The sequence below is a fragment of the Aquarana catesbeiana genome, linkage group LG12, assembly GCF_042186555.1.
Source record: "Aquarana catesbeiana isolate 2022-GZ linkage group LG12, ASM4218655v1, whole genome shotgun sequence".
Taxonomy (NCBI): Eukaryota; Metazoa; Chordata; class Amphibia; order Anura; family Ranidae; genus Aquarana; species Aquarana catesbeiana.
In genome coordinates, this window is record NC_133335.1 from 83,296,377 (window position 1) to 83,368,465 (window position 72,089).

The 72,089-nt window shown below is 44.6% G+C and overlaps 1 protein-coding gene across 1 annotated transcript; it reads right to left on the reverse strand.

The window, feature by feature from the left end:
* Window positions 1-8,502: 8,502 nt before the first annotated feature.
* Window positions 8,503-43,466, reverse strand: SLC25A19 (solute carrier family 25 member 19). The gene is made up of 8 exons (XM_073608150.1): window positions 43,157-43,466; window positions 33,771-33,915; window positions 29,722-29,877; window positions 27,990-28,160; window positions 18,776-18,959; window positions 14,540-14,670; window positions 11,750-11,938; window positions 8,503-9,769 (listed from the first exon to the last, which is right to left on the reverse strand). The coding sequence occupies exons 2-8, from the start codon at window positions 33,900-33,902 to the stop codon at window positions 9,758-9,760; spliced, it is 975 nt and encodes a 324-aa protein (XP_073464251.1). The 5' UTR covers window positions 33,903-33,915; window positions 43,157-43,466; the 3' UTR covers window positions 8,503-9,757.
* Between the last annotated feature and the right edge of the window lie 28,623 nt (window positions 43,467-72,089).

Sequence of the window (72,089 nt, forward strand, 5' to 3'; positions counted from 1 at the left end):
GACCTATTCTCCCATTCGTCCATCTTAAGGCTGTTGGCGTCTAGCTGTGCTTACATTTTTTTAAACTCATGCCGCATTGGGGTTACGATGTCTTCTATTTGGCTAACCCTTTCCTCCACACTTTTAATTCTCTCCACTGTTTTCTGAAGCTCTTGTTTAATGCTGCAAAACTCCTCACTTAAAGCTTTCAACTCTTCCCACATCCCGCTTATCGAGCTCCTGCATGCGTTTACGGCACATAGTACCTCTTTTAAGGTGGGTTCTTGGTCACTGGCTAAGGCTGTATTGGGGCTGCTATCCCCTGTTCTTCCGGGCTGCTCCCTCTCCGGGCTTTTTTTGCTCATTACTCTTGTGCTGACTACCTGCTTATCAGGTCCTTTCCCCAGGCTCTTCCTATCCCCCGAGCCCCCAGCTGACGCCTTTCCCGAAGTTGGCTGATTACTTTTGGCTGGAGACTGCGTAGCGCTATGTGCAAATTTTTCCAGCTTCGCAGCGACTGTTAATGCGGATACATTTTGAGACCCCTTCTCCTTTTCTTTGGCTGCCCGGGTAACTTGAATAGGCATATTTTCTTGGGGCTGCTGTAGCTGATCTTCCCCCTTCCTCTTGGTCATAGCCAGCTAGGATACTCTAAGCACACTATAGCCCACCAGTCTGACCAGTCCACCAGCCAATCCTTACTCACTTTAGCTGACCACTCTTTATAATAACAAGGGACAGGTCCCAGGCTCCCTGCTTTAACACACAGTCACTGTAGTATATGCTTATATACAGATCAGGATCTTTACCTCTCTCCCTTTAGCCTCTAGGGAGTTTGCAGGGCTTCAGCAGGGCTTTTGCAGTTATTTCTACTTCCTCATCCTCCCACTGTGTCGGCGAGATGTCACTAGGCAACCAGACACAGCCACAAGCACAACGGCGGTATTTGTATCCGAGGCTCTGCTCGGCTCAGCTGATCTTCCCCAGCCTCCTCTCTTGCCGCTGATCAGAATACCGAGCCTACCGCTGTTACGGCGTGGCGTCGCTAAGCAACCAGGCACAGCCACAGACACGGCGGCGATAGTTGTTCCTGAACTCCGCTCAGCTCAGCATCACGGCGGGGAAAATAACAGCTGCTCTTCCCCAGCCTTCTCTCTTGCCTCCCCAGCCAATCAGCATGCCATCCCTCAGTAATCAGCCACAGGGAGCTGCTCACATCTGCATCCGGTCACGCCCCCTCAATGGAGAACACATGTCCTTTAAATTGATGGACATTTATTTGATTATGAACTTTATTTTTTTCCTATGAGGTTTACCCCTCCATATATGGTTCTTATGCCATCACGTTGTAAGATTGGTTGTCACATATATGTATTGTGGTAGCTAATATCCATATTTGTGTTTAGCGCTGCATTTCTATCTATATATATATATATCTCTATCTATCTATCTATCTATATATCTATAGATATATATATATAAAAATTAACAAAACAGACCTTAGTTTACAGACTAACTTTACTAGAATACATTAAGCTTGTGTATTATAGGGTATAATTTTGGCCGGAACACCACTTTAATACCACCAAAAGCAAGCTTTATTTGTGTGAAAAAAATTATAAAAATGTCATAAGTACAGTGTTGCATGACCGCGCTATTGTCATTCAAAGTGTTACAGCGCTGAAGAGCTGAAAATTGGCCTGGGCAGGAAGGGGGGAAAAGTGCCCAGTAGGCACGTGGTTAAAGGGGTACACACCTTTTATGAATAGCATCAGTCCTGAATGTTTTTTATTGCACTTAGCACAAATGTTTTTTGTAAATTTGATTGTACAAAAATGTAGATAGATTAATATAGTGACAGACAGAGAAAAGAAAAAAAAAAGAGAGAGCAAGAGGGAGAAAAATTAAGAAAAAGCAAGAGAGAGAGGTAGAGTGTGTATGTAATTATTTCTACTTACGGATGACAGATACACTCTGGGGTGCACTCAACAGGCAGCATTCATTTGGCTTGTGTTGATGAATTTGAAAACAGGATGCCCTGTTCTTTGGCAACTGCTGCCACAAGGGCTACATTTTAATTCTCAGAGAAACGTGGCCCCCTTTTGGATGGCTTCTTGGAGTCAGTGGCATGACTACCATTATCAGCCCGAGGTTGAGAATCAGGAGTCCTCACATAATGGAGAAAATATCCTACTCCTTCCTCCTTCACTTACTCCTGTAAGTACTCCCTTCCTCCTCCACTCCATTTATGTCCACACTTACTTCTACACACATCAACATCACCACCCTCCAACGCACCCACACCACTTTCAATATCAACTACAAGCTCTGACTGTCCACCACACACATTCACTCGCTCAAACACACCCACCAGTTCACATACAGGCTCACATTCAGATGCAGCACCACCAGCAGGATAACCTCCTCCATGCACAATAACAACATGCTCACCCTCACACACAACAGACATCCTGAAAGCACAAAAACACATCAAATTAATCTTGCCTAACCAAATTAACACAGCACCTCAATAACACTGGTTCTCTCCTCTCCCTCTCACAAAATGGCTGCCACAGATGGCCCCTATAATGTGCAGGGGCTAAGGGAGACGCATTGCATTATGGTAGTGGTGCGCAAAATGTGCATATTTTACCCCAGAGCTTGTGAAATAAAAATTTTATTAATTTTGGCATTTAAAGTAATTTTCTATTTGTCAGTCAGTTCCAAAAGAAAAATGCACTTCTTAAATATTAAAGTTTCGGCAGCCGAATTCGAAACCAAAAAAAAAAAAAGAAAAATTGAAATGTGATTCTAAATTTTTCGATTCGGGCAATTCGGGAAAAAATAAATAAAATAAAATCGGGAAAATAAAAAAAATACAAAATAAATAAAGGAAACAAATTCCGAATATGAATTCTGAAAACGAATTCAACAAATCAACCGAATTTAACAAAACAAAATAAATATCTTAACTAATCTAAATGAAATTAAACAAAACACATTTTTTCGTTATGCACATGTCTACTGTGCATAAGAGATAAGGCCGAAACGCAATAAAGGGTGCCTGATCTTCAAGTCCTCAAATGGCACTGCAATTTAAAACAACAGGTATGATTCTGTGATGGACATCACTGCATGGGCTTCCAAAAATCACTGTCTGTGAACACACTTCACTCTGCTATCCAAAAATGCAAGATAAAGCTCTATGAAAGAGAAATCCATATCTGAACATGATACATAAATGCAGCCATCTTCTCTGGGCCAAAGCTCATTGGTCCATTTGTCACACTGACGTCATCAGGAGGCCACTCCTGATGACGTCAGTGTGGCAAAACGCATTGGGCAGGGCTTGCTGGCCTAATATCCGTCTGTATGGTTCCAGACCATGAATACACTCTATCCGTAAACATAATTATTATCTCTCTGTATATTCTGGTGACCACTGTCATACTAACATCATGGCCCTGGATCCTGGAACAATGTTAACCCCACCCTTGGTCTGCATTTTGACTGCCCATTTTTCTGGTGGGTGTACCCAAATCACACCCACTTTATAAGTTGGTCCTGCCTAGAACCTCCACATAATTAATGGCAATAAATGAGGCAATGGGGCGTAATCTTATTTCTGCCTAAACGGTTCATATACAATTCACATTAAAAACATACTTTACATATAAAGGTTTAATTAAACTTCTGATTTAAGCATTACTCTGAACATAAACACACAAAAAATAGTATGCCAAAATGTATTTATTGATAAATAACATTTAATGGTTGCCAGAAAAAGTAACATCTCCAAGGTAAAATTCTTCAGTGCAAATTGGCACATAAATACACTGTACATACCATATATTGTACATACCATATAGTAAAACATGATATAGCTTTATTACAAAAGACTGAGTTTTATGTTAAATATGGTGATTACAATACCGACTTCATACTCCCCCTTATCTGAAACTAGAAATGTACAATGTTTGAATAATAGTATTTTAAAAGATACACAAGGGAAAGTAATCTTAGTGCATTGTGTAGCAGTAATTTAAAGTTGCCCATTCATTTGAATTGGCTGGAAATGCAACAAACAGACCAAAAATCAGAAATGAACTATTTTATGATACAGCAAACCACAACACACAGCAGTGTGTACTGCAGTCATGTTGTGGTGTGCTACAATGCATGTACATTGGATTAGTGCTTCGGGGTACCATTAAAAATGAATGGTACTGCAACCTACTAACACACTCAAAGTGTGCATTACTGTGACACACTGCACTGTAGAGGTGCCAATGGGACCTTAATGATTTTCCTAAAAAAAAACAAAAAACAAAAAAAAAGGAAACACTTGTTCCCATGTACTGTATATGTATGTAGAGGCAGCCATATTTGCTCGTTGCATATGTAGACTCCATTTGCTGAGTAATATCTGGCCAACTGAGAACTGATATTCCCTATGTCTGAGATGTATGTTATTACATGAGACGCAATCAGCATTTTCATACACATGCATCCGACACATGTGTTAGAAGTTATATGTTCATGTATGTGGGAGCAGGGGGATTAAAACTTTTTTTTTTTTTTTTTTATTAAAAACTTTATTTTTAACATTTTTAGGCTGCAGTCACACATTCACTTAGCAGGAACATGCGTACTTGCTGGCGATTTTAGTTGAACAATTCTCCCATGATTTTTCATGCTGCATAGGGACAAAGCTCATGCTTTCACAATGGGGAGCCGGCTGTGGTTTCTCAAGAAGCAACAGTTGGCTCCCATATCCAAGATGGTGGTGCCAGGGACCCACAACAGTAGGAATCAGCTGCAGGAAGAAAGTGCTGGACTTCAGGCACTGGTAAGTACCTGATTTTTAGGGCTCATTCACACCATACGTGCATGAAAACTGATGAGAAAAAAAAAAAACGCACAGATTTTCAAAACCGGATACGTTTTCATGAGCATTTCAGTCAGTTTTTTTGCACATCAGTTATGTTGCCCATTTACACCACAGTGTTGATGTCCCTCACTGTACGATACCAGTCTTGTGGTGTGAAGAAGGCACATAGGGGTTGATTTACTAAAGGCAAAATAGACCATGCACGTTGCAAAGTGCAGTAGCACTCTACAAGTTCAGTTACTCCAGAGCTTAGTAAATGAGGTAAGGCTTCACTTTTCAAAAAGAGTTCCCAATCACGTGCAAGGGAAATGAAAAAAACAGCATTTTTGCTTGCACATAATTGGATGATGGAAGTCAGCAGAGCGTCTGCTCATTTACTAAGCTCTGGAGCAACTGCACTTTACAAAGTGCACCGTCTTTTTGCGTTTAGTAAATCAACCCCATAGAGAACAATTGTTTTTTTTGTGCCCTTGCACAACGCGTGCAGACAAAACTGCTGTCTCTGTACACGGTGTGAATAAGGCCTTAAAAGTCAGCAGCTACAACAGTATTTGTAGCTGTTGAATTTAAAAAAGCTTAAAGCGGAGCTCAACCCAAAAGGGGAAGCTCCGCTTGTTTGCTTCCTCCTCCCCTCTGCTGCCACATTTTGGCACCTTTCGGGTGGGGGGGTTAGAAGGAGCAGATACCTGTCAAAACCCAGTACCCACTCCCACTTCCAGGTAAGATCACTGAATCGATCAACACAATTTCCAGCCTCTCCTCTCACCCCCCCCTCCCCCCCTTTCCTGGGAAGCACACAGGTCCCAGAAGACAGGGGGACCATTCATAAAGCACAGCGCGACTTGCGCATGCGCAGCAGGAAACAGCCTGTTTCCCTTAGTAAAGATGCCGGCGCCTGCACCCGGAGCTGATGGATGATTTCACTTGGGGTGCTGACATTGTGGGATCCCTGGACAGTTAATTGTCCTTATATTAAAAGTCAGCAGCTACAGTATAGGTAGCTGCCGATTTAATTCTTTTCTTCCCCCCCAGGCTGGAAGATCTTCTCTAAACATTACAGTAATACAAAATTGGTATTCAAATAAAAATTCTCAGCAGTGGCATGTAAAGCTCTGTGGTATTATGAATGCTGTGACTCAAAGAAAGGAAGAAACTGCTCATTTCTAGCAGTAAAATTATTCAAAGCTAAACTCCAGACGTCATCATGCCCATAGACTGGCTCTGCACAAGAAGACGTCAGGAACAGTCCACTGCTGGGTGTGGGGACTAGAACGATGAGGTGAGTATAGGCTCTGTGTTCATCCCTACATGAAACAAGCAGTTAACCCATGCAGTGCAGGCACAGCTTCACTGCATGGGGAAAAAAACATTTGCCTGGAGTTGGGCTTTAAGCAAATGCTACAATATTTCTAGCAAAGGGCACAATGAAGATTGTAAATTGCTATGTCAAAAGTATAAACAGTAGTATGCAGACCTAGAAAAGGACTTACATTCAATAAATATAAAACAGTGCATAATATAACAAAGTACAATAAAGCTAAACCAGGAGGTAGCTGGATCACGTAGCACTCACCATCCATCTAAAACAACACAGCAAACTTTATTCTTAAAAAAATATCAACAGGAAACCTTGTAACATCAAAAATATGTTTTAGGTTTTTGGTAAAAAGGGAGTTAAAATTAAAGCATCTTCAGCCATATTAGCCAGCAGCTGCTATGGATCTTAAAGGGGTTGTAAACCATCGTGGTTTTTCACCTTAATGCATTCTATGTGAATGGACACAGATGCAGGACTCGGGAGTGCGCCCACATGGGTGTCCACCAAGGAAAGCACTTCTCCGACGTGGACATTCGATATGGGGAGGAGCCAGAAGCGGCACTGAGGGACCCCAGAAGAGGACGGTCGGGGACACTCTGTGCAAAATGAACCGCACAGTGGAGGTAAGTATGACATGTTTGTTATTTAAAAAAAACAAAGCTTTACAATCACTTTAAGCTAACCATCCACTATACAATCCGACTGTATTGCTGTAGATCTACCAGCAATTATGTAGTGCATGATTTCATACAAATTGAATGAATGGTTTAGGGTTGTCCTCATATTACATAGTTTTGGTAACTCTAAAGTAGACTGTATAGTGATTGTATAGTGTATGACTGGCTTTAGGACTAACAGAACACACTTCAGTATAAGGTTTTAAGACAGGGGTGTCCAAACTTTTTTCAAAGAGGGCCAGATTTGATGAAGTGAACATGCGTGACATTCTTTGAACCATTAATTTCGGTCTAAGTGTGTTTGTCCGAGCAATAATACACTGGCCAACAAGAATTTTCTTGCCTTTGTGGCTGTGTGTGGTGAAGAGATGAGCTTGGGCATATTATTTGGATATACCGTGTTCGGCATATAACACGCACCTTCACTTTAAGAGGGAAGTTTCAGGAAAAAAATCTTAAATTTTAAATAAAGAACTGTGAAGCAAAATAAGGGTCAGTGCCCATCTGCAGTCTCACAAGTGCCATGAATGCAGCCCCACCATTGCCATGAATGGAGTGCACACCCCCTGTTGCCATGAATGCAGCGCACCCCCCCTATTTCCATGAATGCAGCGCACCCCCCCTTTTGCCATGAATGCAGCGCACCCCCCCTATTGCAATGAATGCAGCGCACCCCCCCTATTGCCATGAATGCAGCACCCACATTGTCCTGAATGCAGCACCCACATTGTCCTGAATGCAGCAGCCCAATTGACATGAATGCAGACTCACCATTGCCATCAGTGCAGCCTGAGTCATGCCCATCTGCAGCCTCGGAGGGGACAGGGAGGGGGGGCAGGTCGAGCGCCAACAGACATAAAGGAGAAATTCCTCTCTTATCGGCGGCCTCTTTAATAGAAAGTCCCGCCTCCTATGATGGACAGAACAGTCGTCCAATGGCAGCGCAGGAGACGGGACTTCCTTTTACAGAGGCTGCCATGTAAACAGGAAATACACCTGTATGTACGGCACTCATCCTACCCCCTCCCTGTCCCCTCCAAGGCAGCCAGCATGTATATCTTTTGTGGCCCTTGGCGCTCGGGGATTCGTTGGGGGCCACAAAAGAGATACATGTCAAAATTACCAGGTAGGCCGTCTGAAACCGGAACGTGGGCCGGACTTTGGACATGCCTGCTTTAAGACAAGAGTCATCATTTTCCTGCATGTAAAGGCTGCATTTATGCTGCTGATTTAGGATTAAAGCGATTCTAAAAAAGGCAGAAGTTTTTTTTTTTTTTTTTTACCTTAATGCATTCTATGTATTATGGTAAAAAACCTTCTGGGTGCAGCTCCCACCCAGCCCTCATATACTTACCTGAGACCGATCTCTATCCAGCAATGCGCATGACAGCAGCGACTTTCCCAGGTGTCTCTCTCTGCATTGGCTCACACAGCAGTGGAAGCCATTAGCTCTAGCTGCTACCAATCACAGCCAGTGAGCCAGTTAGGGGAGAGTTTGGCGTGGACCGAGCCACGCTGTGTGTGTTTGACCAGACAATATCCATTCACAGGCCAATGGCTCAGGAGCAAGCCTGCTCAAGTGCCTCCAAAGCAAGAGGCTTGCTTTTGGGGGACGGGGGGGGGGGGGGGACGGGGGGGGGACAGGGGGTTGAGGAGCCAGAAGTGCCGGTGGGGAACCCAAAAAGAAAAAGATCGGGGTTGCTCTGTGCAAAACCATTCAAAAGAGCAGGTAAGCATAACATGTTTATTTTTTTAAATGGCACCCTTTTCAATCACTTTAAAGGGCAATTGAAGAGCCACTCCAGCCCTGTCTGTAATTCCTCACTGGAGGTATATGCATTACTGAGGAGGAAGCAGCACAGGTGTTATGAGATGCTGGAAATAATATAATGCATCTTGTTCAGCGATATCCAAATATAAAAGCTTAATAAACAACAATAAAAAGAAATAAATTGTGCAATTTGGAGTACAACAATGTAATTAGAAATGTCCCTCATTCCAAAACCCATTCATAATAAACAATGAACAGGCAAACCACTAAACACTTTTCTCCTTTGCAGTTCAAATATACAGTTTGGTCACTGGCTTCCTGTGATTGGACAGTGTGGAGCAACAGTATACTGATTAGGTCACACCTCTGCTGGCTCTGATAGTCCCCCTCACTGCTGTGCAGAGCATTCTAGGAGACATACTGAGGCACTTGAAACGGTTTTAAGAAAAATACACTGAATGATTTTATGAGTAAATAAATAGATTACATTTTTTTTAAACCAACACATACATGCAACAGACAGCGGTTTTTAACCGCATATGTTGCAAAAAAAAAAAAAAAAAAAAAAAAAAAAACCTGCAATGCAATGACATAATGTGCTAGTATGCATCGCACGCTAGGACATTATGAAATAATCCCCTTGGAACAAAGTCCTCCAGCGCTGTAATGTCACCACTGAGAAGGCTGATATGTTCCCCTTGTCGTTCTTCCAGGTTTGCGCTCTCTGGCTATGCGATTGGCTGGAGCCGCCACTCCTGTGAAGGCATGTAGGAGCCCTACAAGGTTTGCCGGACCTTCAGAGCTCTTGCGCCAGTGATGTCATTGGCTGCATGCAGGGTAGATATACCATAAATGGTGCACGTTTAGGAGATATTCATTTTAGCTAAAGGTAAGCGTTATTATAGGCTTACCTGTAGGTAAAAATAACCAAGTGGGGTTTAACCACTTCAGCCCAGGAAGATTTGGCTGCTTAATGACCAGGCCATTTTTTTCAATACGGCACTGCGTCGCTTTAACTGACAATTGCGCAGTCGTGCAACGCTGTACCCAAACAAAATTGGGGTCCTTTTCTTTCCACAAATAGAGCTTCTTTTGGTGGTATTTGATCGCTTCTTTGATTTTTATTTTTTGCGCTATAAACAAAAGAAGAGTGACAATTTTGAAAAAAACAAAACAAAAAAAAAACAAACAAACACAAAATCTTTTACCTTTTGCTATAATAAATATCCCACGTTTTTTTCAAGGGGTTAACTGTGTTCCTAAGGTGTATTCTAACTGTAGGGGGGATGGGACTGACTAGGGGAAGAGAGAGATCGGTATTCATACTTAATATGAACACACAATCTGTCGCCTCTCAGAGTTTACACACACAGATCCCGGTTCTCGCTCTGTCACGAGCGATCGCGGGTGCCCATCGGTCATAACGCTCGCCGGGCACTTGTACCGGCACCGGGTACACACTGCGTGCGCACGCCCCTAGTGGCCAAAAGGCGAAGCGACGTAAGGTAACGTTGATTTGCCTAGCCGAGCCAACCTGCCGCAGTGAAACTGCGGCGGCTTGTTCGGAAGTGGTTAAAACAAGTTTGGACTCCACCAAGCAGTTTGCCCTGCTAATGGAGCTAAAGCTGGCCACAGATGGTTTGAATTTTGGCCAGTTCAGCAGGAACCATATATGGGCACGCTGTTTGTATCCAAGTTAACAATAAATCAACTTTGGTACAACCAGCCTGTCAGATTTTACATGCGATTATGGCTAGTGGCTATTGTAGTAATCCCTGTGTTCTCTCCACAATAGCTCCATAGAAGGGATCAAACCGTGGCTGCAGGAAAGAAAAAGAATTTAACACACATGCCACTATTTTCTACTAGCCGTATCTCGCTGGACTCTTTTCAATTTAAAACTATATGTTCTAAGTTTTATAGTTAGTGGGACATTACAAGAAAAACAGAGGGGTGATAAAGTCTAAAAAATGTTGTCATCATGTGACTTCTAACCCACCTTTTGAGCCATATGAACACAGGCCCTCAAAAATAACACCATGAAGAATGAATGTGATTCTGCCGGTCAGATTAGAACCCATAAACCATTCTGTGTCCTCTTTATTAGCTTTCATAAAGAAATATCGGAGTGCTATCTGTGCAATCTGTTCTATTATTATGATCTCTTAGAAACTGGTTTTCCAACACCTCTGTGTTTAAGATTCCATATGCATGAGCAGCAACATGGGGCACCTGGAGACTTCCAAACAGACTCTTTGTGCATAATGAACTGGCAGCATCACAGAGATTTGAAATGTGAGCATGGAGCACTTTTGCAATTTCTTAAATTGCTTGTTATGCTGCGTACACACGGTTGGAAATTTCGGCTACAAAAGTCCGACAGCCCGTCCGACAGACTTTCGACTGACTTTTGGCGGACTTTTAGCAGACTTTCTAACGAACGGACTTGCCTACATACGATCACACAAAAGTCCGACGGATTCGTACGTGATGAAGTACACCGGACTAAAATAAGGAAGTTGATAGCCAGTAGCCAATAGCTGCCCTAGCGTCGGTTTTTGTCCGTTGGACTAGCATACAGACGAGCGGATTTCTGGGACCGGCGGAGTTATAACGTAAAGATTTGAAGCATGTTCCAAATCTAAAGTCAGTCAGAATTGTGGTTGGAAAAGTCCATTGAAAGTCCGGGGAAGCCCACACACGATCGGATTGTCCGCCGGCTTTGGTCCGTCGACGTCTGTCGGACTTTTGTAGACGAAAATTTACAGACTATAATTTACAGTCCTATCAATGTTTGCATTGTGCATCGGATGAAACAGACTTCTCCTCCCAATCTGTAAGGATATCAGACAGGCAGGATAGAATGTTCAACCCTACCTAATATAGAGCAACCATGGGCTGATGCAAGTGCTGTATGTCTGGGTCTGTCAAATGGGGCCATATTCCTGCATGGTCAAAACTGTCAAAAATTAGGCTTCCCAACTCTACTGATGAATTGGGACAGCTAGTCAAATCTTAGATAAAGCAACTCTCACAGAGAGATAAGAACATGGATGGTACTGTACTTGTAGTTCCTCTGCAATAGATCAGATTTTACAGATTTATTTGTCCACCTTTTGACTTTCTCTGGTTTCCTTCAGACCCCAGAACATGTTGCAGAACATCTCATAGCAGAAGAAGGTGAGTCCAGTTGAAACAGCAGCTTTGAGCAGACTTGGGGACAATCCTTTGAAGAAACCCCTAAAGCCTTCTTCCATGTAGATACGATATACACAATCTCCGAGACTCCGGTACGTTCTGACCTGATGGAATAATTAAGCCAGAATAATAGTATTCATATGTATAGTGGCTTGCTTAGGAAAAACAGGAAACAAGCATTCATGAAAAGATAGTAAGATGACATTACAGGGAAAAAGGCCTTTATTTAGAGGAAAGAAACCCAAATTTCTAAATTTATCAGACGCAAGATAGCTGATGTGGTCTCATGGGACGTACTTTTTTCACCAATATGCCATGACCAACCATAAGTAGATTAGTTCCAATCATGTAATGCAGGGCTTGACAAATTTGCTTTGAATCTAGGAGCCAGCTAAAAAAAAATGAGGAGCCAGAACGACAAAGCCTCTTCTCTTATGTAGCCCTATGACACCCTAGAGAATAAAATAGTAATAGTTCCAATTTTTTATGTCACACGAAAGGTCTAGGAAACACATTTCAGTAAAAAACACAAATGTTTTAGTTAAAGTTATTTTAGGGAGCACAAAACCCCAAAAAATCTGCCAATTTTTGGTAAAATATAAATGCCAAGGTTGCACCAAGTAAATAGAAACCCAACATGTCAAACCTTAAATTTGCGTGTGCTTGTAAAATGGTGACAAACTTCAGTACCCTATATTTTCTATAGCTAACGCTACGGCAATATGTAACATGTATATCGCAATCAACGTTTTCAGGCGTAGGCGCCCCAATGCACGCGCTTACGTTTGTAAGTGCATATATGGAGGGGGGGGGGGGGGCATTTTATGTACTTGGGTGTAACTTTTAATGTATGGAAGCATCCGGGAGGCAGCGCAGCTGCCCGAATGCCTCCATCCAACAAGTAAACTGCCCGGCACTCCATGTCCCGGGCGTCGGGTGATGGGAATTGTGCATCCCTGCACCTGGTGCCAAAAATGAATGGGCTGGCAAAAGTGTGTAGATTAATCAACAGATCTACAGACATTCTCACACAGGGGGTAGGCAGGCCATACACGATTGGAATCTCGGCCGGTTCAGCAGCAACCAGCCAAGATTTAAACCATGTATGGGCAGGCTGAATGAACCAAGTTGATTGATCGATCAACTTGGGTACAACTAGCATGCCGGGTCTTACCTACGATTATCGCTAGCGGCGGCTATAGCCACTAGCAATAATCACTGTCTTCTCCCTAACGGAGCTGCCGTCACTGAGAGAGACATAGTTGAAATTCAGGCTGGACTTCAAACATGTATTTCCCTCTTTATTGCCTTTACACAGGATGTAAAGGATTAGTAGTTTATGGGAAGCTGATAACATTGCTGAGTTCAGTTCACAGGAAGTGACACGCACACTGTATTCCTGGCAAGACCAGCGTGCGTTTTCTGTACTTGCCAAAAAAGTTTTTTTTCTAAAAAATAAAAATGAAAGCAGCCACCACATCTAAAGACTGGTAAGCTAGGTATAGTTATCCTTTAGCCCCAGTTCCCACCAGTGTGGCTTTGAAATCGCACTACTTCAGTGCGATTTCAAAGCTGCAGATCAGTGTGATTTGGATGTGCAATTTCATTGCAGGCTGCAACTTCATTTAACAGAAGTCAATGCAATTTGCAATGAAATCACAAAAAAGCAATGCAGGAATCTTCTTCAAAGTCGCTTCGACTTGAGTTGAAACAATTTGAATGGTTCTATTGCCGCAAATAGGGTGCGACTTGTCATGCGATTTTGAACTGTCAAATTGCATTGGTGTGAACGAGGGCTGAAGCCCAGCTAATTGCGGGTTATGGTCAGTCATACAAAAAGTAAAAATATAGTCATCCCTGTGCTCTATCATCCCACCAACAAGCACTCTGTGTAAACACCTGACTGACAGCACTTTCCTATACTCTTCATACTACCACTGCACAATAGCTGTTAGAAATGTTAGAATGGTGGTAATATGTAAAGATACATTTGAAGTTGAAGTCTAGTTATATAAAACAATCTATACCTTTAGTGAGCTAACTTACCCCTACCCGTTGTGCAGACAGCTGGATCCTGTAAACATCTTCTATAGAGGGATGCCCCGTCCTCTTCCTACTTCGCTTCTGGTGCTGTCAGAGTTAACAGCTTTGGGTCTTCTGTGAAGATGTTGTGAAACATTTCTGTATGAGGACCCGCCGCCTTTAAAAAACATTTTTTTAATTGCTTTCATTGACTGTAGTACAATCTGTGACTGTGGGAAGAATCTGATGAGTAAGTGGATTTTCTCCCTCATTCACAGATCGTGTTACAGGCAATGAAAATTTTTTTCTCAATAGAGGAAGAGGGAAGAGAGGGCGAGTCCTGGTCAGGAACTATTTCGAAGCAGTTTCACCGAAGACCAAAAGCTAATAACTCCAGCAGTGCTGGAAGTTCAGAGACAGGAAGAGGACAGGGCATTCTTGCAAGATTTCTACAGAATCCAGCTGCATGTGGTATGTCCTTCCTTACAGGCAAATTAAATCACTAAAACTATAGAGAATGGCTTTAACTATTTGTTCATGAATACATACTGTAACAGGATTAAATGTGTGCCTTTTGTATTCTCTCATAGCTTTGCTTTAATTCTTTTAATGTATTTTTATATTTTGCTCAATGACACATGCAATGCATTCCCATCCCTAGCCCAAGAAGTAGAAGTTCTTACCTCTCCAAATGCTGCTCTTGCCTGCTCAAATCCCCCAACCTGGAGCCTTTTTTTAAGCAGATCCAGCGGATAAGTGGCTGTTTTACTAATCACTCCAGCCCCACTACCACAAAGGAGGTTCTTCAAGTTACCTGTTTAGAGAATATAAGTAAAAAAGTAACCATTTATATGTGTAGTAGAAAATATAAAAGTTGAGAAATAAGACCATTTGAACAGGAACAGAGGAAATTAAATTACGTTCCGTTTTAATTCCCTAAAAGTAGAAGTCCACCCTAAAACTAAAATCCCTGCATCTACAGACATTGACGATCTAACACTAATCTATCTAGCCCTGTAAAGAAATCAGTATAATTACCTTTTCTGCAGCCAATCCCATGCTGAGCTGTCATCTGCGGTTTCGCTGTGGAGGTGGGTGAAGAGCACACATCCGACAACGAAAGCCCCATAGTAAGTCTATAGGTGATGTCACTTCCCATTCATTTCACAGCCGTTGCCGGCCGTGTCCTCTGCAGAGCTTCCACCACTGGAGGTCGGATCAGCTTCAGAAAAGGTATGTATACCGATTTCTTCTATACAGGGCTAGATAGGTTAGGGATGCAGGGATTTTAGTTTTAGGGTGGACTTACACTTTAAATTAATAATCCACTACTTTCAGCATCTTTTGTAATACATAGCCTCTCTCTGTCCAGGTTCTGTTGCGTAAAAGATTATACGAAGCTAATACAGAGTCAGATTTCACAAACGTATACATTTAAATATACTTAAACAAATTTTTTTTTCATATTTCCCTAAAATTAAGCTTTAAAAGCAACCTGTGCTGAAATCAGAAGACAGAATTTCTGATAATTTCACATGTTAGCTGGATTGAAGAACCTTCCAGTGCTTGTTCCCCTATAGCTTAGGTTTTTTTTTATCACCTGCTTTTTTTTTTTTCATATCAACGTTTTCCTTTTTACTATATTGAAAACACATATTAGATATCAGCACCATCCTATAACAGAAATGGGTACATACGTATAATATATATATATATATATATATATATATATATATATATATATATATATATATATATATATATGTATATGAATACAGTTACCACTAGCTAGACACTTTATAGAGAAGGGGAATACAATGTCCCAGTTAAAATTCATGGTGCTGGAAGGCATTAATAAAAACAGGAGAGGTGATGTTCGTGAACTAATTTTAAGAAAACGTAAGGCTCATTGGATAAATTTTAATACTATTACTCCAAAAGGTTTAAATACAGATTTGGATCTTTATATATTTGTACGATTTATAATACATTATCTATAAAAGTATTTTATGGTATCCTTCTAAATATTTGGATTATGTTTTTTACATATGTATATATATTTTTTCTACAGAATGACAATGTGATGGTTCCTGAGTGAATAGTGAGATGAGTCTCTACATGGTTAACCATTTGTATATCAGTGGTGTGAAATGATTAATGAACGAAGGATTAAAATTGTACTAATGAGCAATTAACCATAGATTGATTCCATATGTGATTTTTTGGGGAAAAATGTAGAATTGCAATGTCTGTGATCAAAATGTTAGATGAGGAAGGGAGTGAGCATGCGAGTCCTAAACGGAAATCTTTTTGAACACTTTCTGAGATGTAACTTTCCAAATCTTCGAACGAATAAATGAGGTTTTTAAATGCAGCAATCCTTTGGACTTTTTTGCTTATACGTATGGTCAGTGGGAAGACCTGATTGCTTTGCACTAATTGTGGACCGGGTGCAGCTTTCCTTAACAATATAATATATATATATATATATATATATATATATATATATATATATATATATACACACACACACACACACACACACACACACAGTATCTCACAAAAGTGAGTACACCCTCACATTTTTGTAAATATTGTATTATCTTTTATATGTGACAACACTGAAGAAATGACACTTTGCTACAATGTAAAGTAGTGAGTGTACAGCTTGTATGACAGTGTAAATTTGCTCTTCCCCCAAAATAACTCAACACACAGTCACTAATGTCTAAACCGCTGGCAACAAAAGTGAGTACACCCCTATGTAAAAAATGTCCAAATTGGGCCCAGTTAACCATTTTCCCTCCCCAGTGTCATGTGACTCGTTAGTGTTACAACGTCTCAGGTGTGAAAGGGGAGCAGGTGTGTTAAATTTTGTGTTATCGCTCTCACTCTCTCACACTGGTCACTGGAAGTTTAACATGGCACCTCATGACAAAAAATGCTCTGAGGATCTGAAAACAAAGAATTGTTGCTCTACATAAAGATGGCCTAGACTATAAGAAGATTGCCAAGACTCTGAAACTTAGCTGCAGCACAGTGGCCAAGACAGGACAGGTTCCACTCAGAACAGGCCTCTCCATGGTCGACCAAAGAAGTAGAGTGCACATGCTCAGCGTCATATCCAGAGGTTGTCTTTGGGAAATAGACGTATGAGTGCTGCCAGCATTGCTGCAGAGGTTGAAAGGGGTGGGGGGTCAGCCTATCAGTGCTCAGACCATACGCTGCATCAAACTGGTCTGCATGGCTGTCGTCCCAGAAGGAAGCCTCTTCTTAAGATGATGCACAAGAAAGCCCGCAAAACAGTTTGCTGAAGACAAGCAGACTAAGGACATGGATTACTGGAACCGTATCCTGTGGTCTGATGAGACCAAGATAAACTTATTTGTTTCAGAAGGTGTCAAGCGTGTGTGGTGGCAACCAGGTGAGGCGTACAAAGACAAGTGTGTCTTGCCTGTAGTCAAGCATGGTGGTGGAAGTGTCATGGTCTGGGGCTGCATGAGTGCTTCCGGCACTGGGGAGCTACAGTTTATTGGGGGAACCATGAATGTCGACATGCACTGTGACATACAACCCCAAACACACCTCCAAGACGACTACGGCCTTGCTAAAGAAGCTGAGGGTAAAGGTGATGGACTGGCCAAGCATGTCTCCAGACCTAAACCCTATTAAGCATCTGTGGGGCATCCTCAAACGGAAGGTGGAGGAGCGCAAGGTCTCTAACATCCACCAGCTCTGTGATGTCATCATGGAGGAGTGGAAGAGGACTCCAGTGGCAACCTGTGAAGCTCTGGTGAACTCCATGCCCAAGAGGGTTAAAGGCAGTGCTGGAAAATAATGGTGGCCACACAAAATATTGACACTTTGGGCCAAATTTGGACATTTTCACTTAGAGGTGTACTCACTTTTGTTGCCAGTGGTTTAGACATTAATGGCTGTGTGTTGAGTTATTTTGAGGGGACAGCTAATTTCACACTGTTATACAAGCTGTATACTCACTACTTTACATTGTAGAAAAGTGTAATTTCTTCAGTGTTGTCACATGAAAAGATAGAATAAATAAAATAATAAAAAATAATAAATAATAAAATATTTACAAAAATGTGAAGGGTGTACTCACTTTTGTGAGATACTGTACACACACACACACACACAGCATAATTATCCACTTCAGGTCTGGAACATTTTTACCCCCCTTCATGACTAGGCCATCTTTTGCAATATGGCACTGTATTACTTTAACTGACAATTGCACTGTCATGCGACGCTGTACCCAAATACATTTTAGGCCTTTTTTTCCCCCCACAAATAGAGCTTTCTTTTGGTGGTATTTGATGACCTCAGCGGTTTTTATTTTTTGCGCTATAAACAAAAAAAGAGCAACAATTTTGAAGAAAAAAAAAAACAATATTTTTTACTTTCTGCTATGAAACATATCCAATAAAAAATGTAAACAAAAATCTAATTTCTTCATAAATTTAGGCCAATATGTATTCTGCTACATGTTTTTGTAAAAAAAATCACAAAAAGTGTATATTGATCAGTTTGTGCAAAAGAGCTTGTTTACATAGGCAGATCGCCGTTCTGCCTCTGTGCTGAACGATGAGTGGGTGCCAGTGGACATCAAGTCCGCGGTACCCACAGATCAGCTCCCGCTGTGTTTAATCACAGTGGGAGCGTGTCACCAGCGGTGAACATGCGTATCCCACACCTGAAAGTGTAGGATCACATACTAGGTATGTGATCCAGTGCAGCAGTGCCACCCTGCCGCTATATAAGTTATATGGATGGCAAGTGGTTATACTGTATCTTCATACACACACAATTTACTTATCCATAAGAATCTTTAATTAATGACTGTAACTAGTTGTGGAAAAGAATAGAGGATGACATCTGAACATGCCATCAGGTTTCAGCACCTCTTTTATCATGGTCTGGTGGTGAGGCAGCATTCCAAACTCTCTGCAACAGATTATAGAAAGAGAACTGAAGGCCGGCATATGGAAACACTGCTAAAAGAGTAGGACTGAGCCCCCGGTAGAATGTGAGAAATCCTTCTGTCTTGAACATAGTGACAATGGCATGGCGGAGTGTTCTATACACCTTGGAAAGAAACAGTAAATTAGATGTGCTTCGCATTTTATAGAAGATCATTATGTACACAGAACTGTTCTTCCCAAAACAAATGGACTGTAAAAAGAGACAGTATTCATAACATATGGATATATACTGTACATCTGTTGTAGGGTTTTACATTTAGTATTTTTTTATGCTCAGAAACATTTCGCATTCATCACACATCAGCTAAGGGAAAGTGATCACATTTGTTCTTACCTGTAGATAGGTACTATGTAGGCAGCATTTGCAAAATGTTTATGAAATAATAGAGGCTTCAATACTTTCTAGGTCACTCAGTGCAAGTATTCAGATCAGGAGGTCTGACTTAATTCTGACTTGTGAGGTCTGTACTTGTTCCAGGGCTGTCTCTCAAAGTACCAAAAAGTACCACAGGCAACAGGCATCAAGCATGCATTTTCAGAAGGTCAGCACTGGCATGTCTCTCATTTCAGGATTCCTTTATTAAATTAAATTATAGACTCATTGTAGAAGATTTACTAACTGTAGAGAACACAGAATCTGGTGCAGCTGTGCATAGTAATAGAACCACAAAAAAAAAAAAAAAAGAAACTGCAAATCATGCATTACTACAATGCATCGGTATCAATATTGGTCTGGGTTATCGCATAAAAAAAGATATACGCCTAGGTTCATTCCCCTGGATGGAGACCAATGGTGCTCCAAAGTTTAGTGTCTTCCTGGCACTTTAAACAGCATGAGAGTATGTGGTGAAGAGCCGCCAACTCGTCCTTCCGATAAAGGTACTTTATTAATAAAGGGTACAGTGTGCAAGGTACAGCAGCTTACGCGTTTTGGTACAAACCTTTATTCATAGCCATGTGTTATTGCATGCCTTTCCGTGTACTGACAAGGCTTAATTAACCACTTCAGCCCCGGACCATTATGCTGCCTAAGGACCAGACGACTTTTTCCAATTTGGCACTGCGTTGCTTTAACTGCTAATAGCGCGGACATGCAATGCTGTACCCAAACGAAATTTGCGTCCTTTTCTTCCCACAAATAGAGCTTTCTTTTGATGGTATTTGATCACCTCTGCCGTTTTTATTTTTTGCGCTATAAACGGAAAAAGACCGAAAATTTTGAAAAAAAATTATATTTTCTACTTTTTGTTACAAAAAAAATCCAATAAACTCAATTTTAGTCATACATTTAGGCCAAAGTGTATTCGGCCACATGTCTTTGGTAAAAAAAATGTCAATAAGTGTATATTTATTGGTTTGCGCAAAAGTTAGCGTCTACAAGCTAGGGTACATTTTCTGGAATTTACACAGCTTTTAGTTTATGACTGCCTATGTCATTTCTTGAGGTGCTAAAATGGCAGGGCAGTACAAAACCCCCCCAAATGACCCCATTTTGGAAAGTAGACACCCCAAGGAAATTGCTGAGAGGCATGTTGAGCTCATTGAATATTAATTTTTTTTGTCCCAAGTGCTTGAATAATGACAAAAAAATAAATAAAAAAAATTACAAAAAGTTGTCACTAAATGATATATTGCTCACACAGGCCATGGGCATATGTGGAATTGCACCCCAAAATACATTCATCTGCTTCTCCTGAGTACGGGGATACCACATGTGTGGGACTTTTTGGGAGCCTAGCCGCGTACGGGGCCCCGAAAACCATGCACCGCCTTCAGGATTTCTAAGGGCGTAAATTTTTGATTTCACTCCTCACTACCTATCACAGTTTTGAAGACCATAAAATGCCCAGATGGCACAACCCCCCCCCCCCCCCCAAATGACCCCATTTTGGAAAGTAGACACCCCAATCTATTTGCTGAGAGGTATGTTGAGTCCATGGAATATTTTATATTTTGACACAAGTTGCGGGAAAGTGACAATTTTTTTTTTTTTGCACAAAGTTGTCACTAAATGATATATTGCTCACACAGGCCATGGGCATATGTGGAATTGCACCCCAAAATACATTTAGCTACTTCTCCTGAGTATGGGGATACCACATGTGTGGGCGGTGCTTGGTTTTCGGGGTCCCGTAAGTGGCTAGGCTCCCAAAAAGTCGCACACATGTGGTATCCCCGTACTCAGGAGAAGCAACAGAATGTATTTTGGGGTGAAATTTCACATATTCCCATGGCATGTTTGAGCAATATATCATTTAGTGACAACTTTGTGCAAAAAAAATTGTCTCTTCCCGCAGCTTGTGTCACAATATAAAATATTCCATGGACTCGACATGCCTCTCAGCAAATAGCTTGGGGTGTCTACTTTCCAAAATGGGGTCATTTAGGGGGGATTTGAACTGTCCTGGCATTTTATGCACAACATTTAGAAGCTTATGTCACACATCACCCACTCTTCTAACCACTTGAAGACAAAGCCCTTTCTGACACTTTTTGTTTACATGAAAAAAATATTTTTTTTTTGCAAGAAAATTACTTTGAACCCCCAAACATTATATATTTTTTTAAAGCAAATGCCCTACAGATTAAAATGGTGGGTGTTTCATTTTTTTTTCACACAGTATTTGCGCAGTGATTTTTCAAACGCATTTTTTGGGGAAAAAACACTTTTTAAAATTTTAATGCACTAAAACACACTATATTGCCCAAATGTTTGATGAAATAAAAAAAGATGATCTTAGGCCGAGTACATGGATACCAAACATGACATGCTTTAAAATTGCGCACAAACGTGCAGTGGAAACAAAATAAATACATTTTTAAAAGCCTTTAAAAAGCCTTTACAGGTTACCACTTTAGATTTACTATTTCTACTGCTAAAATTACTGCCCTCGATCTGACCTTCGTGGTGATACCTCACATGCATGGTGCAATTGCTGTTTACATTTGACGCCAAACCAACGCTTGCGTTCGCCTTAGCACGAGAGCAGGGGGGGACAGGGGTGCTTTTTTTTTTTTTTTTTTCTTTTTTTTTCTTTTTTTTTTTTTGCTTTTTTATCTTATTTTTAAACTGTTCCTTTCATTTTTATTTTTTTTAATCATTTTTATTGTTATCTCAGGGAATGTAAATATCCCCTATGATAGCAATAGGTAGTGACAGGTACTCTTTTTTGAAAAAATTGGGGTCTATTAGACCTTAGATCTCTCCTCTGCCCTCAAAGCATCTGACCACACCAAGATCTGTGTGATAAAATGCTTTCCCAATGGCACTGTTTACATCCGGCGAAATCTAAGTCATGAAATGCTCGTAGCTTCCGGTTTCTTAGGCCATAGAGATGTTTGGAGCCACTCTGGTCTCTGATCAGCTCTATGGTCAGCTGGCTGAATCACCGGCTGCATTCTCAGGTTCCCTGTTGAGACAGGAGAGCCAGAGAAATACACGGAAGACGGTGGGGGGGGGGGGCATTCCCTCCCACTGCTTGTAAAAGCAGTCTAGAGGCTAATTAGCCGCTAGGATTGCTTTTACATGAAAGCCGACCCCTGGCTGAAAAGAATGATACCAAGATGATACCTAAACCTGCAGGCATCATGCTGGTATAACCACTCAAAGTCGTGAATGGCGTACCTGAAGACAAAAAAATGGTTAACAATAAAACACAGTAAACGGTAAAGTATAAAAAATTGCATACCTGAAAAGCAAACATGATAAAACATAATAACAATAAAACATTGCAGAATAGAAAACAGTAAAAAAGAGCAGAACAATAGAGAGAGAGAATAGAGAGAGAACAATAAAACGACAACTATTTGTATATACAGGTAAAAGCCAGTAAATTAGAATATTTTGAAAAACTTGATTTATTTCAGTAATTGCATTCAAAAGGTGTAACTTGTACATTATATTTATTCATTGCACACAGACTGATGCATTCAAATGTTTATTTCATTTAATTTTGATGATTTGAAGTGGCAACAAATGAAAATCCAAAATTCCGTGTGTCACAAAATTAGAATATTACTTAAGGCTAATACAAAAAAGGGATTTTTTAGAAATGTTGGCCAACTGAAAAGTATGAAAATGAAAAATATGAGCATGTACAATACTCAATACTTGGTTGGAGCTCCTTTTGCCTCAATTACTGCATTAATGCGGCGTGGCATGGAGTCGATGAGTTTCTGGCACTGCTCAGGTGTTATGAGAGCCCAGGTTGCTCTGATAGTGGCCTTCAACTCTTCTGCGTTGTTGGGTCTGGCATTCTGCATCTTCCTTTTCACAATACCCCACAGATTTTCTATGGGGCTAAGGTCAGGGGAGTTGGCTGGCCAATTTAGAACAGAAATACCATGGTCCATAAACCAGGCACGGGTAGATTTTGCGCTGTGTGCAGGCGCCAAGTCCTGTTGGAACCTGAAATCTCCATAGAGCAGGTCAGCAGCAGGAAGCATGAAGTGCTCTAAAACTTGCTGGTAGACGGCTGCGTTGACCCTGGATCTCAGGAAACAGAGTGGACCGACACCAGCAGATGACATGGCACCCCAAACCATCACTGATGGTGGAAACTTTACACTAGACTTCAGGCAACGTAGATCCTGTGCCTCTCCTGTCTTCCTCCAGACTCTGGGACCTCGATTTCCAAAGGAAATGCAAAATTTGCTTTCGTCAGAAAACATGACTTTGGACCACTCAGCAGCAGTCCAGCTCTTTTTTTCCTTAGCCCAGGTGAGACGGTTTTCGCGCTGTTTCTTGGTCAACAGTGGCTTGACACGAGGTATGCGGCAGTTGAAACCCATGTCTTTCAAGCGTCTCTTGGTGGTGGATCTTGAAGCACCGACTCCAGCAGCTGTCCACTCCTTGTGAATCTCCCCCACATTTTTGAATGTTTTTTTTTTCACAATCTTGACTAGGGCGCGGTGATCCCTATCGCTTGTACACTTTTTCTGACCACAGTTTTTCCTTCCCTTTGCCTCTCTATTAATGTGTTTGGACACAGAGCTCTGAGAACAGCCAGCCTCTTCAGCAATAACCTTTTGTGTCTTTCCCTCCTTGTGCAATGTGTCGATGGTCGCCTTTTGGACAGCTGTCAAATCTGAAGTCTTCCCCATGTTTGTGTAGGCTTCAGAACTGGACTGAGAGACCATTTAAAGCCCTTTGCAGGTGTTTTGAGTTAATCAGCTGATTAGTTTGTGGCACCAGGTGTCTTCAAAATTTAACCCTTACACAATATTCTAATTTTGTGACACACGGAATTTTGGATTTTCATTTGTTGCCACTTCAAATCATCAAAATTAAATGAAATAAACATTTGAATGCATCAGTCTGTGTGCAATGAATAAATATAATGTACAAGTTACACCTTTTGAATGCAATTACTGAAATAAATCAAGTTTTTCAAAATATTCTAATTTACTGGCTTTTACGTGTATAAATATTTATATATTTATTTATTTTTTTTACACTTTTTTTTGTAACTAACTTTTATAACTGTAACCGGTTCCAGGTTCGGGTCTCTCAAAATGCGATGGCATCTTGGGAGACCCTGTGAAAGTGTTCCTAGTCTGTGCAATGCTGTACGCTACGCTAATACTCAACTAGTGTATGGTAGCGTTCAAAACATTCACCAATGCAAAGACCAGGATTGTCAGGACAGGAGGGACAATAATAGCGGGTGTCATGCCTATATCCGCGCTTGCTGCAGACACAACATCTTTTTTGGGGGGTTCGTTGGGTAGGGGTACTCGGGAGGACATAAAGAAAATGCCTCTCATGCAGCCGACTGCATTTGGTTGGGGATGTGAATGGGGGAAGTACGGGCGCTGCAGAAGTGGTGGGTTCCCAATTAGGATTGGCGAATGCAGCAGGAAGGGCACGATGGGTCTGTTTGTCTTCTTGGTGGTAGTGGGACACTACTTGTGCTTGCCACCTCACCAGCTTGAACTGCACTTATGGGACTCGCCACGTCACCAAGTCTTACTGCAGTGCTGGTTTGACTACGACCGGGGTGTACTAGGCCGCTGGTGCTTGCCAGTTCACCAAAACGCTACCAAAAAAACTGTTAGCGATCGCAGGGATCAGGCCTGACTCTGCGAACGCTGCAGTTATGCGTTTAGAGTTTTGTAAGTGACCGATAGATACTGCACTTGGGTGGGGTGGGCTGGGCTGGGCCGGGCGGAGGGGCAAAACGCAGGTGCTAGCAGGTATCTGGGCTGATCCCGCTAACACTGCGTTTTTGGGAACCCTAAACTGCTGGGGATGCTAGTATAGATCTGATCGGATCAGATAGTGATCCGTTCAGATACTATACCACTAAGGGAGGCGTATGCGTTAGCGGTACTGGCGCTAATCTGACGCTGCCTGGGGCGACGCATATCACCGCCGGGCGATCAGGGGGGCTAAACCTTTATTCGTTAATAAATGGCGGGTGCCCTGACACTATAAAAAATAAACGAACTAACCAGCGTCACCCGTAACAGTTATACGGTGATCAGTGGTGAAAGGGTTAACTAGGGGGCAATCAAGGGGTTAAAACCTTTATTAGGAAGTATATGGGGGTCCCTGTCCCTATAAAACGCTGACGGCGAACCTAAATATTTACCTCCCTAACTAGCATCACCAGCGACACTAATACAGCAATCAGAAAAATGATCGCTTAGCGACACTGACTACGGGGGGTGATCAAGGGGTTAAAACTTTATTGGGGGGGGGGTTAGGGGGGGTACCCTAGACGTAAAGGGGGCTCACATTCCAGTCTTCTCTCCTCGGCGCCGGAACGGAAAATGCCGAGCCGAGGAGAGATATCATTTCCTCTGCCTCTGTATACAATACAGAGGCAGGGAAATGATCCCATTGGCCAGGAATGGATGGCCTCCCCCTCACCACCGATCGCCGGGGAGAATTTGCCGACCGTCCGATCGGACCCCCCACCCGCGGGCAGGCAAGGACTACCTGTAAGCCCTTTTGCCTGCCCGTGCCACTCTGCCGACGTACATCGTCGCGCGGCGGTCGTCAAGTGGTTAAAAGGAAGATGTCAGTTGAGACAAATCTCCCAGCAAATATACATACAAGGTTATGTCCATTTTGTATTTGTGATGGTTTTAAATGTGAGTTCTATGCTTATCTGCATGAAGATTTAAAATTCAAGTCATATTAGAGCTGCACGATTCTGGTTAAAATGAGAATCACGATTTTTTTGCTTAGAAGATAGATCACGATTCTCTCGCGATTGTCGCGACGTAACATCATCTTTCACATTAAAACAAAAAAAATTGGGCTAACTTTACTGTTTTGTTTTTTTTGGTTTTTTTTATTCATTGAAGTGTATTTTTTCCCAAAAAATTGCGTTTGAAAGACCGCTGGGCAAATACAGTGTGACATAAAATATTGCAGCAATTGACATTTTATTTATTCCCTAGGGCCTCTGCTAAAATATATATAATGTTTGGGGTTCCAAGTAATTTTCTAGTAAAAAATATTGATTTTAACTTAAACAAGTGTCAGAAAAAGATTTAGGCTTTAAGTGGTTAAACTTCCTGCATTTATTTACAGGTTGTGAAAAACTTGGCAGACTGCCTGGATTTTTTTTTCACACAGAAGTTTTATCCCTTTGAAGAAGGAAGAATCTGCTCACTCAGCTGTCAAAAGAAAACATCTGGGCAGTCTGCCAAGTTTTAACTTGAAACATTGTAACTAAAGTCTCTCCACTTGTTATATGAAAAGAATCGCAAACTCTGCAACAGAGATCTCAGGGGTGTTGAATCGAGATCACGTTTTTTTAACGATTAATTGTGCAGCTCTAAGTCATATGCTTTTGCAGTAGTTGCAATTACGTGGCACTTTTGCGGACTCCAACAGGTTTTCTTCTAAGATTGTCCTGTATTTGGCTCCATCCATCTTCCCATCAACTCTGACAAGCTTTCCTATCCCTGCTGAAGAAAAGCATCCCCACAACATGATGCTTCCACCACCATGTTTCACAGTGGGGACGGTGTGTTCAGAGTGATGTGCAGTGTTAGTTTTCTGCCACACGCAGCGTTTTGTTTTTAAGCCAAAAAGTTAAATTTTGGTCTCATCTGATCAGAGCACCTTCTTCTACATGTTTGCTGGGTCCCCCACATGACTTCTCGCAAACTGGACTTCTTTTGGCTTTCTTTCAACAATGGCTTTCTTCTTGCCACTCTTCTATAAAGACCAGATTTGTGGAATGCACGACTAATAGTTGTCCTGTGGACAGATTATACCACCTGAGCTGTGGATCTCTGCAGCACCTCCAGAGTTACCATGGGCTTCTTGGCTGCCTCTCTGATTAATGCTCTCCTTGCCTGGCCTGTCAGTTTAGGTGGACGGTCATGTCTTCGTAGGTCTGCAGCTGTGCCATACTCTTTCCATTTTCAGATGATAGACTGAACAGTGCTCCGTGAGATGTTAAAAGCTTGGGATTTTTTTTATAACCTAACCCTGCTTTAAACTTCTCCACAACTTTATCCCTGACCTGTCTGATGTGTTCCTTGGCCTTCATGATGCTGTTTGTTCACTAAGGTTCTCTAACAAACCTCTGAGGACTTCACAGAACAGCTGTATTTATACTGAGATTAAATTATACACAGGTGGACTTTTTTTTACTAATTAGATGACTTCTGAAGGCAATTGGTTCCACTAGATTTTAGTTAGGGGTATCAGAGTAAAGGGGGCTGAATACAATGCACGCCACACTTTTCAGATTTTTTTTGTAAAAAAAATTCAAAACCATTTATCATTTTCCTTTCACTTCACAATTATGTGCCACTTTGTGTTGGTCTATCACATAAAATCCCAATAAAATACATTTAAGTTTTTAGTTGTAACATGACAAAATGTGTAAAATGTAAAGGGGTATGAATACTTTTTCAAGGCACTGTATGTTTATCATCAGCTGTGATAAGCAATGCCAATAATTATATTTAAAGCCCAACTCCAGGCAAATAGCTATATATAAGGTTGGAATAAATATATGGGAGCCACTTGATCAAAACCAGGTGCAAAAGGTGGAGTTAGCCTTTAACATTTTTTTTTTTTTTTTTTTTTTTAGTCCAGACCATAAAAATAAAGAAATTATATAAACAATCGCCATGCATTCCCTTCAAGAGAAGTCCAACTTACCTTGGGTTCCCCCTGAGCAGCGAAGCGTGTCCTCAGTGTGTCCAGGGGCTGTACAGTGAGAGTTGCTGAACAGGCAGCCAGACCTCCACACATAAAGTGAACTGCGGGTGCTCGCGTGTCCAAGGATGTGGATGTATGAATACCTTCAGTTAGGGCCTCAAAACTTACAAACTGTAGGTTGAAGAGACAGAGAGAAAGTTGAATCCCAACACAGCAAAACAGTGGCTGGCCACAGACATAAAATAATGAGCAGAACAAAATCTATATAACCTACTGCGACTGCTAGTACCCACCATGATTCCTGTCTGAAGCTGACAGCAGTGCACATGCAGTACTTTAACCACTTGCTTACTGGGCACTTAAACCCCCCTCCTGTCCAGACCAATTTTCAGCTTTCAGTGCTGTCGCACTTTGAATGACAGTTGCGCGGTCATACAACACGGTACCCAAATAAAATTTTTATCATTTTTTTCCCACAAATAGAGCTTTCTTTTGATGGTATTTGATCACCTCTACGGTTTTTATTTTTTGTTAAAAAAATTGAAAAAGACAGAATTTTAAAAAAAAAAATTATATTTTTTTTATATTTTGTTATCAATTTTTGCAAACAGTTAATTTTTCTCCTTCGTTGATGTACGCTGATGAGGCGGCACTGATGGGCACTGATAGGTGGCAGTGATGGGCACTGATGGGTGGCGGTTATGGGCACTGATGGGTGGCAGTGTTGGGCACTGATTGGGCACTGATTGATGGCAGCACTGCTAGGTGGCACTAATAGGTGGCACTTGTGGGCATTGATAGGTGGCACTTGTGGGCTTTAATAGGTGGCACTTGTGGGCACTGGCAGATGGCACATCTGTGCCTCCTTCCTCTTCGGGACCGATGTCCCTTTGACATAAGCCGGTGATCGGCTTTTTTTTTCTCCTCACGCTGTCAGCGTGAGGAGAAAACGAAACCGATCACCGAGATTTTGTTTACATCATGTGACCAGCTGTCATTGGCTGACAGCTGATTACATGGTAAGGGGCCGGGACCGGCCCCTTACTCGGATCTGTGATCATCCGAGTCTCCGTGACTCGGTGATCACAGCGCGCACACCGCGCGCCCTGCAGGGTGCGCGCGGTGCGCGTGCATAGGGGAGGACGTCATATGACGTCCTCCCGGAGATTGAGGTCCGCGCTGTAGCCGTCATTCGGCTATGGCCCGGACCTCAAGTGGTTAAACCCTATACCTATTTCCATAGTATAGTGAAGGAATGGCCCCACTTGAAAGGGACTTTAACAAGCCTAGCTTCAGCCAAAACTTTTATTTTTATTTATTTTAGAAAGAGTGGGAAGTGATAGACTCTCTCCCTAACATAGGAGAAAGGAGGGGCACTAGGACAGAAAGCCACATACAGCAAAAAACACTTCACAGAGGATCTGATTTGTTGTTGCTGTGTGTGTCCCAAATGGATACATGTCCCTTCAATTACTGTACTTCAGAAACACTGTCATTGAGAAAGAAAGTCAAGGGAAATCTTCCCTTCTCTCACATCCAGCACATTTCGTGAGACATATTTTATGAAATAGTTTTGAATAATAGGAAAGGATAGTGCCTGAGGAAACTTGATGTTATCCTCGAACACAAAAGGCACGTCCCAATAATAAAAAGTGCAGCTTGGATTTAAATGCACCCATTCTTTTTATTTAGCTGTAGACAGTCCAAACTAATACGAGGTAAGTGAACTCACCTGTACAGCACCATAGGCAACAGAGAGGAGCTGTGCTGGGACATGTCCTTTCCAGAACCCAGGTAAGCCTTCCTCCTTCAGAATCAGTCTGAATGCCTGTACAATACCACTATACTTCCCATGGGCTCCTTGCCTACTCAGACCCTCAATTTGCAGCTGTGAAATAAAAACCAGAGAGATCACTATATTCCTAAAGGTTTTTTTTTTTTTTGCTATAAAAAAAAAAAAAAAATGCACAAATGAAATTAGTAGTCTTTGTGTCCTAGGAGATAGGGGCAGCCTGACATCTACTTACAGGTAATGAATAAGCGCACCTGTTAGTGTGTGAAACACGTCTACCATTTGAACTGTCTGTTACACTTGGGATTTTCATTCATTAAATAAGAATTTTGATGGATCTTGGAGTGCAGCCATTTCTTCAGTGTTGATCGTATGCGGAGGCGAGCCGAGGCGGGCACCCATGATATCATTAGGCTTCCTGTCTCACCTGGAGCAGCGAGTTCTTTTGTTTGGATATTCTACTTACAGTGCCTTCAAAAAGTATTCATACCCCTTGAAATGTTCCACATTTTGTGGATACAAAATAAGGTAGTACTGAGTATTAACAGGGAGACAGACTTTTTAGGCTAAGAAACAGTAGAGAAGATATAGCAGTATAAAAAATATAAATTTATTGAAAAATACAAATATCTAAAAAACAAAATGACAGTTGTAACATAAAGCATCTATGATTATTGTGCAGTGAGCCCTTGTATGTCTACGCGTTTCGTCGTTAGGCTTCCTCAGGACACGGCCAAGGTTCACAGATGAGACAAAGAAGGAAATATGTCTCTCTAACTTAAATTGAAATGCAAAAACATGCAAATCACGGTAGGATAAGAAAGTTCAATCAGCAGTTAGAGAGTATATTGGATATAGCTAAATATCTCAGCAGGGGCATGTAGATAGTGTTACTAATTATGGGAACGGCCATTAGAGGGAGGAAGGCCAACACCGAATGCACCAATTAGATCCAGGATTTAGTATCAGCAATGCTGAAGGCTCAATATAATCCCATCGCTGCATATTCAGGATACAAATACTCCAGCGTGCCCCTGGGAGACAGCATTACACTGCACATCGTGTATATTGTGCGTCATGAAAGAGAGAGAGGGAGCACAAATAGCATAATACTGTATCAAACTGTTTTATTAACGCATAGAAAGGTACTCGCATATGGTAGAATTAACAAAGGCATAAGTCACTGACACCAGCGCCTGTGACAGGAAATGATGGAAGGACGTATGCTGACTCCTCCCTACGCGTTTCGTCACTCTGACGTCATCTGGAGCAACCAGATGACGTCAGTGTGCACAACAATTGTATTTAGTACTTTATTTTTATCTGAATGGGTATTATATATATTGACTTCTTACACCAAGGATCACACACTTTGTTTTGTTTTTGTTTTAATGTAAGACCACACTGTATAAGTATTTTTTGGTTTGGTTTTACACAATTGATACATATTGGTAACACTTACTTATACTGTGGAATATCTCCTAGTTTTTAGGATTTTTCCAAAGGAAGGAGTTTATGTATCTTTACACCTCTAACCACTATTTGCTAGCAGTAGAACAGTGCCATATCTACTTTGTTTTCTTTTCATGTGATATTACTCCACTTAGTGGTAGTAACTGGTAGAGACAGCAGTTCTATTAACCCCCTCCAACCTTTTATTCAGAACCTAGTCCGTTGCGCAGAGATTTTTTCTTTTTCCCAGGTTTTGCTTTATACTTGCTACACACATTACAATCTCATTATGTAATTCCTGTGAAATCTCCCCTAGATGAATGAATAAATACATACATGGCCCAGGAGCCTTCCCAGCAATCCATTCAATTTATAATCGATCAGGTACAATCAAGTACCACACATCTGATGGTACATCTGAAGGAGATTGCAGAGTCAGACTTTAGACATTGCCATACTAAATAGGAGTTAACTCTTTCTGCACCTCCAGGTATCTACAGCTCCCATTTTGAGTTTCAAAGCAAAATCATTGTGTTCTTAGCAGACGTAGGCATATGTGCTCAATGTCCTCTCTATTAGTGTCTAAGGTTTAAATGAGTAGTTTAGGTGACCTTACTATTGCAGGGCAAATTAAACAGACATTTAACACCCCCCTTTTCCCAGTTGTATGTATTCACTTTTCCTTGCTTCAATGCCATTGCATTCTGGTATTGGGAAAATAAGTCCTGTGTAAGCTGCAAACCAACTTGTCAACAGTTTGCACATGGCTATGGATTCCAGGTCCAAAGTGGCAGTGCTGGGTCACTCAGGAGGCACCTAGTGTTGTCCCATGGAGGGGGGAAGTGAGCCACCTGCTCATCCAGTGAGTTACATGCTCACCTTTCCTCACTACATTGAAAAGGGGTGACACTTCAACAAGGAAAGAGGAGTACATGCATCTGGGGGAAGGTGAGTGGAGTTCATTGATCCTTTCCCTTTGTCCTGCATGCAAGTATTCTTACCAAAGCATTTTATTGTGAAGATAGATGTTGTCTATGTATGAAATCTATATTCTATGTACATGAAGATAGCCCTTTTTGATTGTACACAATATACTTTCTGCATACTAGTGCAGTACAGTGACTGTGCTCTACTGTTCTTAGCATGTCATTGGAAGTCTACAGACCTTTACTTCTAGATCAGTCAAACAATGGCTTGTTTCAGTACTGAGCACTCTACATCATTTTTTGGGCGCTTATGCAGTACCCATCTGTCAGGGCTGGGCTCAGTCCTTCCTTCTCTAGCCACTCAGCTGTCGACTAATTGTCAGCTCCTATCTCTCCACAGTGACTCACCTGTTGATATCCTGCTCGTCAGTCCTGCCTACTTAAGCCGTCCAGTCCAGATGATCTCTGCCTTTGCCTTGGTCACATCTCTAGAGATGCTCTCCTGTGTTCCTATTAAAGACTCGCTTGGCTGACATTCCTTTTGGCTCCAGATCCTGCTTGCTGTTCTACTACGCCCATCTCTTGCTCCCTGATGTTTTGGCTTGTCTGACTATCCGTTCCGGTTCCTGAACTCTGGCTATGTTTTGACTATGTTTACCTTTTTTTGATTACTATTATTAAACAAGTGAGATTTAACTGTACTTCTGTCTCAGTCCGATTCATGGTTTCTGACACCGTCTATACGAACACCTGCTGCAATAAATGAACTTCGGTAGACTTAATATTTATATAGTTTTTAGTTATTTTTTTATGACAATTGTGCCAATTAAAAATGAACACATGGAGGATTAAATGTATCAATTCAAAACCAGTTTGTGTAAGCACCTCCATGTGTTTACAAACTTTAAAGCCCAACTCTGGTCTCTAAATCCCCCTGCTTGTTTTTCTCTTTCCTCCACTACAGAACCCCTGAAACCTTTTATTTTTTCAGGCACCTTCATTCTGGTGACATCACAGGTGCTCTTTACCCCTTTATTCCCCTGGCAGTGAGCGGGATCCTAAACGCTGCAGATTGGTGTGCCGCATAATGAAATGAGTCCAGAGTAAGTGGCATGACCTTGACACCATGGGCACATTTTCAACATACAGGTGTATCTGCTGGGAACATTGCCAGGCAGGAGATGAATATATCAGCTAGAGCTGCTTTTTTATCCTTAAAAGCTGCTGGAAGATCCACATTTGTGGATTTTACCCACACTGGAATTTCTAGCTGGAATCTAACAAAAAAAAAGTGTGTTGATTTAGCATGCATCTCCAATGGCATCAGGTTTGGCCTCCTGCCCACTCCCAGTACCGGCCCATCACTATTATAGGTTGCCTTGCTAAACAATAAGTCCAAATGGGGGGGGAGGGGGTCGAACAAGGTAACTGAGTATTTCAATTTTCTGGGGTTGCATCGTGCTCTACGTGAAACTAAAGCAGGTGTTTAGGCACCTTAAAGTGTTTGTACTTAAATGTAATAAAGTATTCACTTAACAACTTAATGCCATCCACGAGTTCACTTTAAGAATAAGAACCCCACCATTTGTAGTAGAAAATATATAGGAATACCTGGAAGCGAATTTTTATGACATCCAGAGGACTAATGAAGGCCCTTGTCACCAGTCCAGAAAGTGAACCAGCAGTGGCTACTTCAGTGGTAGACAGAAGATGTCTCTTTGAGTCAGGGTCATATCCCACCATCCTCCAAGGGAACCTGAGAGCAAGCAAAAAATAAACAGCATGTGATTAAAATCACATAGGAACTCCTCTCCACTACTATAGTTTAGCTGGGTCACTCTGTTAACCAATTCTGAGGGAATTATGGACGCCAACCAGTGTTGACCTCTGCTTTTGCAAATGCTACATTTCTGGACTGTCTGTGGCCTGAAACTCCCACAGCTCCTCCTAGGACCTAGAGTGATGGTGATCAACCTAATAAATCTAAGGAGCCTTAAGTCCAACCCCTGACAAGTCCAGAGAGCTATATAATAGCTAGTTTGTATGCTTTGGGTATGTATTGGGATGGTATTTTTAGATTTTGCAGTATACCTGACCATATAGTACATGTTTTTGGGGACAGCTAGGGCTTTAATTGGGAGGCAGATTTAGCCCAGAGATGGGTGTCAAAGTAGCCCATTATTTACAACTGCTGTCAACACAAGACAACAGAACAAAATCCAGACCTACACTATTAATGCAGCACATCACATGGCATCTTGCTGTATGACATCCTTTTGGACTTACAGCACTAAATGAAATGAGTGTGTTGTGTTACAGTAACATGTATTACAACAATGCAAAGCTGTAAATCTGGGTTAAATATGGAAATTATTAGTGCAACAGCAGACAGAAATTAGCACGACAGACACATTTTTAGATGTTTGCGTTGGGGTTTTTCTTTTTTTTTCATTAGGGTCATGATCTTGTCAGGGGAAACCAAATTCCCTCATGCACTTCTGCAGCAACAGATGATTTATTACTTGCCCTTTATAAATATGCACACTGGAGATACAGGAAGTGCAGATGACATCAAGGCGCTGCTTCTTTAGACACAATGCAGAATGCTGCTATTTAGTGACCTGTAGAAGGATTGTACAGTGAGGGAAAAAAGTATTTGATCCCCTGCTGATTTTGGACGTTTGCCCACTGACAAAGAAATGATCAGTCTATAATTTTAATAGTAGGTTTATTTTAACAGTGAGAGACAGAATAACAACAAAAATATCCAGAAAAAACGCATTTCAAAAAAGTTATATATTGATTTGCATTTTAATGAGTGAGATAAGTTTTTGACCCCTTCACAAAACATGACTTAGTACTTGGTGGCAAAACCCTTGTTGGTAATCACAGAGGTCAGACGTTTCTTGTAGTTCACCACCAGGTTTGCACACATCTCAGGAGGGATTTTGTCCCTCTCCTCTTTGCAGATCCTCTCCAAGTCTTTAAGGTTGAGGCTGACGTTTGGTAACTTGAACTTTTAGCTCCCTCCATTTTTTCTATGGGATTAAGGTCTGGAGACTGGCTAGGCCACTCCAGGACTTTAACCGCTTAAGGACCAGCTGCCGTCATTATACTGCTGCAGGTCGGCTCGTTCCTGCAAATCCCTGTAGCTGTAAGTCGGTCCCTGTAACAGCTATAGCAGGCGTGCACGCCTGTTGCATGGCGGGGAGCTGTTGCGCGTGAGAGCCAGAACGGGGATCTGTCAGTGTAAACAAACAGATCCCCGTTCTGACAGTGAAGTACAGAGTGATCGTCTGTTCCTAGTGATCAGGAACAGCGATCTCTCTGTACTCCCAGTCAGTCCCCTCTGCCCAGAGTTAGATACACCTCCCAGGGAACACATTTAACACCTTGATTGACCCCTAGTGTTAACCTCTTCCCTGACAGTGTAATTTATATAGTAATCAGTGCATTTTTATAGCACTGATCGCTGTATAAATGTCACTGGTCCCAAAAAAATGTGTCAAAAGTTTCTGATCTGTCCGCCACAATCCTGCTAAAATGAAAAAAAAAAAAAAAAAAAACGCTGATCACCGCCATTACTAGTAAAGAAAAAATTTAAAAAATGAGTAATAAAAATGCCATAAATCTATCTCCTATTTTGTAGACACTATAACTTTTGCCCAAACCAATCAATATACACTTATTGTGATTTTTTATCAAAAATATGCAGAAGAATACATATTCGTCTAATCTGATGAAGAAATTAGTTTTTTGGTTTTTTTTGGATATTTATTATAGCAAAAAGTAAAAAAAACCACAAAACTTTCACCCAGGTCTCCTCTGAATCATGTTTTCTTGAGCAGGGGACATTGCACCAAGCTGCTTTGCGATGGTCTTGTAGCCCATTTCAGCCTTGTGTAGCTCTACAATCTTGTTCCTGACATCCTTGGACAGCTCTTTGGTCTTGGCAATGGTGTAGAGATTGGAATATGATTGAATGTGGACAGGTGTATTTTATACAGGTAACAAGCTGAGATTAGGAGCACTCCCTTTAAGAAAGTGCTTCCAATCTCGGCTCGTTACCTGTATAGAAGACACCTGGGAGCCAGAAATCTTGGTGATTGATTCTATGCAGAGCTGCACCAGATTTTGTACTCTCCAGTTTTAGTAAACAACCCCTTATGTGTCCATGCACACACAGGCTTTTATCTGTGTTTAGTGGCAGGGGCTCTTAGAGGCAGGAAAAAAAAAAAAAACACACTGCCAGTGTGTCCAGAAGCAGCAGAGTTTGGGCAGAAAGAAACACTTGGTGCTACAAAAAACTGCCAAAAGCTGCTAAACACGCCTAAATAATTTATTTATTCTGGTCAATAAAATGAAATAACACCCAGACAAACTTATACAAGTGTCAGGCTTGTTTTCTGCAAAAACGCTGCTTGCTTCTATGAGAGTTATAAAATTGTCCTGTGTGCATGAGGCCTAAAGAAGAGTTTAGATCAGATTGTAACATCAGTAGCCAGCTTAACAGCAGCGCTATTACACTCATTACTGCCACTGGCCATGCTTCTGCAACACACACCTGAAATATTCCTGTCAAACTGACAGCTGAGTCCCAAAGATATACCTCTAGACTGGGCACAGTGAGGGGAAATAGGGTGTAGGAAGAACGACCTTAGGGCACAAATGAGCACTATGTTCTTAGGCTGTTGGGACACAGAGGCTGTTAGGAAAGCTATACAAAAATGGCCTCCCCCCAATTTATAATTAGCGTGAAGTAAGGTGCACATGGAAGGGCTTTGCACAGTACAAACAAAACAAAAGTTTTCCCAGCACACTTACCAGCTAACCAGCAAAAAAAAAAAATTGACCCTGTATAACAATTTGCCTTAAAAACAGAAGTTAGAAATTAATTGCTCATATTTGAAAATACATGTTAAAACTGCTCTGCCTTGTCAAGGCTCCTCTGTGAACTGCTGTCCTAACGCTAACCTTGGAGCGTCTTCATACTGGAGCATATACAGCAGCGGATAAATTAAGGGCAGGTATGCCTGGGGGCAGCCCATTCCTCCTTAGAGGACACATTAGAAGCTCAGTAAGAGCACAATGGCAGCTGAAGGTGTCAAATGTGTTTCCACTCCAATTATAGCAAGCTATACAAGAATAAGAGGTGGGTTATTACAGTAACCTGAAGCCAGCAAAACACAGGATACACATTTGCAGCATTTTTTTTTTTTTTTTAATCAAACAGGATTGATTTATTAGAGAATCCAAAGAGCAGAACAATTACCAAGTGGGGCACATTTTTACATGGGTCCTGTATGGCAAAAATAAGTGTTTTTTCTTCTTTTTTTTTTTTTACGAAGCTTTAGCTTTAAGGATAGGAAACATTTCTGTGAATTTACTAAAACTGACGCAGGCAAAATCTGGCTGTGCATAGTAACCAATCAGCTTCTACCTTCAGCTTGTTCAGTTAAGCTTGGAACATAAAAGATAGAAGCCGATTGGTTGCTATACACAGCTGCTCCAGTTTTAGTAAATACTCCCCAATGCCCAGTATGTGAATTTGATAGTAAGGGCCAGTTCACACTAAACTGCAGCAGTTTAGTGTATGGGCAGCTATTTGTTCCATTTGCAGAGAGCCAGTGGTGTAGCATGTCTGCATTTTATTGCAGCTCACTACACTGCACCTCTGGGGTGTCCTGCAGTGTGAACAGGACACATAGAAAACATTTGATCTCTGTGTGTCCTAACAGTGACCTGTATTCATCCAGGATGGTAAAATGCTGGTCATTGCAGTATATGTGAACAGGGTCTAAGTACATTGTCTTATTCTATTATCTTTTATATGGGTGGCACAATGCGGGGAATTCATTGTCTCTGACACGCTTTTGAATACTGAGATGCCTCCACATGACAAATGTTGGCGTCATATTCATGTAACATCATGTAGACAGACACTGCACCCTCAGTGCAGCTGTGGGTAAAGCAGAACTTTACCCATAACAACTTGATAAAAAAAAGAATTTGTTTAACAAAGAACAAACATTCCACATTAATAGTTGTGCTACCAAAATTTGTGTGTGCTGTAAATTGCCTCCAGCATTGTTCCTGTTTCTTCTTGCTGGAGGCCATTTTGCTAAAGCCCAGAGCCGCAGCTGTAAATCATAAAGCGGAACTAAACCTATCAACTCAACAGTTTCAAAAAAATGTTACATTCCTGGAATGCTAACTGTCACATTTGCTTGTGTCCTCAACCAAACTGTCAAACCATGAAATGGCTGGTGTCATAACTGATCACATGTGCAGCACCATGGCAGTTGCAGGAAAAACAGAAGCAGCTTTCTTGCCTGTAAAGGATAGGAGGGTTTTATTCCGCTTTAAGGCCCCTTTCACACTGGGGCGGTGGGGGCGTTGGTGGTAAAACAGCGCTATTTTTAGCGCTGCTTTACCGTCGTTTTTGCGGCAGTATTCGGCCCCTAGCGGTGCAGTTTTAACCCCCGCTGGCAGCCGAAAAAGGGTTAAAACCGCTCGCATAGCCGCGCTGCCCCATTGATTCCAATGGGCAGGAGCGGTTTAGGAGTGGTGAATACACCGCTCCTTCACCGCTCCAAAGATGCGGTTTGCAGGAGTTTTTTTTTTCTCCTGCCAGCGCACCGAGGGCTTTCACACTGAACAAACAGTAGCGCCAGTTTTAGGTCAGTTTGCAGGCGCTATTTTTAGTGCAATAACGCCTGCAAACCACCCCAGTGTGAAAGGGGCCTAAGGCTGTCAGCAGATCAACCTCTACAAACTCAGCAATGGCTAAAAATGGAGAACAACCAGGGTGGATATAAATCAATGATAAAAATCCAAAAATCATTTTTTTTTAATTAAATTTATTTTAATAAAATGCTTTTGAAGTAAACATCTATCTAAAGATAGTTTTCCATTTAAGATACATTAATAATTTAGTTTATGCAGCATGAAATGGAGCTTAGTTATGTAGCATGAGAAAGTATATTCTGCAATATTTACATTTTTGGTAAACTCGTTCAATGAATCCAAGCTCTGCATGCTGAAATAACATGCACTGTATTGATGCACTCACACAATTTTACAGTAACCATGAGATAAGACAAAGTTCAGGAAGATTGTTTTGCAAATCTATGTACACTACAAACTGTATGATTTAATCGCTTCTGATATCACTGTTTTACTAACATGACAGCTTATTATTCTAAATAGGAAACCTTCATTTTGTTTTTTTAGATATTAAAGAGTCTAACTACCAGCAAGAATGAGTCCTTACATTTAAAGAGCACCTGTCATTTCAGATCCATCATGGCAGTGCCTGTTAGCGGGCATCCACTCACCTGCTGCCATCATGTCCCTCACCTTGTTGTGTTACTGCCACATCACCAGCCGCCCCATTAAAGTGAACGGGACTGTCGGTGAGTCAACAGTAGGTCAGAGGAGGAGTCACTGTGGGACAGAGATGACAGTTGCTCTTTAAAAATTATGATTTAAATCGAGTTGATTTAAATCAAATCCACCCTGAGACCAACTGAGCATGTGCAGAGCAGAGCGAGGCTGTGTATTACTGGATTGTGAACAGTATAGGCACTTATTTTTAATGTTTTATATAGCTATACCTGCAAAAGGGACCAGCCTGAAGTGATCTAGCAGTACTTAATTTTCTGACTCAAGTTCCACTTTAAGGAGGAACTCACGCCGACCTCCCAATTTATTTTTTGTCCTGCTCACCTTGTGGTGGCATCTGCACATTTCAGATACTCACCCATCCAGTGAATCCAGCGTTGACCTGCTGAGATCATCTCATGCCCGGCCACAGCTCCGTCCCGAACCGCCATGTTCTCTCTGACCTCATCCAGAGGCCCGCTGGCTCTTCCGGGTTCAGTAGGTGGGCCTCTCGATGACGTGACGATAGGCCCATCCCCTCCTCCTGTTCTTCAATGAAAGGCTTTGCTTCCTGGGAGTTGTGACGTACATGTCCCAGGAGGCACAGCGGGCAGTGTGTACGTCATTCGCCTAAGGCAAGTGACGTGCATGGGGAGGGGAGGCGGACTTTAAATAAAAAGCAAAAAAAACAAAATGCCCTATTCCTGCAGAGGGGAAAAGGGGTGGAGAGGCGGATCTTCTTCGGGTGGATGAAGGTCTGCTTTAAAACACCACCTGCCTCAAAATCACGTACGTCATTCTGTTACAAGTGGTTGCAGCATCACCCCGGTACAGTTTTTTTTTTTTTTTTTTTAGAGCCGATGGTCGCGCCGGTCTGACCGGGCTCTCCCGTTCCATCTGGAGGTCCAAGTGATCAGCTGGCACGTCTGTTGGCTGGCCAGAGACCCAAACAAAGCTGGAATCGGCTTTGATCGGGACTCACATCTAGAAACCCGGAAGTTACGTCACTTCTGGTTTACTGAAGCCGTAGAGGCACCAGATTTATAAAAAATTCTGTATTCAAAACAGCCAATATGGCGTTTTGATTGCTTTTATGCGCAAAAGGAGGGATTTGGGGTCTTATAGACCCCAGTTCCCTTCAAATAAATACCTGACATGTGACTATTACAGTCACAAGGGATGTTTACATTCCTTGTGACAGCAATAAAAGTGATCAAAAAAATACAATAATTAAAAGGGCCAGTGTAAAAATAAAATAAAAAATAAACATTTTAAACCACCCTACCCCTCCATGCTCGTGCGTCAAAGTAAACACATACGTAAGTTGCGCCAGCAAATTTAAACAGTGTTCAAACCACACGTGAGGTAATTGCTGCGATTGTTAGAGCGAATGCAATAATTCGAGCACAAAACCTAATCTGTAATGCTAAATGGGTAACCGTTTTTACAACGCATTGCCTATGGAGAGTTTTAAGTACCGGAGTTTGGCGCCATTCCACGAGCGCAATTTCAAAGCATGACATGATAGGTATCTATTTACTCGGCGTAACATTTCACATTACACAAATAATTTGGGCTATCTTAACTGTTTCGTTTTTTTCTTATAATTCATTCAAGTGTATTTTTTTCCCCAAAAATTGCATTTGAAAAACCGCTGTGCAAATACAGTTTGACAAAGTATTGCAATGACTGCCATTTTATTCTCTAGGGTCTCTGCTGAAAAAACATATATAATGTTTGGGGGTTCTATGTAATTTTCTAGCAAAAAATACTGATTTTTAAAGTGTAAGCAGCAAGTATCAGAAATAGGCTTAGTCTTCAAGTGCCTAATCCTGCGCCTGCAGCTATTACAAAGACAGTTTAGTAGTGAGGAGTTTTGTATATGGGTGCGGGATGGAGTCTAGCGAGGATTCACAGACACTAGTTCCCCATCAGGTCTACTCCCCTTGTGATTAACAGCAGGCAGTGGGTGGATCCTTAGGCTCCATTCACACTAGCGCGTTTTTTGATGCATTTTGCAGAAATGCACGGGAATTTTTTAACATGGGTTCCTATGGAACATGTTCACATCAATGCCTTTTTGTTTCTCTGCATTTTTGGAAAGGGTCAGGGACTTTTTTTCATGCAAAATGCAGCGTTTTGCATGTAATAGAATTCAATGGACAAGCATCAAAAACGCAAGTGCACCGTTTTTGCCGTTTTTTTTTTTTATTTTTTTATTTTTTTTAAGACTGTAAAAAAAAACTATAAAAAAAAAAAAACGCAAAACGCAAATCGTGGCAAAAACGCTGCTCAAAAACGTGGCAAGCATGAAAAACAAACCTCCAAAAACGCTCAAAAGCAACATGCATAGGTGTGAATCGAGCCTCAGACAATAGTTAGCCTAATATTGGCTATAGAATCTGCACAGTGCCTGCTGTCCATCATAAGGACAGAGTGGACCTGACGGGGAACTGGTGTCTGTGAATCCTCCATCCACTGCAGTGTCACTGTTTTCTAGGAGGCTGTCAGGGGTGAAGCCAATAGGGTCCTTAACAACTAGTGATAGGCAGAGGGTAGCGGTGGAAAATGTTCTGCTCTGCGACACTGCATACAGAGATGGGCACTCTGCCTGTCTCTGTACACAGAATAGCTCCTAATTACCTTCAATTTTATTATCTACAAAGTGGAGGCAATTATTCCTGAATTTGGTGCATTTTAATATTGGTGCTATTATAAACTCCCTGAATGTGCTGCATGTGTTGGAAAAGTCTCCAGAATGGGTGGCGGGGATTTATGGACCAACAGCCGACCATCAGTAGAGATATTGTACCTCCAGAAAAAAGTGTCAGTAGAGATATTGTACCTCCAGAAAAAAGTGTCAGTAGGGATATTGTACCTCCAGAAAGCGTCAGTAGAGATATTGTACCTCCAGAAAGCGTCAGTAGAGATATTGTACCTCCAGAAAGCGTCAGTAGGGATATTGTACCTCCAGAAAGCGTCAGTAGGGATATTGTACCTCCAGAAAGCGTCAGTAGGGATATTGTACCTCCAGAAAGCGTCAGTAGGGATATTGTACCTCCAGAAAGCGTCAGTAGGGATATTGTACCTCCAGAAAGCGTCAGTAGGGATATTGTACCTCCAGAAAGCGTCAGTAGGGATATTGTACCTCCAGAAAAGTGTCAGTAGGGATATTGTACCTCCAGAAAAGTGTCAGTAGGGTAATTATACCTCCAGAAAAGTGTCAGTAGGATATTGTACCTCCAGAAAAGTGTCAGTAGGATATTGTACCTCCAGAAAAACGTGTCAGTAAGCGTTACTGAACTCCCCAATATCTGTTAGCAGCTGAGATGTGGCCTGTGTCCCCATTACAGGGGATTGCCATCACTTCCTGACACCAATAATAATAATATGAGATGAGGGTGTGGCTGTTCTTCATATGAAGAAGGATTCCCCGGACAGGACTAGCCGTGTCCTTGCCTGAAGCCATGTATAACATGTCTATATATATTATCATGTGCAGGATAAGCCCGCCCAGGACCCTCATAATAAAAGTTGTGTCCCTCAGTACCCCCGGCCCGTTCTCCGTCCCCTCATAGTGCCGCTCACCTCCCGCACTACACACACCTACTCACCTCACACCGTACTTCCACTAGACTGCCTTCTTCCAGACAAGCCCACTCACACAACCAATGGGGAATCCATACCGGGCGAGGCCTCCGCTCCACACCAATGAATGCGTTCCGGAGCTAAACCAATCAGCACAAAGACTGCCGGCTGCTCACTAGGGGCCGAACTATGGAAGGTAAACAAGGCTCTCGCCAGGCGCCTAAATTAGGACGAGTGCTGAGGGACAGACAGTGATCCGAGCCCAGCACTGCGGGCTCCTGTGAGGAACCAGCCTGTGTTTTGTGAAGGAGCTCACTGGCTGCAGGGAGAAGCTGCAAACACTGGAGGGAGGAAGAACAGGTTCACGGCTGCAGGCCACACTGTCCTCTATACGGCAGACATTTTATTGTGGCTCAAGTCTCTCTCCTGGAGCTGGCATGTCTGGGCTCAGTGACAGTATTACATTGTGACATGTGGGCAGGTGCAGGTTTCTCTCCATCCAGTAGGTGGCACTGTGGCATTATATAAATGGATTGGAATGTGTTGGAAGTCGTCCCCTCATAAATGGGCTGGTGTCTGAGTGACCAGATGTCTGATTGGATGCTGTAAATTCTGCAGCTATCTTGGTGTGAGACCTTATAAAATAGGATGACCAGATGTCCTCGGACTGAGGACACTGTCCCAATGTGACCAATTCTGTCCCCCGTTTTGTCCCCGGCAAGGATGGCGCCAGGCAGGATGTCCTGAACTCGGCGGGGGCCAGGCCGCCTTACAGATGATCAGTGCGGTGGTGGGGGGAGTTACAAGCACCAATTTCCCTGTATAGCTTTCGATGAAGCAGCTGACAGCCATGGGATGGAGAGGAGGAGAAGCGGTTGTTAGCTGTGGAGAAGCAGCTGTTAGCCCCGTGTTCTCCTCCTGCTCCCTGTTCCCTCCACCGGCTCCCCGTGTGCTCCTCCGTCTAAACGGGTCCTCCTTCGGCTCTCCATTTCCTCCTCCTTCGACTCTCCGTTCCCTCCTCCCGCTCCCCGGGTCCTCCTGCTCTCCGGGTTTTCCTTAGGCTCTCTGTTCCCTCCTCTGGCTCCCTGTGTCCTCCTTCGGCTCCCCGTGTCCTTCGGCTCTCCATTGCCTTCTCCTTCTCTCCGTTCACCCTTCCATCTCTTCCTTTCCATCTCCATCTCTCCGTTCCCTCCTCCGGCTCCCCGTTTCTTCCTCCGGCTCCCCGTGTCCTCCTCCGGCTCCCCGTGTCCTCCTCCGGCTCCCCGTGTCCTCCTCCGGCTCCCCGTGTCCTCCTTTGGCTCCCCGTGTCCTCTTCTGGCTCCCCGTGTCCTCCTTTGGCTCCCCGTGTCCTCCTTTGGCTCCCCGTGTCCTCCTCCGGCTCCCCGTGTCCTCCTCCGGCTCCCCGTGTCCTCCTCCGGCTCCCTATGTCCTCCTTCAGCTCTCCGTTTCCTCCTCCGGGTCTCTGTTCCCTCCCCCGTATTCCAGTTTCCTCCTCCGTCTCTCCGTTCCCTCCTCCGGCTCTCTGTTCCCTCCTCCGGCTCTCTGTTCCCTCCTCCATCTCCCCGTTTCCGCCTCTGGCTCCCCGTATCCTCCTCAGGCTCCCCGTGTCCTCCTCAGGCTCTCCGTTCCCTCCTCCGGCTCCCTATGTCCTCCTCCGGCTCTCCGTTTCCTCCTCCGTCTACCTGTGTCCTCCTCAAGCCCTCCGTTCCCTCCTCCGTCTCCCCGTGTCCTCCTCTGGCTCTCTGTTTCCTCCGGCTCTCCGTTCCCTCCTCCGACTCTCCGTTCCCTCCTCCGACTCTCCGTTTCCTCCTCCGGCTCCCCGTGTCCTCCTCCGGCTCCCCTCTGTGCTCCTCCTCCAGAGCAGAGGAAGGAGCCAGTAAATATGTCATTTACCGGCTCCTTCCTTTTCTGATTGAGTGATCACTGACTGTGTGCATTCATAACTGTTTAAAAGAGATAGCTAGCTAAGCAGGTACTACGTCCAATATAAACTGTTAGAAAATTGTTTTGGACATTTGAGCAGACTTTACCGGTACCAGAAAGGAACACTATATAATTTTACAAAAAAAGATTGTTTATTAAATGTTAATAAACACACAACCCGCCCCCCCCCCCCCCCGGCACGCGGATCGCTGCTCTGGCAACCCCCCCCGCGCGCGCGCGGCTCTAACAGAGCCGAGGGGACATACTTTAGCACTGTCTGTAGCAGATCCTCTCAGACCGGTGGCGACCTCCGCTCCAGCGTGAGTCTCCTCGCTCCTCTTTCAAAGCACCAGGCATCCAATAGGGTGGCCTGGTGCTTTGGCAAATCAGGAAGCAGGTCTGATGTGGGGAGGAAGGTTAGTGTGAAAATAGCGAAAATTAATTTGCTATGGTCACACAATTGGGTGGGATCAGGGCACACTCTCTGCACACCAAGCCCACCCTATTTTGAAGCCTATTGGAGCCTCTGGCTCTAATCAGGTGCTTCAAAAAATACCACCCGCACCTAGGAATCCATGCATCCGGGGTTCTGAAAGGCGCCGGGCGCAGGGATGGGGGGGGCGGCGCCCGTGCGCCCACAGTGCACGGGCTGCCACTGAGTGTGCCTGTAGTAGGTGGTAGGTCAGTGACTTGTTAGGGAGAGAAAATAGAACAGGGAGAGGTTCCTGGCAAGTAAGGTCAGTAGATGAATAACACTGGCCTTAATTCCGGTAATCAGGTTAGACTCTTCTCAGCAGCACTATTGTGCCGTCTCAGTACACCACCAACCACCACCCCTCCAGAAGAAGCTGTCCTCCAGTAATACAGGTCAAGTCTGATAACACTGTATAACTCCTGATATCTCACCAAAGCCCCCCCCCCAACAGGGGTGATAACAAAAAAACAAAAAAAAAAGAATTGTAATAAATAAATATTTGAAAATTTAATTGTAAATATAATAATAATAAAAAAAAAAACACTGACACTGTCCACTCTCCCGCCCCCTAAAAAAGAAAGCATTGTAAAAAAAATAACAAAAAAATATAAAAATTGTAAAAATAATAAAAAATAAAATAACCACTCGCTGACTGCCCACCACCTTTTTACTGTGGCAGGGCAGCCCAGCTGCGCCATATCGATTCCAGTGGGAGAATATGTCAGCTCCAGACGAAACTACTCTACCGAAGAGGGGTTTGCTAAGGAGTGTAATATCATTACCTAAAAGAACGTCAATATACTGTACTAAATGGGACATCAATAGGGCAGTATGTTTGGCTTCTGGCAAGGACAGATCTGCTCTTCTGGGCCGTGCTGTCCGTCACCATCGAAGGAAAGGTAGTGATAGACGAGGCTCAACATCCAGCAGTAACCATTCTTTAACATTTGTAATCACTTACTCACAAGAGTTTGGTTCTACCAGAAATATTCCAAATATTTACCTATTTTTCGCTCCATAAGACGCACCTGACCATAAGACGCACCTAGGTTTTAGAGGAGGAAAACAAGAAAAAAAATATTCTGAACCAAATGGTGTTCTAAAATATTTACCAGTGCCCATGAAATGCAGCCTGACCAGTGCCCATGAAATGCTGCCTGACCAGTGTCCATGAAATGCAGCCTGATCAGTGCCAATGAAATGCAGCCTTACCAGTGCCCATGAAATGCAGCCTTACCAGTGCCCATGAAATGCAGCCTTAGCTGTGCCAATGAATCCTGGTCCCTGACCCTGTTGTGGCTTGCTGGTCTGACTCCTCTCCTGGTCTAACACGTTATGACGTCGCATGGGTGTGCCTCCGCGCACTGGTCCTGCTCACCTGCTGCAAAGCTTCCTGGGCTTCTTCTACCCTTTCCTTGCTATATGGTCATCATGCGTGCTGCTGAAAAAAAAAGGCCACTGCCGCCATGGACCCCAGCGAGTTCCAGCAGACAGCGCTGGCTGCTTCCCTTCTGCGGCCCTGCCCTTGGACCACGGCCGGCCTGGTATGTAACACGGGAGGGGGGGAGATCTGGGTTGAGGCTTGGTCAATATTCGCTCCATAAGACGCAGAGACATTTTCCCCCATTTTTTTTTGGGGGGGGGGGGGGGGTGCAGCTTAAAGTGTAAAAAATATGGTACCTATTTTGTTTACGGATAAAGATCTTGTCCCCATAGTGTCAGCGAGCTACAAATTTTCCAATCTTTGGGGAGTATCTGGTCTCCCTAGTCTATACCATTCTTCATGTTGTAAGAAAACACGGTTACAAGCCACAGGCTTATAGAGCTGTGGAAACAATACCTGTCGTTTTTGCAATAAGAATTCCAAACAGCACAAAAACGTTGTTTCTTGTGCCACTGGGAAAGAATTTTTGATTCGCAATTTCATTAACTGCAGCAATAACAACGTAATTTATGCTGTGGAATGTAAACTCTGCAACAAACAGTACATGGCCTGCACATCAAGACCTTTTAGAGCCAGGATTGGCAAACATTTTGTCATAAACCATGCATGAATCAGACTGAGACAGAAGTACAGTTAAATCTCCCTCGTTTAATAATAATTAAAAAAGGTAAACAGAGTAAACGTCAAAACATAGCCAGAGTTCAGGAACCGGAACGGATAGTCAGACAAGCCAAAACGTCAGGGAGCCAGAGATGAGCGTAGTAGAATAGCAAGCAGGATCTGAAGCCAGAAGGAATGTCAGCCAAGCAAGTCTTTAACAGGAACACAGGAGAGCGTCTCTAGAGATGTCACCAAGGCGAAGGCAGAGATCATCTGGACTGGGCGGCTTATGTAGGCAGGACTGACTAGCAGGATATCATCAACAGGTGAGTCACTGTGGAGAGATAGGAGTTGGTAATTAGCCGACAGCTGAGCGGCCAGCTCAGAGAAGGAAGGGCTGAGCCCAGCGCTGACACATTTTCATGGTGCCTCTTATAATAGTGATAAAAATGTGTCCAATGTTTCCAAACATTTCAAATATGTTCACTATCGCAGCATGGCATCTTTTGTTTTCCTTGGTCCTAGAAAGGGTTAAATTGTCTCCGCAAACTCCTTGAGCGGGAGGTGTGTTGGATATTTAACCATCAAACTAGAATGCCTCTGGGTTTGAATCATCGCTATGATGTGGATCTTTTCCTTAAAGGGGATGTAAACCCTCACATATACCCAGTGAAGTGAACAGCCTCAGATGATACACAGAGATGAAACCAATCTCCCTACATAAGTTTTACATGTATATCTGCTGTCTTCAGCTTTATATATTCTTTAGAAAGTTCACAGTTAAAATCTCAGTTTATTGATAAAAGAACAAGCATGGTATAAAACAGAAAAAGCATATGGTAGTTACAGTACATAAAATGTTAGAAGTGGTTACAGAAACCTAGACATTTAATATAATCACAATTGCAGTTGGGTTTCAGACCTTAAGTAACAATCATCAGTTTAATTGAATCAGAATGGTATCCCAGCAAAATACACCGGACACAACAAGGGGAATAGAGACGGGGGGGCAGAGGGCAGCCCAGGCAAAGGAAGGGAATGATCCCTCTGTGTTGATTAAGTATAACATCTAAAGCCTTCAAGCCGTCCAGGGTAACCATATACCTTCAAACTTTTTAGGGCACCTTCTATTCAGATAAGTCATTTTATACAGTGGAAGAGCCTTATTAATAGTGTCTTCCCAAAGAGTCATAGTGGGGGAGAAGTAGAGTTCCATTTAAGAAGAATATATTTTTTGCATAATAAAGTAAGAATGCAATCAGGAGTTTAGTATAACGTGGCTTTTGGTCGTCCTCCTGTATGCCAAGCAGTGCTAGCTCCGGAGACTGGACCAATGATATACCAAGGCGTTCATTAATAGCTTCAAACACCGCAGCCCAAAAACGGGCCACTCCAGGGCAGCTCCAGAACATATGATAATATGTCCCGACCAGGGCTGTGTTTTGGCCTAGGCCGACAAGGCCTAGGCCTAGGGCGGCACTTTGCGGGGGGGCGGCAAAAGGGGCCGCCCCCCCGCATGAGAGAAAGCCCCCCCACCCGTCTTTCTGATTCCCGGCTCCCGCTGCCGCCTCCCGCACACATGCAGCCCACGGCGGCCGTCTTTCTGTAGCGGCGTCACTGTGTATGGGCGTGCTTGGCAGAGGATGGGGGCGTGTATCTCACGCCCCCCTACTCTCTGACAAGCACGCCCATACACCACGGCGCCGCTACAGAAAGTCGGCCGCCGTGGGCTGTATGTGTGCGGGAGGCGGCAGCGGGAGCCGGGAATCAGCAAGATGGGTGGGGGGCTTTCTCTCATGTGAGGGGGCGGCGTGTGTCATTCGCGCCCCCATTAGCAACAGGTGACAGGTGGAGCCTTAAGCTCCGCCTACCCTCCCCTGCACTGCTTTCCTGCAGTGAATCTTCTCCTCGGCCCTGGGGCTGTGACATCAGGAGGAGAGAGAGGAGCATGAGGGAAACCCCCAGGACAGCAGGTACAATGACTTAATAAAGTATATCAGTGTTATGGGCACTGGCAGCATTTGATGGGCACAGTGGCAGAATTTGATGGGCACAGTGGCAGCATTTGATGGGCACAATGGCTGTGTTTGATGGCACAGTGGCTGCATTTGATGTCACAGTGGCTGCATTTGATGGGCACAGTGGCTGCGTTTGATGGGCACAGTGGCTGCGTTTGAGGGCACAGTGGCTACGTTTGATGGCACAATGGCTGCGTTTGATGGGGCACAGTGGCTGCGTTTGATGGGGCACAGTGGCTGCATTTGATGGGCACAGTGGCTGCAATTGATGGGCACAGTGGCTGCAATTGATGGGCACAGTGGCTGCGTTTGATAGCACAGTGGCTGCGTTTGATAGCACAGTGGCAGCGTTTGATGGGGCACAGTGGCTGCAATTGATGGGCACAGTGGCTGCAATTGATGGGCACAGTGGCAGCATTTGATGGGCACAGTGGCTGCGTTTGATGGGCACAGTGGCTGCATTTGATGGGCACAGTGGCTGCGTTTGATGGGCACAGTGGCTGCGTTTGATGGGCACAGTGGCTGCGTTTGATGGGCACAGTGACTGCGTTTGATGGGCACAGTGACTGCGTTTGATGGGCACAGTGACTGCGTTTGATAGCACAGTGGCAGCATTTGATGGGCACAGTGGCAGAATTTGATGGGCACAGTGGCAGCATTTGATGGGCACAATGGCTGTGTTTGATGGCACAGTGGCTGCATTTGATGTCACAGTGGCTGCATTTGATGGGCACAGTGGCTGCGTTTGATGGGCACAGTGGCTGCGTTTGAGGGCACAGTGGCTACGTTTGATGGCACAATGGCTGCGTTTGATGGGGCACAGTGGCTGCGTTTGATGGGGCACAGTGGCTGCATTTGATGGGCACAGTGGCTGCAATTGATGGGCACAGTGGCTGCAATTGATGGGCACAGTGGCTGCGTTTGATAGCACAGTGGCTGCGTTTGATAGCACAGTGGCAGCGTTTGATGGGGCACAGTGGCTGCAATTGATGGGCACAGTGGCTGCAATTGATGGGCACAGTGGCAGCATTTGATGGGCACAATGGCTGCGTTTGATGGGCACAGTGGCTGCATTTGATGGGCACAGTGGCTGCGTTTGATGGGCACAGTGGCTGCGTTTGATGGGCACAGTGGCTGCGTTTGATGGGCACAGTGACTGCGTTTGATGGGCACAGTGACTGCGTTTGATGGGCACAGTGACTGCGTTTGATAGCACAGTGGCAGCATTTGATGGGCACAGTGGCAGCATTTGATGGGTACAGTGGCTGCGTTTGAGGGCACAGTGGCTGCATTTGATGGGCACAGTGACTGCGTTTGATGGGGCACAGTGAGGCTGCAATTGATGGGCACAATGAGACCCCCCCCCCCCCAGTGATAGCATTAAAACTCAGCAGCTAAAAATACTGTAGCTGCTGACTTTTAATATTAGGACACTTACCTGTCCGGGGATCCATCGATGTCGACACCTCAGCCAATTTTCGGATTGGCTCTCGGGTTTTGCCACTATCATTCATGGTAAGGGAAACCGACCGGTTCCCTACTGCACATGCACTTTCTGAATGGCCCAGTGGAGGAAGGAGGGGGGGGGGGGCAAACTTCAGAGGGCACAGCGCAGTCTCCCGGAAGTGGAGAAGGGTACCCGTCAGAAACAGGTACCCGTTCCCCCCTGAAAGGTGCCAAATGAGCCTAAAGAGGAAGGGGTGTTGTTTACAGATGATAGGGTGGGTCTTAAACAGGAAGGGGTGTGGCCTCGGCAGGATGGGGTGGGTCGTATTTAAATTAGGGGGGTGCATGCGTTTAGTCAGGCCTAGGGCAGCACAAAACCTAAATACACCACTGGTCCCGACATCCTGTCTACATCTACCACACAGGGGGTCCCTCAGGGGGTACAGTCTGTGCAGCCGCTGCGGGGTGTAGTACACCCTATGAAGAAACTTGGCCTGTATCACCTTATCCCTAGAGGAGATAACCAACCCAAAGTTGTCCTCAAAACAGCCATTCCAATCTTCCCTCTCTAGTATGGGGATATCAGTCCTCCATGCCTCCCACAGCCTCCCACAGCCTCTCCAGCCGGAAGAGTCCAAACTGAGGAGCGACAAATATAGGGAGGAGAGAGGCATGGAAAGCGATTCCTGAGCCAAAAGCTCCTCTATGGGATCCATGGAAAGGACAATAGATCCCGGGAACTGTGCTCTTCTTGCGTGTCGCAACTGATGATAACGAAAATACATCCATCCGGGCAAATTAAATTTGGTGGAGAGGTCTTTGTAGGTCATTAGCGTCGCTCCCGTTCTTGATATCTCAAAGAGACTTCTCCCCATATCTCGCCCAGACCTGAGGGTCCGGGATTGTACAAAAGTGCAGAAGATTAGGATTACCCCAAAGGGGTTGAAAGGCTGACCAACGGTTTGGCTTATGAAACCTCTGCCTAGCAGCCACCCACACTCTGAGCATCGTCCTAGTCGGAAGCGGGAGATCAGCGTAAGCCCCAGGACCCCTATACACTAGGTTCCCAAGGTCACCGAGGGATCCCAAAAGAGCCGCCTCCAGGCACACAGCAGCATTGGCCCTGGAGCGGACAAACCACCAGCGGACCGAAACCAGTACGGCCGCCCAGTAATATACCTTAAAATTGGGCAACGTCAATCCCCCGCACCTCACAGGAAGACATAGAGTGAATTGTGCCAATCGGGGAGTGGAGCCTCCCCAAATATAGGTCCCAATACAGCTGTCAAGTTCTTTAAAGAATATGCTCGGAATCCACACTAATATATTGTTAAACTTGGGGAGAAAGACCATTTTAATTAGGGTAATACTCCCTAACAAATTAAGTGGAAGATTCCCCCAAGAGGCACATCTAGCTTTCAACTGCAGAAGCACTGGTCGCAAATTGAGTTCGTAAAAATCCGACGTGTCTCGGCCCACCTGTATTCCCAGGTATTTAAAATTAGTAACCCGCTGTAGTTGGGTAGTGGCCACATTGGCCCGCAACCCGGGGTCTAGTGGAAAAAGTACAGACTTTCTCCAATTTATTGGGTCCCCCGAGAAGCGGCCAAACTTATCAAAGAGCTTCAGAGCAGCCCGCAGTGAGGAGTCCTCGTCATGTAAGTACAACAGGGCATCGTCGGCGTATAATGACACCTTCTCCTCCAAGGGGCCAATCCGCAGTCACCCCACCCCCAAGGATGCCCTAAGCAGGATGGCCAGGGGTTCCAGCACCAGAGCAAAAAGGGAGGGAGAGAGGGGGCAACCCTGGTGCGTGCCACGCTGCAGCGGAAACCGCTCGGAAATCCCACCATTGGTCCGTATACAGGCTGAGGGCTTTTGATAGAGTAACTGCAGCCAGCTCAAAAATTGGGGCCAAACCCATATCTACCCAACACCTCCCAAAGGTAGCTCCACTCAACCGAGTCAAATGCCTTCTCTGCATCCAGAGACAATGGTTCCAGCGTTATCATGGGGAATAGACAGGTTGAGGTGAAGCCTTCTCAAATTGATATCAGTGCCCTTGCCGGGCATGAACCCCGTCTGATCTACATGGATGAGCTCATCCAGGACCTGTGCCAGATGATTGGCCAATATCTTGGCCAACAGTTTTGCGTCAACATTAATTCAAGAAATGGGCCGATATGACGCACAGTCCTCAGGGTCCTTACCCAGTTTGGGCACCAACACAATTACAGCTTCGGATATGGAAACTGGCAATGACCCTATTTTGGTGAACTGCGCGAACAGCATGGTGAGCCTAGGAGCAAGAAGTTCTTGATACGTGGAATAAAATTTGATCGGTATGCCATCTGTACCGGAGGTTTTACCAGGTTGCATCTGGGTCATAGCTAACTGGACCTCCTCAAGGGTAATATCTCGTTCTAGATTCGCACAGGCGTCCCGTGACAGGGTAGGAAAGTCCACCCCATCCAAGTACGCCCGGAGGTCTGATATTTCATAATCCACCCTAGTGGAATAGAGGGAACTAGGGATGAGCCGAACACCCCCCGGTTCGGTTCACACCAGAACCTGCAAACGGACCGAAAGTTCGCACGAACGTTAGAACCCCATTGACGTCTATGGGACTCGAACGTTCGAAATCAAAAGTGCTCATTTTAAAGGCTAATTTGCATGGTATTGTCCTAAAAAGGGTTTGGGGACCCGGGTCCTACCCCAGGGGACATGTATCAATGCAAAAAAAACTTTTAAAAACGGGCGTTTTTTCGGGAGCAGTGATTTTAATGATGCTTAAAGTAAAAAAAAAAAGTGAAATTTTCCTTTAAATATCGTACCTGAGGGGTGTCTATAGTATGCCTGTAAAGTGACGCGTGTTTCCCGTGTTTAGAACAGTCCCTGCACCAAATGTCATTTTTAAAGGAAAAAATCTCATTTAAAACTGCTTGCGGGTTTAATGTAATGTCGGGTCCTGGCAATATGGATGAAAATCAGTGAGACAAACGGCATGGGTACCCCCCAGTCCATTACCAGGCCCTTTGGGTCTTGTATGGATATTAAGGGGAACCCCGCACCCAAATTAAAATAAGGAAAGGTGTGGGGCCACCAGGCCCTATATACTCTGAACAGCAGTATACAGGCTGTAGGTTTGTTGTTAAGTAGAATCTCTTTGTAATTTTGAACGGGTACATTTTTAACGTGTTTAGCTCCAGCCAAAAAATCTTTTTTAAGCTTTTTGGAAAACATAGGGAAGGGTTATCACCCCTGTGACATTTGTTTTGCTGTCTTTCCTCCTCTTCAGAAGATTTCACCTCACTTTTTGTCCCAATGGATTGGAAAGCATCAGTGGAAAGGAGAAATGTTTTTCCCATATTAACTCTTACAGGAGAGAATTTCCCTTCCTAGGGGTAGATTTCACTTCCTGTTGTCTCCTTCCGTTTGCAAGTAGGAGTCGTTTGTAAGTTAGTTGTTTGAAAGTAGGGTCCTGCCCTATATACTCAGCAGAAATTTGGGCCTTAGATGTTGCTGTGGCCACAACACTGTAAGCCCTCACAGGGCTCTGCTGTGAAATATTAGATCAAGAATTGTAATTACATGCCCCTGTTGAACAGGAGCTGAAAAATTAGGCCTTAGGCACTGGTGCTGGTGCCACAACACTGCAACCCCTCACAGACACTCTAGTTGGAATGCAGGAACGAGCCCTGCTGCAAAGTATTGCATCAAAAATTGTAATTACACGCCCCTGTTAAACAAGGGCTGAAAAATTGGGCCTTAGGCACTGGTGCTGGTGCCACAACACTGCAACCCCTCACAGACACTCTAGTTGGAATGCAGGAACGAGCCCTGCTGCAAAGTATTACATCAAAAATCGTAATTACACACCCCTGTTAAACAGGGGCTGAAAAATTGTGCCTTAGGCACTGGTGGTGGCACCCAGAACCAAAAATGTTCTTACAAGCTATCAGCCTGATGATTGAGGAGGAAGAGGATAATTACTCAGGGATAGTCACTCAGCATCAGCATAGGCAGTCTTTGAAGGGATCTGAGATTTCAAAAAAAATTATTCGGTTACATCAGCATCAGGTGCTTGGTAGCTGGTGGTGATCCAAGACTCATTCATTTTTATGAAGGTCAGTCGATCGACTGAGTCAGTGGACAGACGCACCCTGTGATCGGTTACCACGCCTCCAGCAGCACTGAATGTGCGTTCCGAAAGAACGCTGGATGCAGGACAGGCCAGTAGCTCAATTGCATACTGTGCAAGCTCTCGCCAGTGATCCATCCTCAAGACCCAGTAACCCAGAGGATTTTCGGTGGGAAAGGTGTCCAAGTCTGATCTTGCCCCTAGGTATTCCTGCACCATGTAAAACAGACGCTGGCGATGGTTGCTGGAACCGATCATACCTTGGGGCTGCGGACCAAAAAATTGTCTGAACGCATCGGTCAGACGGCCACCTTCTCCACCGCTCCTTCTTTGACTGACCGAAGCCTCAGCAACACGTTGTCCAGAAACAGGAGTTTGTAACCTCCCAGTCTCTGGGAACGCGTTGCACAGACCTTTCTGCAAGGCCTCCCGAAGATGTTTCATCCTCTGCTCCCTCTGCGATGGCAAGATAAGGTCCGCAACCTTACCCTTGTAACGTGGATCAAGGAGGGTTGCCAGCCAGTATTGGTCCTTCTCCTTGATACCACGAATACGAGGATCCTTACGCAGGCTTTGCAGGATCAGGGAGGTCATGCAGCGTAGGTTTGCTGAGGCATTCGGTCCGGAGTCCTCTGGGTCACTAAGGACGACATGGTCCGCAGCCACCTCCTCCCAGCCACGTACAAGTCCATGTGTTTCTTGGGACTGATCCCTTAAAGACTGCTGCTGATGCTGAGTGCCAGGCTCCACCTCCATACTGACACAATCTTCCTCCTCCTCCTCCTCCTCTTCCTCCTCGTCCTCTTCCTGTGTGATCGGCGGGCACGCAGGAACACTGTCTGGATAAAGGGGGCCTTGAGAGCTAAGGAAGTCCTCCTCTTCCTGCCTCTGTTCTGCCTCAAGTGCCCTGTCCATTATTCCACGCAGCGTGTGCTCCAACAGGTGGACAAGGGGGACAGTGTCACTGATGCATGCACTGTCACTGCTCACCATCCTCGTGGCCTCCTCAAATGGTGACAGGACAGTGCATGCATCCCTGATCATGGCCCACTGGCGTGGGGAAAAAAAACCAAGCTCCCCTGACCCTGTCCTGGTGCCATAGTCGCACAGGTACTCATTGATGGCCCTCCGGCATTCGGTCCGGAGTCCTCTGGGTCACTAAGGACGACATGGTCCGCAGCCACCTCCTCCCAGCCACGTACAAGTCCATGTGTTTCTTGGGACTGATCCCTTAAAGACTGCTGCTGATGCTGAGTGCCAGGCTCCACCTCCATACTGACACAATCTTCCTCCTCCTCCTCCTCCTCTTCCTCCTCATCCTCTTCCTGTGTGATCGGCGGGCACGCAGGAACACTGTCTGGATAAAGGAGGCCTTGAGAGCTAAGGAAGTCCTCCTCTTCCTGCCTCTGTTCTGCCTCAAGTGCCCTGTCCATTATTCCACGCAGCGTGTGCTCCAACAGGTGGACAAGGGGGACAGTGTCACTGATGCATGCACTGTCACTGCTCACCATCCTCGTGGCCTCCTCAAATGGTGACAGGACAGTGCATGCATCCCTGATCATGGCCCACTGGCGTGGGGAAAAAAAAACAAGCTCCCCTGACCCTGTCCTGGTGCCATAGTCGCACAGGTACTCATTGATGGCCCTCTGCTGCGTGTGCAGCTGCTGCAGCATGGCCAACGTTGAGTTCCACCTGGTGGGCATGTCACAGATTAGGCGGTTCTTGGGCAGGTTAAACTCCTTTTGGAGGTCCGTCAGCCGAGCACTGGCATTATATGACCGGCGGAAATGCACACAGACTTTCCTGGCCTGCCTCAGGACATCCTGTAAGCCCGGGTACCTGCCCAAGAACCGCTGCACCACCAAGTTAAGGACGTGAGCCAAACAGGGCACATGGGTCATTTGTCCCTGTCGGAGGGCAGAGAGGAGGTTGGTGCCATTGTCACAAACCACCATTCCTGCCTTAAGTTGGCGTGGCGTCAACCACCTCTGAACCTGCCCCTGCAGAGCTGACAGAACCTCTGCCCCAGTGTGGCTCCTGTCCCCCAAGCACACCAGCTCAAGCACCGCATGGCATCTTTTGGCCTGCGTACTTGCGTAGCCCCTTGAACGACTACGGAGCACCGCTGGTTCCGAGGAAGAGGCAATGGAGGAAGAAGAAGAGGAGGGGGTGGAGGAGAGAGGTGTGTCACAATCATTAGCATTTTGGAGGCGTGGTGGCGGAACAACCTCCAACACTACTGCACCTTGTCCTGCATCCTTCCCAGCTGCCAGCAGAGTCACCCAATGTGCCGTGAAACTTAGGTAACGTCCCTGTCCATGCCTGCTGGACCATGAGTCAGCGGTAATATGCACCTTACCGCTGACCGCCCTGTCCAGCGAGGCATGGACATTGCCTTCCACATGCTGGTAGAGAGCCGGAATTGCCTTCCGTGAGAAAAAGTGGCGTTTGGGTACCTGCCACTGAGGAACCGCACATTCCACAAACTCACGGAAGGGGGCAGAGTCTACCAACTGAAAAGGCAGCAGTTGAAGTGCTAGCAATTTTGCCAAGCTAGCATTCAACTGTTGGGCATGTGGATGGCTGGGAGCAAACTTCTTTCGGCGGTGCAGCAGCTGGGGCAGGGAAATTTGCCTGGTACAATCTGACGTCGGTGTACCAAAATCAGATTGCCCACAAGTACGTGGCTGTGACACACCTAATTCTACACCTTCATTCCTCTCAGTGCAGGTCTCAGAGAGGACTGAAGGTCTAGTGGGGTTGGAAATCTCAGCTGATGAGGAGCAAGCAGAGGTCCTCTTTGTTCTTTGGTGTGGGTCTTTTAGATACGCTTGCCAACGAACTGCATGGCAGGTCAACATATGTCTGGTCAAGCATGTGGTACCCAAGCGGGAGATGTTTTGACCACGCGAGATACGCTTGAGACATATGTTGCAAATAGCAGCGGTGCGATCTGATGCACTCGTCTCAAAAAAGGCCCACACCAAAGAACTTTTTGAATAACGCGCAGAGACTGCAGCGCCCTGCACATGTGGAGCTTTGGGGTGTGATGCAGTCAATGTGCTGCCCTTAGGCTGGCCCCTGGAGGGCATCCTGCCTCGTTGGTGATGTGCCGCCTCCTCCTCCTCCTCCTCTCTCCTATCAGGCACCCACGTTGAGTCAGTGACCTCATCATCCCCTCCCTCCTCATCACTGGAGCAAACCTGGCAGTATGCTGCAGCAGGGGGAGCATGACTGCCAGATTGCTGTCCTTCTTGGGCACCCCCTCTGTCCGTGCTCGTGTTACTGCCTTCATCGAGCTCAGTATCATCATCAGAGCCTTCCAAACGCTGGGCATCCTCCTGGAGCATGTACCCAACACTGTGGTCAAACAGTTCGAGGGACTCCTCAGGAGGACATGGTGGGGCTAGGGAAGGAGTCACTGATGACATTGAGCCAAGGGAAGAGGCCGCTGCTTTGCCAGACAAAGTACCCTGGGCATGGGTGAGAGAGGATGAGGAGGATGAGGACGGCTTGGTCATCCACTCGACCAAGTCTTCCGCATGTTGCGGCTCAACATGGCCAGCTGCCGAAAAAAAGGCCAAGCGTGTCCCATGGCCACGTGCTGATGAGGATGCACCGTCTCCACGACCAGCACTAGACACAGAGCCTGCTTGCCCTCTCTTATTGGCTTGTGACTGTCTGCCTCTCCTTCTTGGCCTTCCAGACATACTAATGGCCTGTAGCTGCACTAAGCTGGGATATATATATATATATATATATATATATATATATATATATATATATGTACTGATACTGCAGCTAGCAAAATCAACTGCCTGCCTGTAGTATGAGAACACCACCAACCTTCTACAGGTAGCTTTAGCTGAACACTGTGAGGTGGACGCACCCCACTAACTTGTAGGTTTAGCTGAACACTGTGAGCAGGGCGCACCCCACTAACTTGTAGGTTTAGCAGAACACTGTGAGCAGGACGCACTGCACTAACTGTAAATAGTCTAGCTGCCTGACTGTGGTACTAATAGGATCAAAAGAACACCAGCAATTTTCTTTAAAATACTGTAACAAGACAAGCCTGCCTGTCAGTAAGAAGATAACAGGAACGGATCTAGCTGAACACTGTGAGCAGGACGCACCCCACTAGCTTGTAGGTTTAGCTGAACACTGTGAGGTGGACGCACCCCACTAACTTGTAGGTTTAGCTGAACACTGTGAGCAGGACGCACCCCACTAACTTGTAGGTTTAGCAGAACACTGTGAGCAGGACGCACTGCACTAACTGTAAATAGTCTAGCTGCCTGACTGTGGTACTAATAGGATCAAAAGAACACCAGCAATTTTCTTCAGGTAGCTGTATTTACTGTAACAAGACAAGCCTGCCTGTCAGTAAGAAGATAACAGGAACGGATCTAGCTGAACACTGTGAGCAGGACGCACCCCACTAGCTTGTAGGTTTAGCTGAACACTGTGAGGTGGATGCACCCCACTAACTTGTAGGTTTAGCTGAACACTGTGAGCAGGACGCACCCCACTAACTTGTAGGTTTAGCAGAACACTGTGAGCAGGACGCACTGCACTAACTGTAAATAGTCTAGCTGCCTGACTGTGGTACTAATAGGATCAAAAGAACACCAGCAATTTTCTTCAGGTAGCTGTATTTACTGTAACAAGACAAGCCTGCCTGTCAGTAAGAAGATAACAGAAACGGATCTAGCTGAACACTGTGAGCAGGACGCACCCCACTAGCTTGTAGGTTTAGCTGAACACTGTGAGGTGGACGCACCCCACTAACTTGTAGGTTTAGCTGAACACTGTGAGCAGGACGCACCCCACTAACTTGTAGGTTTAGCAGAACACTGTGAGCAGGACGCACTGCACTAACTGTAAATAGTCTAGCTGCCTGACTGTGGTACTAATAGGATCAAAAGAACACCAGCAATTTTCTTCAGGTAGCTGTATTTACTGTAACAAGACAAGCCTGCCTGTCAGTAAGAAGATAACAGAAACGGATCTAGCTGAACACTGTGAGCAGGACGCACCCCACTAGCTTGTAGGTTTAGCTGAACACTGTGAGGTGGACGCACCCCACTAACTTGTAGGTTTAGCTGAACACTGTGAGCAGGACGCACCCCACTAACTTGTAGGTTTAGCAGAACACTGTGAGCAGGACGCACTGCACTAACTGTAAATAGTCTAGCTGCCTGACTGTGGTACTAATAGGATCAAAAGAACACCAGCAATTTTCTTCAGGTAGCTGTATTTACTGTAACAAGACAAGCCTGCCTGTTAGTAAGAAGATAACAGAAACGGATCTAGCTGAACACTGTGAGCAGGACGCACCCCACTAGCTTGTAGGTTTAGCTGAACACTGTGAGGTGGACGCACCCCACTAACTTGTAGGTTTAGCTGAACACTGTGAGCAGGACGCACCCCACTTACTTGTAGGTTTAGCAGAACACTGTGGGCAGGACGCACTGCACTAACTGTAAATAGTCTAGCTGCCTGACTGTGGTACTAATAGGATCAAAAGAACACCAGTAATTTTCTTTAAAATACTGTTACAAGACAAGCCTGCCTGTCAGTAAGAAGATAACAGGAACGGATCTAGCTGAACACTGTGAGCAGGACGCACTGCACTAAATGTAAATAGTCTAGCTGCCTGACTGTGGTACTAATAGGATCAAAAGAACACCAGTAATTTTCTTCAAAATAATGTAACAAGACAAGCCTGCCTGTCAGTAGGAATATAACAGGAACGGATCTAGCTGAACACTGTGAGCAGGACGCACTGCACTAAATGTAAATAGTCTAGAAGATAACAGGAACGGATCTAGCTAAACTGAATACAGTGTATATATATATATATATATATATGCAACACCTGGGATGCATATATATACACAATACACTTTAAGTGCAGCTAACTGACTGACTGTCCTGCCTAATCTAGCTAACTCAAATGAAATGACACTGTCTCTCTCTCTCTCTAAGCACACCGGAACACACTGCACAGGGCCGCCGTGCAGGCGGCCTTATATAGTGTGGGGCGTGTACTAAATCCCCTGAGCCATAATTGGCCAAAGCCTCCTTGGCTTTGGCCAATTATGGCTCTCTGTTAAGGTGGCGCTGTGATTGGCAAAGCATGCGGGTCATAGTGCATGCTTGGCCAATCATCAGCAAGTAATGCACTGCAATGCCGCAGTGAATTATGGGCCGTGACGCGCCACACGAATTTGGCGCGAACGGCCCATATCGTTCGCAATTCGGCGAACGATCGAACAGCCGATGTTCGAGTCGAACATGGGTTCGACTCGAACACGAAGCTCATCCCTAGAGGGAACTATAATAGCACATAAATCTAGCAAGGATTTCCCCGTTTGTAAGGGGGGCACCTCCCTCATCCCAGACACTCCCAATATGAGTACTGGCAAACTGCCCCCGAGATAACCATGATAACAATTTGCCATTTTTATCTCCATATTCGAAAACTCGTTGGGCCGTACTGTGCATAGATTTCTTAGTCATCTCTATCCTATAAAGTTCAACCGCCCTAAGCGCACACTGCCAGGCCCCGTAGTTGAGGGGGGTAGGAGCAGCAACATATCAAGCCTCCTTATCCCCGAGCACATCCTCCAACTCCCCCAGCGACCGCACAGACTGCTTCCGGCTGTTAGTAATGCAGGAAATATATTCCCCCCTCAGCCATCCCTTAAAGGCGTCCCAAACCATCAAGGGCTCTGTAAGGTCAGCGTTTTCAAGCCAAAAATGACACAACGCCTCCGGCATATCTTCCTGAACCTTAGGGTCCACTATCCAGTGCCCTGACAGTCTCCACAGTTTCCGCCCAGCAGTGGGCCCCAATAGTACAGTAATGATGAGAGGGGCATGATCGGAGATGCCTCTAGGGAGGATCTGCACCTTCGATACCCACTGCAGCACCGCCCGAGTAACAAACCCCAGATCAATGCGGGAGAGGGTTCGAAAGGTGGATGAATGGCAGGTGTACCTTCTCTCAGATGGATTATAATGCCGCCAGGCATCAATTAGTTCAAATGTATCAGCCCACTGCATGAGATCCGGTGTCCTTCGGGTTGACTGGTGGATTCTGTCTAGGGCCGGACACGGAGCCAAATTAAAATCCCCCAATATCATGACATGAGACGTTCCATATTGTATGACTAATCTCATAATATCATACAAAAGGGAAGTATGTGCAGGAAGTGGGAGAGTCCCACAATCACATATTCTGTATTAGCAATTGTAGCGTGCATAATAATATATCTTCCGCCTGGGTCAGTTTTAATATTATGGAGCTGAAAGGGGAGAGATCTGTGAACTAATATGCTCACTCCCCAGGAATAACTAGAATATGTAGCGTGGTAGTGTGAACTCATCCAGGCTCTCCTGAGTCCAAGGACCCGTGAACCCACAAGGTGAGTCTCCTGTAATATGCAAATTTGAGGAGCATATTTTTTAAAACCAATTAAATACCAGGGAACGTTTAACTGCTAAATTTAATCCCCGGACGTTCCAGGAGAGTACCGAAAAACTAGCCATAATATATATAAGTAGGGCAGGCGTCCCAGGAACCAACACACCAATACCCCCTCTCTGGGGGCAAAGTAACTACCCGAGCGGAAGACCAATTACCACTGCTAACAGCAACATAAAGACCTGAAATTACCATGATGCATTTCCTTTTACTATACCTGAGAACATTGAACAGAAGTGCAGAAAAAAGAACCATGAAAAACAAAAGAAAAAAAACAAACCAAAACCAACAAGGACCAGCAACGGCTGCCCATCCCTCCCCCCACCCCGCAGACCCCCAAACTGGGATCATGCATAGTTCCCCAAACCCCTAGTTCTTAGAGTAACCTACTCAGGGAGGCGTGCCTCAGTCAACAAGGGAGAGCCAGCCACCCCTCTACATCAATTGCACAGAGGGGGGACCACAATCCAAGCTAACAAGGGACACCTAACCTCCCATTGGAGATGCTAGAGAACTAGTTAATAACCAGTCATACAGTAACACATTAGTTCAAATCACCTGGACTAGCCAGGGGCACAAAGCTTAGAAGGTTAGATACATAGAAACCTGGAACTGTGCAGGATAGTAGTCATAATAGGGCTTGTCCTCCAATCACATATGGGAACAGTTACCTACCACTGCAGTATGTCAGATCGGCTGCAGCAGGTAAACCTGTAAGCCCTGGTCACCCAGGGCTCCCTCATGCATCGGTTAGGCGGGACCAAAAAACCTTGGGCCATCATGGAATACAGTGCATAGAAAACAGCACAACTTCTGCTCCCCAGATCTAAAGGCACAGGGCAATTAGGGGTCGCCAGCAAACAGACATTAAAAGATCAGGATCCACTCATTTCAGGGAAGGCAGCGACTCCAACCATGAGGTAGCCTCCCTGGGATTGGTGAAAAACCACACCGTCTCACCATCGACCACTCTCAGCTTTGCCGGGAAGAGGATGCTGTATTTAATTCCTTTCGCCCTCATGGCTGCCTTGACCGCATCGGATCTTTGATGTTTCTGGGTCTCCACAGTATAGTCAGGGAACAGGAGCAGTCTAGTATTTTGATAGGAGATCTTCCTCGTCACCCGTGCAGCCCGCAGAAGCTCATCCCGGTCCCTGAGGTTCAACAGTCGCAGGATCAATGTGTGGGGGGGGGAACCAGCCGGTCCCCGCTGCGGTGGGGCTCTGTGCGCTCTCTCAACAGTGAAATACGGGGACAACTGGGCTCCGGGAAGCAGGGATCGCAGGAGATCCTCCACAAAAGTAGCTGGATTCTGTCCCCCTGCTCCCTCCGCAAGCCCCACTATCCGCAGATTGTTTCTCCTGCTGCGGTTTTCGGCATCCTCAGCGCGATATTCAAGGACCTTAACTTTATTTTGCAGGGTCCAAATCGCCACTGAATGCTCCTCTGTAACGTCTTCCACATGGCCAACCCTCTGTTCAGCAGCCCCTAGCCAGGCACGGATCTTATCTAAGTCCTGCCTGATCAAGCCGACATCAGTCTGGACAGCCTCTATCTTCCCAGACAAGGCAGTCTGGCATGCTGATATTGCCGCCATCACCTCTGGGATGCCAGGGAGAGATGGAGAGGCAGTCTCCTCAGGTGCCGTCTGAGTGGCCATATTGGAATGGCCACGTGGGGTTCCCGCACTGTGCACTGCGGGATCGTCAGGCACAGGGACGGTAGGGGGAAAACGAAGCTTCTTACCGCTCTTCGGTCCGGCGGAGGATCGGGACGGCATAGAGGGTCAAAGAGCTCCGGGAAGCACGTCTGCTCACGCCAACATCTTGGACACGCCCCCCCCTTTAGAAAGTTCAGATCATGTTAGGAGATTTTCTCTTTGTCAGAAACCATGAAATCAGGCCGAGACAGAAGTACAGTTAAATCACACTTGCTTAATAATAAAAGTAAAAAGAACAAACGTAGTCAAAACATAGCCAAAGTTCAGTAACCGGAATGGATAGTCAGCCAAGCCAGAAGTCAGGGATCAATGTAATGGAACAGCAAGCAGGATCTGGAGCCAGAAGGGATGTCAGCAAAGCAAGTCTTGAACAGGATCACAGAAGAAAGTTCCTCTTGACTGGACAGCTTAAGTAGGCAGGACTGATGAGCAGGATATCATCAACAGCTGAGTAACTGCGGAGAGAGATGGGCGCTGGCAATTAGCCGACAGCTGAGCAGCCAGCTCAGAGAAGGAAGGGCTGAGCACAGCCCTGACACTCTTCCTGTTCAGCACTGGAAGTGAAGTCTGGGCACACAGCCAAGACAGCTGATTGGAGGACTTGCAGAGCTGTTTCTGAATAGTTTAACTCAGCTAATCTATTTATAGCATTTTCCCACGACACAAACTTCAGCCTGTTTTATCTCGGTTGATGGAGAACTTGTTAGATATTATTATACTGATAACAGAAGAACGGAGCAGGAGAGAGCCACGAAACTTAGTGCTTTGGAGAGAGATAAGAAAACACTGCAGATATATGTGCCCAGCTCAAATTTCATGAATCGGGTTTACTGTGGCGCCCAGGCACAACACCGGTGACCCGCTCCCGCTGTGAATGAACGCAGTGGGAGCCAATCAGCGGGTCCGGTGGACGTGATGTCTGTCGGGACCCACCAATCATTCGTGAGAAAGGTAGAACGGTGGTCTCTCTATGTAAACAAGGCAGATCGCCATTCTGTGAGAGAGGAATGTGCTGATCCTGTGGTTTTTTTTATACTTTTTTTTATTGAGTTTTTATTGAGTTTATTTTTAATAGCAGAAAGTAAAAAATATTGTGTTTTTTTTCAAAATTGTTGGTCTTTTTTTTGTATATAGTGCAAAAAATAAAAACCGCAGAGGTGATCAAATACCACCAAAAGGAAGCTCTATTTGTGGGGAAAAAAAGACATACATTTTATTTGGGTACAGCATCACACAACCGCTGACTTGTCAGTTAACCACTTGCCGACCGCCTAACGCAGACATACTGCGGCATAATGGCACGAGCAGGCAAAATCACGTACCTGGTACCTGCCACCCCCTCGCGATCGCTCCCCACGAATGAAAATCTTCCTCTGCTGCTGTAATGTAAACAGCGGCAGAGGAAGTGATGTCATCTCTCCTCGAACCGGTTTCCTTCCGGCGCCGAGGAGAGAAGACATCAATGTGAGTTGCACCAACACTACACTTACAGTACAACACGCAGGCACACTTTTCACCCCCCCATCACCCCGTGATCACCCCCCTGTACCCCCTGTCACAGTGACACCAATAGCAGTATTTTTTTTTTTTGCATTGGTGTCAGTTTGTGACAGTTATAAGTGGTAGGGCAGTTAGGGTAGCCCCCTTTAGTTCTAGGGTACCCCCCTTTAGGTCTAGGGTACCCCCCTAACCCCCCCTAATAAAGTTTTAACCCCTTGATCACCCCCCGTCGCCAGTGTCACTAAGCAATCGTTTTTCTGATCGCTGTATTAGTGTCACAGGTGATGCTAGTTAGGGAGGTAACTATATAGGTTCGCCGTCAGCGTTTTATAGCGACAGGGACCCCCATATACTACCTAATAAAGGTTTTAACCCTCTGATTGCCCCCTAGTTAACCTTTTCACCAGTGATCACCGTATAACTGTTACGGGTGACGCTGGTTAGTTAGTTTGTTTATTATAGTTTCAGGGCACCTGCCGTTTATTACCTTACAAAGGTTTAACCCCCTAATCGCCCGGCGGTGATATAAGTTAAGTTTTAGGGTAAGATAAGGTCTGCGTCGCCCCAGGCAGCGTCAGGTTAGCGCCAGTACCGCTAACACCCACGCACGCACCATACACCTCCCTTATTGGTATAGTATCTGAACGGATCAATATCTGATCCGATCAGATCTATACTAGCGTCCCCAGCAGTTTAGGGTCCCCAAAAACACAGTGTTAGCGGGATCAGCCCAGATACCTGCTAGCACCTGCATTTTTCCCCTCGGCCCAGCCAAGCCCAGCCCACCCAAGTGCAGTATCGATTGATCACTGTCACTTACAAAACACTAAACACACATAACTGCAGCGTTCGCAGAGTCAGGCCTGATCCCTGCGATCGCAAACAGTTTTTGTTGGCAGTGTTTTGATACAGTCGCTAACAGTCAGGAGCTTTTTTGCCTGTGAGTCTCACTAGTGTACCACTAAATTTAGAGCCCAAAATGGCAAATCGAAGGTACACTAGTGAAGAGGCCTACACGTTTCTGAGCATGACAGATAGTGAAGAGGAAGTCACTCATCTGTCAAATTCAGGCTCAGAATACGATCCTGTAGACAACAGCGGCTCCATGACAGATAGCTCTGACGACGGAGTTGTGGTCCCTGCCAAGGTTAGGCGTACCAGACCTCAAACTTCTTCTTCTGTCCTTGATGTGCAAGAACCGCAGGTCCCTCGTATGGAGCAGAGAAGTACTAGCGCCGCTATTCCTTCTGGTGAACTGGCAAGCACCAGCAGCCTAGTACACCCTGGTCGTACATGCAGCACTGCAGTAACACTTGGTGACGTGGCGAGTCCCATAAGTGCAGTTCAAGCTGGCGAGGTGGCAAGCACAAGTAGTGTCCCACTGCCACCAAGAAGACGAACACAGGCCCGTCGTGCCCATAGTGCCCTTCCTGCTGCATTTGCCAATCTGAAATGGGAACCCACCACTTCTGCAGCACCCGTACTTCCCCCATTCACTGGCCAACCCGGCATTCAGGTGGAAACAGTTGATTTTACGCCCCTGGATTTTTATTCGCTGTTTTTCACCGAAGATCTCTATAGATCTATTGTGGACCAAAGCAATTTGTACGCTGGTCAACACATCGCCACTATTCCCCAGTCCTCCCTTGCCAGAGATTGGAAACCAATTATGGTTTCCGAATTTAAGATCTTTCTGGGCCTTTCCCTCCTCATGGGCATAACCAAAAAGAGTGAGTTGCGGTCATATTGGTCCACTGACCCAATTCACCATATGCCCGTGTTCTCTGCTTCCATGGCCAGGGCACGATACGAGCAGATTTTGCGGTTCATGCACTTCAACAACAATGAACTCTGTCGTCCTCGTGGAGACCCTGGATACGATCGGCTCTACAAAATTCGGCCCCTCGGAAACCACTTCAACCAACGTTTTGCAGACTTGTTTACTCCCCATCAAGTTGTCTGCGTTGATGAGTCCCTGATTAGGTTTTCTGGCCGCTTGTCATTCAAACAGTACCTTCCCAGCAAGCGTGCCAGATACGGGGTCAAGATGTATAAGCTCTGTGACAGGGCCACAGGCTATACATGTAGTTTTATGGTTTACGAGGGAAAAGATAGTCACGTAGAGCCGACAAACTGCCCTGACTACATAGGAAGCGCTGGCAAGATTGTGTGGGACTTGGTGTCACCCTTATTCGGAAAGGGGTACCACTTGTACATGGACAATTATTACACGAGCGTGCCACTTTTTAGTCACCTTTTTGATCATCGGATTGGAGCATGTGGCACCGTGCGACCTAATCACCGGGGCTTTCCCCAATGGCTTGTAGATTCCCGTCTTAGGCTGGGGGAGAGAGCCTGCTTGCAGTGTAATAATTTGCTCGCTATGAAGTGGAGGGATAAGAAGAATGTTTTCGTTCTTACCTCCCTTCATGCAGACACGACGGTCCAAATTACTACGGCGACTGGTGTTGTAGATAAACCCCTTAACATGGGAGGGGTGGACCTCAATGACCAGTTGTTGGCGCCATACCTAGTTGCACGTAAGGCCAGACACTGGTACAAAAAAGTGTCTGTTTATTTATTTCAATAGGCTTTGCTGGACTTATGTGCTATACAGAGCTTCAGGACGGACTGGATCCTTCCTTAAATTCCAGGAAGATATCGTCAGAGCCCTTCTGTTTCCAGACGGTGCTCCACCTCACCTTTCCCAACCAAATGCAGTAAGCCGGCTGCATGAGAGGCATTTTCTTTATGTCCTCCCGAGTACCCCTACCCAATGAGCCCCCCAAAAAAGATGTTGTGTCTGCAGCAAGCGCGGATATAGGCGTGACACCCAGTATTATTGTCCCTCTTGTCCTGACAATCCTGGTCTTTGCATTGGTGAATGTTTTGAACGCTACCATACACTAGTTGAGTATTAGCGTAGGATACAGCACTGCACAGACTAGGACACACTTTCACAGGGTCTCCCAGGATGCCATTGCATTTTGAGAGACCCAAACCTGGTACCAGTTACAAAAGTTAAAGTTACAAAAAAAAGTGTAAAAAAAAAAAAAAAATAGTTGTCGTTTTATTGTTCTCTCTCTATTCTCTCTATTATTCTGCTCTTTTTTACTGTATTCTATTCTGCAATGTTTTATTGTTATTATGTTTTATCATGTTTGCTTTTCAGGCAATTTTTTTATACTTTACTGTTTACTGTGTTTTATTGTTAACCATTTTTTTGTTTTCAGGTACGCCATTAAGCTGCAGAGTGGATTTATTTATCTTGACAGCAACAGCGTTTGCTTCCACGATACATAAAGCCGTGACTCCAGCATTGTCGGAGGTGATTTCACCACCACAGTTACATACTTCAGCATATATGCCGAAGCGTGGGGGAAGCAGTGGGTGGAGGAGCAATTTGCTCCTACCTTTTGCGGGAGGATGCCCCCATGCTTCGGCATATATAAATGGTGCATGTATGCCCCTCATTAGAAGTGGGTGGATGAAGGGAGGTATTCTAATGGTGGGCATACCCACCGATCAATATCTTTTTTTCGTTCAGCCCACAGGCTGCATGAAAAAAAGTTTACAATATATGCCCAACAAGGACCAGCAACGTACTGGTATGTTGCTGGACTTTGAGTGGTTATACCAGAATGATGCCTGCAGGTTTAGGTATCATCTTGGTATCATTCTTTTCAGCCAGCGGTCGGCTTTCATGTAAAAGCAATCCTAGTGGCTAATTAGCCTCTAGACTGCTTTTACAAGCAGTGGGAGGGAATGCCCCCCCCCCCCCACCATCTTCCATGTTTTTCTCTGGCTCTCCTGTCCCAACAGGGAACCTGAGAATGCAGCCGGTGATTCAGCCAGCTGACCATAGAGCTGATCAGAGACCAGAATGGCTCCAAACATCTCTATGGCCTAAGAAACCGGAAGCTACGAGCATTTCATGACTTAGATTTCGCCGGATGTAAACAGCACCATTGGGAAATTGGGAAAGCATTTTATCACACCGATCTTGGTGTGGTCAGATGCTTTGAGGGCAGAGGAGAGACCTAGGGTCTAATAGACCCCAATTTTTTCAAAAAAGAGTACCTGTCACTACCTATTGCTATCATAGGGGATATTTACATTCCCTGAGATAACAAAAAATATGATTAAAAAAAATGAAAGGAACAGTTTAAAAATAAGATAAAAAAGAAAAAAAATAATAAAGAAAAAAAAAAGAAAAAAAGCACCCCTGTCCCCCCCTGCTCTCGCGCAAAGGCGAACGCAAGCGTCGGTCTGGCATCAAATGTAAACAGCAATTGCACCATGCATGTGAGGTATCACCGCGAAGGTCAGATCGAGGGCAGTAATTTTAGCAGTAGACCTCCTCTGTAAATCTAAAGTGGTAACCTGTAATGGCTTTTAAAGGCTTTTAAAAAGTATGTAGTTTGTCGCCACTGCACATTTGTGCGCAATTTTAAAGCATGTCATGTTTGGTATCTATGTAGCCTAAGATCATCTTTTTTTATTTCATAAAACATTTGGGCAATATAGTTTGTTTTAGTGCATTAAAATTTTAAAAAGTGTGTTTTTTCCCAAAAAAATGCGTTTGAAAAATCGCTGCGCAAATACTGTGTAAAAAAAAAATGAAACACCCACCATTTTAATCTGTAGGGCATTTGCTTTAAAAAAAATATATAATGTTTGGGGGTTCAAAGTCATTTTCTTGCAAAAAAAAAAAAATTTTTATGTAAACAAAAAGTGTCAGAAAGGGCTGTCTTCAAGTGGTTAGAAGAGTGGGTGATATGTGACATAAGCTTCTAAATATTGTGCATAAAATGCCAGGACAGTTCAAAACCCCCCCAAATGACCCCATTTTGGAAAGTAGACACCCCAAGCTATTTGCTGAGAGGCATGTCGAGTCCATGGAATATTTTATATTGTGACACAAGTTGCGGGAAAAAGACACATTTTTTTTTTGCACAAAGTTGTCACTAAATGATATATTGCTCAAACATGCCATGGGAATAAGTGAAATTACACCCCAAAATACATTCTGTTGCTTCTCCTGAGTACGGGGATACCACGTGTGAGACTTTTTGGGAGCCTAGCCGCGTACGGGACCCCGAAAACCAAGCACCGCCTTCAGTCTTTCTAAGGGCGTAAATTTTTGATTTCACTCTTCACTGCCTATCACAGTTTCGGAGGCCATGGAATGCCCAGGTGGCACCCCCCCCCCCCCAAATGACCCTATTTTGGAAAGTAGACACCCCAAGCTATTTGCTGAGAGGTATAGTGAGTATTTTGCAGACCTCACTTTTTGTCACAAAGTTTTGAAAATTTAAAAAAGAAAAAAAAACTTTTTTTTTCTTGTCTTTCTTCATTTTCAAAAACAAATAAGAGCTACAAAATACTCACCATGCCTCTCAGCAAATAGCTTGGGGTGCCTACTTTCCAAAATGGGGTAATTTGGGGGGATTTTGTGCCATCTTGACATTTTATGGCCTTCAAAACTGTGATAGGTAGTGAGGAGTGAAATCAAAAATTTACGCCCTTAGGAATCCTGAAGGCAGTGCTTGGTTTTCGGGACCCTGTACGCGGCTAGGCTCCCAAAAAGTCCCACACATGTGGTATCCCCATACTCAGGAGAAGCAGCTAAATGTATTTTGGGGTGTAATTCCATCAATGCCCATGGCCTGTGTGAGCAATATATCATTTAGTGACAACTTTTTGTAATTTTTTTTTTTGTCATTATTAAAAAAAAAACAAAAAAAATTTATATTCAATGGGCTCAACATGCCTCTCAGCAATTTCCTTGGGGTGTCTACTTTCCAAAATGGGGTAATTTGGGGGGGGGGTTGTACTGCCCTGCCATTTTAGCACCTCAAGAAATGACATAGGCAGTCAATTAAAGCTGTGTAAATTCCAGAAAATGTACCCTAGTTTGTAGACGCTTTTTGCACAAACCAATAAATATACGCTTATTGACATTTTTTTTACCAAAGACATGTGGCCGAATACATTTTGGCCTAAATGTATGACTAAAATTGAGTTTATTGGATTTTTTTTATAACAAAAAGTAGAAAATATCATTTTTTTTCAAAATTTTCGGTCTTTTTCCGTTTATAGCGCAAAAAATAAAAACCGCAGAGGTGATCAAATACCATCAAAAGAAAGCTCTATTTGTGGGAAGAAAAGGACGCAAATTTCGTTTGGGTACAGCATTG

What these genes read in the sequence shown, in the direction of transcription:
- SLC25A19 (XM_073608150.1), bottom strand. Translation starts at nt 33,902, where the DNA reads ATGGTGGGATATGACCCTGACTCAAAGAGACATCTTCTGTCTACCACT. An exon ending in TTGCCTATGGTGCTGTACAG is followed by an intron (nt 28,161 to 29,721) that starts GTGAGTTCACTT and finishes TTCAACCTACAG; the next exon opens with TTTGTAAGTTTTGAGGCCCT. An exon ending in CTGCTCAGGGGGAACCCAAG is followed by an intron (nt 18,960 to 27,989) that starts GTAAGTTGGACT and finishes TTTCTTTCCAAG; the next exon opens with GTGTATAGAACACTCCGCCA.